The sequence below is a fragment of the Falco cherrug genome, chromosome 1 (genome assembly GCF_023634085.1).
Source record: "Falco cherrug isolate bFalChe1 chromosome 1, bFalChe1.pri, whole genome shotgun sequence".
Taxonomy (NCBI): domain Eukaryota; kingdom Metazoa; phylum Chordata; class Aves; order Falconiformes; family Falconidae; genus Falco; species Falco cherrug.
The window spans coordinates 54,055,582-54,113,328 of record NC_073697.1 but is presented as its reverse complement, the minus strand read 5'-3'; the positions used below and the strand labels follow the sequence as shown (position 1 = coordinate 54,113,328).

Here is a 57,747-nt window from a genome sequence, read left to right as displayed (position 1 = left end):
CCTTGGTCCAGAGATGTTAACCTTGTCTCTTTTATGTCCCATAAGTGCCCTTCCCAGGTAGCTATTGGTGATTCTTAGCCCTGAGAAAAAGATCTATCTTCTTATTTTTCTTTTTATATGCCCTGCTTTCACCCTAGTACAAAACAAGAAAGGAATTTGGGGTCAGAAAACAGTTCCTTCTCCAGCTGCATTACCAAATCCTGATCTCAGCCCTCATGGAGGCCTCCCTGGGGCTTCAGCCAGGGTCAGCTTTTCCATGGTTTCCCCAACAGTAACATGAGATAACTGCTCATACAACTACTGAAGGTTAACTGAAGCATGCCTTGGAAATGAAGAGTACTTGCAGAGGTGTAACTCTTAGGGCCAGGACTTGTAGAGGCACAACAAGGCTTGACTAGGTTCAAGCCTTGAGACACTGCAGCAGTCCATGTGCACTACCATAACCACTCCGGCTGGAAGGGACCTCCAGAGGGCTCCAGTCCAACCTCCTTATCAAAGCTGGGTCGGCTGTGAGATCAGACCAGGTCACTCAGGCATTTATCTAGTTAGGTCTTGGAAACCTATGAGGATGGAGACTGCAGAACCTCTCCAGCCAAACTGTGCATAGTAAAACATCTGTTGTTCAAGTGCTGCCTCAGAACAGCAGTTTTTCCAGTCCTAAATACCCCCCCTGGTTTTAAGTCAGCAATCATTCCTACTTATCTGTCTTGACTGAAGTCATCCAAGCACCTGGAACCGTTACGTAAGGGACAATATCAAAATGGAAAGGCAATTCCCAGCACAGCTATGAGGAGTCAGGGACAACACAATGCCCAGTGCGTCTGCAAGCTGGCAGCAGCTAACGCCATGCTCTTATTTCACCCTAAACCTGGGCGACTCCACTCCAGCATGAAACCTCCAGCTGCCCGCCTGCGGTGAAAGCAGGCAGCACTTCCCAAGCTGTCAGTGGATGCTCGGGTATCATCACAAGTAGCACAGAATTACACCCGGCTGTAGGTGGAACAATGAGGCAGGTAATAAACAAAGTATATGTTAAAAATAGCAACTCTCTTTGAGAAGTTAGACTCGAAAATGTAATGACCTGCACTTTTTTTTTTTTAAATGTTACTGTAACTACACAAACTCCACAAAACCATCACTGAGCTTCTTTAACTAAACACGTGTTTCATACCCTGCTTTCCACCAACAGACATAATGAATTTGTGCAGGTTCATTTGTTCTGGTGGACTGCATGCCCTTAGTATAACTGTTCAACTTAGCTGTAACTTAACTTAATTTCCTAACAACCTTCATCAAATTTCTCAAGATGTCAGAATACAAACCATATTTAAATGACAGATCCTAAGTATTAATAGTCCAGAACAAATGGCAGTTAAATAATGAAAAACTTACTTTTTTCTTGCCAGTGCCAATAGATAAGTAATCAATAAGGTATTTTAGCTTGCTTGTGTGCCTTGGACAGCAAGGCTAAACCTGTTCTGAAAAGACTTACATATGTCTCTCCCGATTTCAAAGAGAAATTCAAATCTCCCACAAAGCTTGGGCAAAAAAAACAGTATTCATTCATTTTCATATGAAACCATGCACTGCTGTACATTTTGGTATGCAAAAGAGGTCTCAGAATGGGGCAGGGAGAGGGGATGTCAATACTGCAATAGCCTTAGACAGAGCTACTTTGCAACCCTGGCACTTTACACAGCAGAGAGCTCAAGGACTTGCTGACCTTGGGTATGTTATTGGCCAATTGTTCCACAAGGAAAGGACATTAAATTGCTTGGACCTAAGAAACAATGCAAGCACTTAACAACAGGCATGGAAATACCTGTATTTTTTTCTCATTCCATCGTCTGTTTACAAGATTAATTTGAAATATTATTGTGACATGAAGTCCAAATGCTAGAACATACAAGTATATAAGGTCTGAGTACTGGCACATTAGTTAATGTCTATGGTTCACAGTAAAAGATATGATACACACAACTCAATTTATATGCCTCAGTTTTGAGTTGTGGAGATTCTGTCTGTAATTGAGAGCTGCGGATGGGAAAGGAACAACTATGACTTGTAAAGCAATAGCCTTTCTAAGTTCTGCTTTTAAAAATACTCTGATGATGACTAAGTAAGCGTTTAAATGTTAAGAGAGATTTGGAATGAGATCTCGCCTAGCTCCCAGTCAGAATACCCGGTGCAAAGTAGAAACAGCTAATTGAATAGTTTTCGTTGTGCAGGCAGAACTTTTCCGAAGTTCAGACAAAAGTAGAGATTGCCACCTGCTGACCACGCGGAGGGTAGCAACGGGGACGGGGAACCAGCGCTTGCAGCGACATCCAGGTCCTGCCGAAATTAAGGGAATTTTGCCGCTGATTTCAGCACAGCCCGCATTCCACCCTTGCTCTTAATCTGCCCCACCAGCCAAACCAAAACGTGTACTCATAAACCCCCAAAACTGTCCACTTTATCTGACAGGAAAACAGCTGACGGGACAAGAAGCATATTCAGCCTGCAGGTCTCTGGTTCTGTCAGCTTCAGCTGGTGAGCTCATGTTGTCAAAGAGTCATAGCATTATGGTGTCATAAAACCATAGAATGGTTTGGGTTGGAAGAGACCTTAAAGATCACCTAGTTCCACCACCCCTGCCATGGGCAGAGACACCTTCCACTAGACCAGGTTGCTCAAAGCCCCATCCAACCTGGCCTTGAACACTGCCAGGGATGGGGCATCCACAGCTTCTCTGGCCAACCTGCTCCAGTGTCTCACCACCCTCACAGTAAAGAATTTCTTCTTTATGTCCAATGTAAACCTACCCTCTTTCAGTTTAAAACCATCACCCCTTGTCCTGTCACTACAAACTTTGGCAAAAAGTCTTTCTCTCTCTTTCTTATAAGCCCCCTTTATATATTGAAATGCTGCAATAAGGTCTCTCCAGAGCCTCTCTTCTCCAGGCTGAACCCCAGCTCTCTAAGCCTGTCTTCATAGCAGAGGTGCTCCAGCCCTCTGACCATTTCCATTGCACTTCTCTGGACCTCTCTTGTACTGGGGACCCCAGAGCTGGATGCTGTCAAGAGACCAGGTGGGGTCTCTTGAAAGTGAAGTAGAGGGGGAGAACCAACCCTCTTGACCAGCTGGCCACGCTTCTTTTCATGCAGCCCAGGATACAGTTGACTTTCTGGGCTGCAAGCACACATTTCTGGCATGTGTCCCATTTTTCATCTACCAGTTGATCAGGTGAAGGAGGATGTCTGATCAGTGGGATTCTGCAGCAGTGTGAGGGCCCCACATGAGATGGCTGCTGGAGGCAAGAGGCAGCACTGGACCGCAGTCAGGGACACGTTGCTGCTCTGTCTTGGACAAGTGTGGAGGCTCCTCACCACACCAGAAAGAGGGCTGCCCACACACTTGGCATGGCTGTAGCTACCAGGAAATGCAAGGCCTGGACTGCACTGCATTTCCCAGTGAATAGAGGGAAAGAGGGAAGAGAGGGGAACCCGCTTTGTGCTCTAAGAGGGGCTGCAGCTTGTCACCCCTCACGAGCTACGAGAGAATGAATGCACATAGAATAGGGACCTTGTAAATGCCTCAGCCACAGAAGAACCTTCAAATCAGTGCTCACACCTTATTAAACACCAAAGCTAATCACTTCTGGAAATCAGACTATATCTGAGCAGTGCCTCTTTACCAGGGAGACCAGGCATCATTGTGTTATGCTGATAATTCCTTTTCATACTGACAAGAAAGAATAAATAATCAAGGAAATATCTGCTGTGTTTTCATTCTGAAACACAAGTCTACTTCAACAAGAGATGCATTGCATGCACTACTAGAGACATGTAAAAATATAAACCCTAAAATATAAATTTCAGCATGCTCTTTTTTTTTTTCTTTCAGATTGTGGAGATTTATTATTTATTCAGGGTTAAACTGAAGGCAAAACATCACAATCTTCCACAAAACAGAAAATCCAGCCTGATGTGCTCAGAGGTAATTGCAGGAGGCCACTTGGACACAGGACCAGGGCCATGTGAGTTTGCCTGGCTCTTAGCACACAGCCAAAGCCACACAAAGAAAGTTAGAGCACATCTGGAGAGAGATTGCTTTTGTATGGTCCCAAAAGACCTTGTGTGGACTTGTACAATGTCATTAGCACCTAACCTCTGTATTAAAACATGCTGCAGGAATTATGCCAAACTCCTAACTGTCCTAAGGAGTCCCTCCCTTTCTCCCATATCTCAGCCATATGTTCCTACCTCTGTGCCTGCAGCACAACGCAGTTTTTCCTGGTGCAGATCCATACTGCAAACTGATTCAATGAACAGATCCAAACTTCTTTTCTGCAGAGGGGTAAGACTTTTTTAACCTGGCTGTCATGATTTAACCGCAGCTGGCAACTAAGTACCACCCAGCTGCTTGCTTGCTTACTTCCCCAACTCACTCCCAATGGGATGGGGAGGAGAATCAGGAAAAAAGGTAGAACTTGAGGGTTGAGATAAGACCAATTTAACAATTGAAATAAAATAAAGTTTAAAATAATAATAATAGTAATAATAATGATTATGATAACGATAATGACAAGGCGAGAGAAGGGGAGAGGAATAAAATCCAAAGGGAAGGGAAAAAAAGCATCTGATGCACAATCCAGTTGCTCATCACCCGCTGAACAATGCCTAGCCAGTCCCCAAGCAGCGATTGGCAGACCTTTTGGCTAGTTTGGGACAGCTGTCCCAGCTGTGTCCCCTCCCAATTTCTTGTGCCCATCCAGGCCTCTCACTGGCAGGGCCTGAGGAACTGAAAAGTCCTTGACTTAGTATAAATTATCCTCATACTAAGTCCAAAACACAGCACTGCACCAGCCACTGAGAAATAAAAATAACTCTGTCCCAGCCCAAACCAGGACAGTGGCTAAGTTCAGTGCTTTGGCCTACACCGAAGACCCACTAGCAGTTCTGTGGTGGCAGGTGCAACAGTGATGCAAATGTACGAACAAGCAATCTCAGTTGGCAGGAACTCTGAATTCCTCAAGTCAGCTTCAGTGCCAAAGCCAGAACACCATGGAACTACAGAATCAAAAAGTTGTGGCTGGTATCCAATAATCTGGAGCAACAGCATCAGATTTGACCTACACTTCAATTAGGAATCCACCGATGTAGAGACTACTAACAAATTCTTTCAGCAAAATGCTTTTTGACTGCATAAAAAGTCAATTGGATCGAGTTCATATCAGTTAAATTAAAATACAAATCTCAAATCTAAAGGGAAGCAAACCGGGCATTGCAATGTTGTGAGCTTCACACACATGGCAGGACCCCTCTTGATCCCCTGCCAAAGGCCCTGGGAGTCTGGGAGGTCCCTGCTGGCTGGAAGCTAGCCAGTGTTACTCCAGTTTACAAGCAGGGTGTGAGGGAAGACCCAGGGAGCTACGCACCTGTTAGTCTAACCTCAGCTCCTGGGAAAATGATGGAGAAGATGGTGCTGGGTCCTGTTGAAAGGCATGTAAAGAACAACACAATTTTCAGGCCCGGTCAACACGGGTTTCACAAGGGGAAAAGTCCTGTTTAACTCATTTGGTATTCTGTAGGATAAGGTCACCCGACTCGTGGGTGAAGGGAAGTCTGTTGTTTTTTTGGGTTTTTTCTGTTGTTGTTTTTCTGGATTCCAGTAAGGCTTTAGATACTGTCCCTCACAGCATCCTTCTGGACAGGTTGTCCAGCTGTGGGATGAGCAGGTTTACAATGTGCTGGGTGAGGAACCAGTTGAAGGGCAGAGCTCAAAGGGTTGTAGTGAATGGGGGTACATCTGGCTGGTGATTGGTCACCAGCGGTGTTCCTCAGGGTTTGAATTGAGGGCCGGTCCTGTTCCGTACATCTATCAGTGGTCTGGGTGCAGGAGTTGAATGCACCCTTAGCAAGTTTGCTGGTGATACCAAACTGCAACATGCTGTTGACTCTCTTGAGGGACAGGAGGCCTTGCAGAGGGATCTAGGTAGATTGGAGCATTGGGCAACTAATAATGGGATGAAATGGAACAAGTCCACATGCCAGATTCTGCACCTGGGCTGGAGCAATGCTGGGCTCAAGTATGAACGTGGAGAGGAGTGGCTGGGGAGCAGCCCCACAGAAAGGGGTCTGGGGGGCCGGTGGGCAGCAGGCTCGGTACGAGTCAGTGGTGTGCCTGGGCAGCCAAGGGGGCAACCCGCATCCCGGCGTGCAGCAAACACGGTGTAACCAGCCGGTCACGGATGTGATGTCCTGCTGTATTCAGCGCTGGGGCGGCCTCCCCTCCAGTACTGTGTGCAGTGCTGGGCCCCCCAGCTTAAGAAGGATGTTCAGGTGCTCGAGTGTGTCCAGAGGAGGGCAACAAAGCTGGTGACAGGGCTGGAAGGAGTGTCCCGTGAGGAGCAGCTGGCTTTGTCTGGTTTGGAGAAAAGGAGGCTGAGGGGCGACCTCATTGCTCTCTGCAGCTTCCTGAGGAGGGGAGGTGGAGGGGTAGGTGCTGAGCTCTTCTCCCTGGTATCCAGTGGTAGCACATGGGAATGGTTCAGAGCTGGGCCACAGTAGGTTTAGACTGGACATTAGGAAGCGTTTGTTTGCCGAGAGGGTGGTCAAATACTGGAACAGGCTCCCCAGAGAGGTGGCTGATGCCCCAAGCCTGTCAGTGTTTAAGAGACATTTGGACAATGCCCTTAACGTGCTTTAGCTTTTGGTCAGCCCTGGATTTGTCAGGCAGATGATCATTGTAGGTCCCTTCCACCTGAAATACTTCTGTTCTATTAAAAACTGTATGTTAAGGAAAAGCAGGAGTTCCCAAATTGTTAGTAAACAATTTATCCTCGTGGAACAAACATTGCTGCAGTAATGCTCCAAGTGAAAAGAACTTTTCTGTGCTGCAGGCACAAGCATATATACTGAACCTGCAGGTCTCCCACCACCAACTCCTCCTGTTCCTGACTTTTAAGCAAGTAATTCTTTTTGTATAGGTCTATATTAGTCTTTCTTCATCTACTCTTTTGCTTTCTCCTACCCCCAACCCCAACAGACTATCACCCACTAAACAAGCTATTGATGCTTGTCTCAGAATTGTCATTTTGTGGCAAGTGGCATACAAATCCCAAACTGGCTATTATGTGTAGGTTTGACGAGGGCCCAAAAATTCTGCCCACTTCAGAGAGTGTCCAGCCAAAATGCGTAAGTCACACACCACTGCACAAACAGAGCACTTTGCTGCAGAGGTGAATGTGGGGCTGAGGAAGGCTGGATGAGCTCTGTGGATTACTGCCTGCCTCTTGTTACAGGGAATGTGGGAACGCTTTCTTCAACAACCAATTTAAGCTTTCTGGCTTCAGGAGGGATTGTGCCCCTTTATACAAATTCTAGAGAGCTTCTTCCTCTGAAGACCTAAGGAATTAGGTTTAAATATACTTAGCTGTTGAGTTACACAAGTGTCCCCAAGGGAAAACTTGACACAGCATCTTGGAGAAGACATAAGGAGAAAACCAAAAGGGAACTGTCATCCTGGGAAATAAAGTGATGACCATTGTTCCAGACCAGAAGAAATGGAACTATATGGTTGTTGTTTGGAAAATTAAAATATTAGTTTAAAAAAAAATACATCAGATATAAGTCTATATGTTGGCAGAAGAAATAAATAGACTTATAATAAATAGACATGTAAATACTGCAGTACAGACAGCAGTATATCTGAACTGTTTAGAGATTGTAACTTTATGTCAAACTCAGGGAACTCTGAAAGGAGGGTTAAATGAGAAAACACAAGGAAATAAACAATTGCAAATTTTTAATGAGTTTTGCAGTCCTTTAAAAAACATGAAAGATCACTGGAGATTTAACAACAAACAAAGGCAAGATAGAAAAGGAAATCAGGTGCATGTTAGTGGAGATAAGAGCAGCATGCAGTCAAATAGCACATACTTAACGAAAATTTTCACTTCATTATATTGAAACCTTGAAGAGAAACTAGGCTCTTTTAGACTATCACAATATGAAGCCTAAAAGTAAAATTGTGCTTTGAGACTTTAAATAGATCATGTCTCCCTGGCAATTTTAATTAGCATGCTTCTGTTTATACAAATGTGTCTGCGGGGAGCTGGTTTGAAGAACGGAAGAATAAGCCTGGATGAGTATATGGAGTAATTTTAGTATCCATAACTTAAGTTTCCTTTGTCTGCCCATGAGCAAAAGGATCAAAAAAAAAGTATTAAATTAATATTTTAAAATTATCCAAATTCCCTGTTCATTTAATGCACTATTTACATTTTCCTAGCTTGCTCATATGCTAGTGCAAATAGCCATCCCAAATAGTGTTGCAATTACACAGAGCAGTATTTCAATAAAATGTAATTGTGAGAAGCAAATTCTAACTGCAATTAAATTGGAGTTTTAAAAGATACAGAGGGGAGAGAAAGAGAAAAGAGAGAGAAAGGGGGAGGGAGGGAGGGGTCTTCAAAATTCTCAGTCAGAAAGCTCTCTCTCTGCCATTTAGTGACAGGGAGAGAATTTGAGAATAGTTCTATAGAGGAATCAGACATGGACATAGACATACACCATTTACTCTGAGTGGTTTAGTATCAGAAAAGTAATCTATAATAAACATCCTAGGAGAATCTAGAAATACTTTCACCTGCCCCAGAGATTTGGAGTACTTGTCTAATAAATTATTTTAATCCGTCCTTCAGGCAAAGTGACAAATTTGGTATATGGCAACTCTGTCCTTCCCTCCTCTGCTATACATAAGGTAAAATCCCACTGATTTACGTGCAGTACTCTACCACTACAATTAATGGAACTGGCAGGAAAAGTCAAGGCATAATGTAGTGCTTTAGATGTTTTTTGGGAATGGTAGATTTCACAGACTTTCACTATTACCAGCCTTTATTGAGTTGTGAAAGTTCATGTATTTTTCTCCTGACTCCCTTCCTTTCTTGAGATATTTTATTACAGGCTTGTAAAGAAAGTTCTGTTATGCTGTATAGAATTTTAGTTTGTGGGGAATGTGTGTACATCATATTTTTTATAAGCTTGTCTCTTCAGACTCTTTTCAACACACAGTAAATCACAAATTCGGCTGAAACAAGTAAGTACAGAAGGATACTTTAAATGAACAAAAATTTTCCAAATCTTGCCGTGGAGATCTTTGTCTTATTTTTTAAATCAAGCTGATTTTAACAATCACCCAGTAATCAAAGCTGAAAAAAATACCTCCCAAGCTCATGCCAGGAAAGACACACAGACCAGGCAGGATACTAAGAATTGTTCTGCTTGTACAAATAGACAGAGGGTGGCACAATCTAACAGACCAGCTTGGAGGCAGGACTTTGTAGCACCAGTCCAGAGAAACTCCTTTTCCCTTTAGCACTCTCAACAGCTAAACAGCTTCATGGCCTCCCTCCTTTTTACTTTAGAAAGCAAGAAAAAGGATGCTAAAGTATCCTTGTCCAATGTGGGCAATTATTCATTCTGTCTCAGTGGAGGGAGAGTGGGAAGCTGGTGCTTTTTTCATTAATGGACAGAAGTAGATACAATCAAAACTCTGAAAAAGTTCAGACTCTCTTTTCTCACAAGCGGAATCAAATAGTCCTGGGAAAGAACTTCAGACTGGAGAGTCAAAGAAACAAATTTCCATCTATACTCAACGTTCAGACTGAGAAAACCTTAACCACTTTAGAGCATTTCCTTTGATGCCAGCAGCCTTGGCAGGACTGGAATATTTTGTTATCAGTGATAAACACTGTAAAACATCCCACTGCATGTGTCACTTGAGGGCAGCAGAGCAGCCTGAGGTCCAAGGAGAGTTGTCCTCGTTTCTGAGGTGCAGTGCCCCAGCTACCAGCCTCTGAACCTGACACATGTCTTCAGCAGGCCGAAAGACACCTTGTCCCTCTGCAGCATACAGAAGCATTTCCTTCTCTCTACAAAACCATCTACTGGCACTAGCTGGAAACACTGGTGGCAAAAGACAAAGAGATGGAGAGTGGGTTCTTACCAAAGAGTCCTTAGGACAGAGGAGCAAGTAGAGTTCAGGCTGCAGAGGAGAAAGCAGAGGATTACTAGCATACAGTTTGTATTTCAATTCATTGTCTAAGTCTTTCATTGTTTTTTTAAACCTGCCTTTCTTGAAGTTTGAAGTGCTAAGACATTTTGGAGAACCTTTGAGCAAGCAGGTACTTCAGATGATCAGGTTTCCTTTCAGTGATCCACTGTCACATAACAACATACAGGAGAGAGGCATTGCCCAAAATTTTCCAGCACCTTACTGATAAAAGAGAAAAATATGCTTTTTCAGTCAGTGTACAGTGAAAAAGAATTAGAACTGCCTTTATGTAAAGCATACCATACAGCTGGTTAAAAGAGCCTGCGGCAAATGGAGATAACTTTAAGACATTTCTAACTACAAAATAAATCTGCCGAAGTGCAACACCACTCTCTTAAGAATTAATTTTATAAAACAAACTGTGTGACATTAACAAAGCCAGTCAGGTGATGATCATTAACACACAGCAATAAAGACCACAGGGTAAAATAAAAAAGAACACGTTCATGATACCTGAGACTATGTCTGCAGAAGAGGCTGCAGGCAAAGCAGTCTTGCCCTCTGTGCTCAGAAGGGGCTGCAGACCAGCCAGCTGGATCCAGCAGCTCTTACAGCAGAACTGTGCTTCAGCCACCCATCCTCCTTCCAGCCAGCATATTCTTAAAACAGGAGAAAAAGGCTCTTGCAAAGTTGTTTCCCTCCTTTACAGCCTCAATGGCTCCTTTTTACTGAACACAGAAAATGTTCATTTTTTTTTTGACTAATCCTACTGCTGGAGAAAACATGATACTTCTCCTTTTCAGGAAGATTTCAAACCTTGCTGGAGCAAATATAAAAGCTAAAAAACACCAATACATTCAGATGTCTTACTCTTCCACAGATTCATAAGAATAAATTTTTTAAAATGCTCTCTTCCTAATGCAGAATGGAGCTTGGAATGCTTGAACGTTTGGGGTTAGCATGGATAATACTGATACTTTTCCCTGACTTCCTATTTCCCCCCTGGTTAAAAAATTGAAAAAGAAAACCTTGCGTTCTCACTCTCTCCAGTGTGAGTGAGCAGGCGTACTAGCCCAGGATTGTTTCCCCTTGTCTGACTCCCACATCAGTTCCTATTCAGAGAGCAGCTAGTCTCTGAATATATTCAGAGCTGGTTATCTCCATATACAATATATCCTAGCGGATCCAGAGTTCTGTTCTTTTTTTTCCCCAGGAAACAATTATTTCGCTATTTATCAGTCTTTCTCCAACCCCTGCCCCATAACTTTTGAAACAGTTGGCCAATTTTATTGAAATCTGGCAGGAAAGCACAAATCTTGAAGGCATTACATTCCTATCATCTCTGTGCAAATCAATAGGTGGGGAGGAAAGATTTTGAGCAAGCATTATTATTTCTGCTGTTTCACGGAACATTTTTTTTCTGCCATGTTTCACCTTCTTCAGAATGAGTCCCGAGGGCTGCCCTTGGCCTTGAAGTGCAATAGTTTGGGGTACTCCTCTGGATAGGCAGAAAATCTCCAGGCTCCTGTTCAGCCATACCACATGAATTCACAGTGGAACCAGACTCAGGTGGGCAACACTCTCCTCCTCTCTCCCTGCTCAATGGCCAGCCAGGCAAGGATGCCAGCCATGCTGCTGGGGTATCCCATGGGATCTGCAGCAGACTAGGAATGGGGCAACAACCTTGACTGCACTTGACCCACAGCTTTGATTTGCAGCCAGACCCAGCAGGGTGGTGTTTTACCTGCCCTCCCCTCACAGCAGCCCTTTCTCTGCACATTCCCACCTTACCGATGACTTCCAATAGTCCTCTTAATTGCCCAGCTGTACAGGGAAACAGGCACTGAAAGTAGGTCAACAGCAACAACATGACCCACCTCGTTCACTCCCTCCACCCCACCTCTCCTAAAGGAATGCTGTTGAAGGTGACTCATCATTCCTTTTCCTCTGAACATGTGGCACCCCCAACACAAAAGAACAAGTCAAAAGTCCAAATTATTTTTTTTCTTTTTTAATTTTTATCTTCCTAAACAACATTTTCAAAATTTTCCATGGAAATTACTATTTTTGTATTAGATACAATAACCTTTTTACTTGAGGTTTACAACCAAAGCTACAAAAATGATGGCATGAGCAATTTTGAGCACCCTATTATTTAGCGGCAAAGCCCTGCTTTGATCCATCTCCCTGCTGACTTCAATGGAACTACACTAGGTATAAATTAAAGCAAAACTCAGTCCATCAGCTCTACTTTAGGCTTCATGCATCCTATTTAAGCAATGCCTCCACCTTGATTTCACCTTGCTGTAGTCAGCAAAGAATGCTGATATAAAAGGTGTCGTGCTTTCGGGTATCCACTCACTCTTTCACGTTTAAGCTGTACCATTTTACCTTACCATTAAAATTACACTTAGGAAAAAAGTGGAAGAGTGTAGAAAGAGTGTATAATCTCTTGTGCTCTCTCTGGAGAACAAGCCTCCATTAAGTTTTTCTGTCTCCCTTTACACAAATAGCAAAACCATGTATTTTCCAGTCAAAAACAAACAGCAAAGTAAAAACTCTATTAAAGAGAATACAGTCACTCATTCTAACAATTTTCATCTGAATGGAGAAATAAAGTGGTATTTCTCCAGCAGACAGGAATGCACATTTCAAAAAATAAAAAAAATAAAATTTAAAAAAAGATATGCCGAAATGATCAAGCACATTAACGGGAATTAGATGTCCAATCCCTTAGATGCCAATAACAATCCCAACCATGTTGCATCAATTAGCCATTGATTGCTTGCAAAGAGGTAAAAAAGCTTTAGTCTTTCTCTCCCTTCTCTCATTGCCACGGAAGAGTGCAGCACAAAGAGCTGTACCACCAGTCACACCCATGGCCACACAGATGAGCCTTCTTTCCACCAGCAGGTCAAGGCTCTGTCTGCCCTTAAAAATTTCTTTCTGGTTACAGAAAGAAAAAAAAAATCAAGTAAGCCTGTGTATTAAAGCTATTTCTGACAGCAATCTTTTTTTGCCCTCAAATGCCATTCACTAAGCATGCTCTACTCATCTTCTCACAAAACTCAGGGAACCAGGAAGTCGTTCCTTGGCCTTGGCAGAGACATAAAATGAGAAAAAAGGGAGAAGAGGTGTAGCTGTACCTTCAAAATAACATACTTTAAAAGCATCATCTGCAAACCAGGTGTCACACTGAAGTTCTGAAACTGGAAAAAATAATCCTAACCTTTCAGATAAAGTTACACTCAGAAGTTTAAATTTAAATGGCTTTTACACGGGAAAGCTAGATAAATAAAGATAAGTTCATTTACCTGCACATTAATGAAAAAGTATTAGAAGATGTGGTTTGTCAAAATGTGACTTAGAAGACTTTACAAATTTTTTTCAAACTTTAACCAATCCTCCCAGCAAATACAACCAGTAGTATTTCCCACTGAACACAAAAACCTTAGCATTTTAAAGAGCACGTCAGTCCATCTATTTGACTAGCCACTTTAAGGAGCCACCATGTGCTTTCTCCATCAAACTAAATTGTCACTAACAACAATCACCCTGCTCAGCTCCAGTGGGAGAACCAGGACCCCTCAGCAGTTTTAGTTTTGCTCAAAGCATCCCTTTAGAAGTGACTGAAAAGTTCTAGAGGTGTCACACAAAGTCATGACAGGCTAGTTTAAATAAAAGCTCTCCTTTTATCACTTTAAAACGTGTTATCTAGTCACTGGTTTCACTTCTGCCAAGTCTTTTGCTTGTCAAAGGCCTGCCTGTGGAAAACACAGGGCAGGCTGCCTGCCACTGAATGAAAAACACATTTGCGGTTCCATGGATAATACACATAAACCACCAAATTTCACCTTTTATATAGGGCCTACTTGCCAGTGCAAATAGGAAAAAGATACATATGTATATACCTCCTTGAACAAACAAAACCACTACTAACACCTGAAAAGAAACATGGTTGCAAAGCCAGGAAGAGCTCTTCAAGCATGCTTTATTTTTATCCAAATGTTCTTTATTTACCAAAACAAAGATGACAAAATCATATTCTCCAGTCTTGGAAGTCCAAGAGCATTTCACCCGTTGCAACTATTGCCATGTAAGGATACGGACATCACTCAGATCACATCACAGCTGAAGGTATAGTCCATGTCTAGGCTACATTTTAATCTTGCAACTAGAGCATTTCATGCTGCAGCCTAGCTGAAGCCACATTTGCTGTTATTGACAAAGCATAAAATCTCAGCGATGCTGGCAACATTTTTCGGCTGTTTCAAACCAGGGGGGACTAGATTGTCATTACTGGTGCTGCTCCTAGGCATAGTAATTTTGGCTTTTTTTGAAAAAATCCAGTATCAGCAAGCATCAGAAAATCTGAGACTTTCTTTAGAAATAATCATTAAATATACCCTTTATGTACAGAGAGAAGCAAATGTGAACTATGCATCAGGAGATGTACATTTATACAACAAACCAATTCATCACCGATTATTCTGGATTTTATCGTGCCACAATAAACAACACATAAGCTACACACCAGAAGAAAACAAGCCTCAGAGAATGGAACAGTGGTTAACACAGATGGTGCAACGCACAGACGTGGTACCACCACATATGTGGAGGAAGAAGTGAGCAATTCATCTGGGGCAGATCTCCAGCTAGGTGCTGGGCAGTGTTAGAGCTTTTAATTATCCAAGAATCTGCTTGGGCATTTCAGTCATTCCCGGTGAAGTGTCTTCATTTTTCCTAGAAAACTTGAATTGCTTCTAAACAGCTCCCCTTTCTGTGTACCCTCATTTGTAAAAGACTACAGATTTAAGAGGAACATCACCCTTGTAAGCTCAACACTGCCAGCAGCACTTCATCTTTAGAGGCTGCAGAACCTTGCAATAGAGTTCATCATAGAGGAAGGGCATCTCTTATCCAAATCAAACTTGTTCAGATCGGAACTTCACTCCTGCACAAAGTGAAGGATTTTTTCCTTCTTTTTACCTCCTTAATCCAGTTGTCACCTGGATTTCAGATACTTCATAAATTTAGATTCATCACCAGCATATACTGCATAAACAAATTTTTTGAGATGGAGGAAAAAATTGCACAAATAAAGCATTTCACTGGGGGGAAACAAAAAAACACCCAAAAAAACCCCCACCAAACCCGGAAAACATCAGCTAACCTGCCAAGTTCTGTTACCACTTTTACCAGCTACGGTATAAACTGACTTGAAGAAAATTTAATTTTATTAACACTCATTAAATCAGTTGGTGATGTTGGCCAGTCTGAATTTGATGCTTGTGGCAGGCATTCACAGAATAAAATTGCTGCGACACTGTCTAAAAATGAGCTATTGCAGGTGCTTTATTCTGACTTAGACTACTACCTATAACTATTCCCAAATTCAATATATTATTTTATTGCTATTTAGAGGTAGATTTCCTGCTTTAGAGGTGGCATAATTATTCTATTTATGTCCCCAATTACTCAACCATAACCTGAGACAAAAAGACATTAATCTGAAATCACAAGCTGCGTGGCTTGCTGCCATGACATCAACGGCTGAAACTGCTCTGTCCAGCCTCACAGTCCTGCATCTGATTCAGGAGACCAAAAGCAAGCCTAGAGCGAGAAAGAGAACGATATATTCTCCCAGCCCACAGCAGCACACAGTGCAGGTACACTCTGAGCCAGAAGCACTTTCCCTGAATTTCGTGACTTGTCCTACTTTCATGTACTTGTCCAGTCTCCTCTTGCAGCCATATAAACTTCTTGTTCCCACAATATCATATGCACCTCCTTTTTCTTTGTCTCATATCTTAGTATTTCTCCAGCACTTTAAATGTTGCCTGCACTTCAAGAACTGTAGCTGGAATTAAGAAATATCTGTTATCTACTTTATTAAGTAAGAAGATATTACAAACTTTGCTGAGACTTTTCACATTAAATAGATGTCAAAAATATTTTAAAATGAGACTGTTTCCCTGAAAAAGAATGTAAACGTAAGTGTAGTCATTACCAGTGTGTAAATACCCACAGCAGGGGCTGTAGGTTTCAGGATATAAAAAAATGAATAAACAACAGCAACATGATTTATTTTTTTTAAACAGAAACATTTTGCTGAAAATTCCACGTAAAGTAAAACGCACTACAGTCAGAACCCAGAGTATGAAATGAAGATTCTCATACTGTGATTAGGGATCACAGATGTTAACACTAGAAATATTCCAGATTATGTTAGAAAAAGTATAATTCAGTGTACAGAAAATCTGCAAATGCAAGACACTCTATGTAATTCAACTGTTTACATAAGTGAAAATTGAGGAATGAGGTGAATATGGAAAAAGCAGAAAGTTTAGCAGAGGTACTCAGGACTGTCCGGAAAAATAATTGTTCCAAGCATAAGGGAAGCTATGAAGTATGTGTAAATTCAAGTGATAACAGCAATACAGGTTAGGACATTTAACTGGGACTATGACAGCAAACAAGGAGAGGAGTCCTCGACTCAGCACGACAAACTACTAAAAAAAAGAAATCCTTTGTATTCACTCCAAACTGTTTCTGTTAATTATCTGACAAGCCTTTTTCAAGCTGTTATCTCACAAATAACATTTTACTAGCATTGGGTATCAGGCATCACTAAGTGAGTACATCAAATGACTGTAACAACTACAGTAAACTGCAAAGATAAATACTGAGTACAAAATAAACAACGGTAAGTACTGAATAGCTCTGGAACAACTGAAACAATTACACTTGAAAATGTAAGTTCATCTGTGAGCTCACTGAAAACAGCAAGATGGCTTAACATTTAGTCGCACATTCATAATTCTTTGTATAGTTATACTATAGAACAACCAATAAATAATGTAACTTTACTAGCACACAAGGCTTCATGTAACCATATCTCAGCTCGTATAAGACTGCAAAGCATCCTTAAAACAAACTGAGAACACAAAGGGCTGGTTTTGGTTTAATTAAATTCATTGTTTTATTTTCAGGATGCTTCCAGTTTCCTTTACAGCATCTTCCCATAGGAAAATGTACAGTTGGCCCCAGACAACAAAAAAGCCATTTTCAGCCAGCACTTAGGATAAATATATTTTATTTGATAAATAAGATATCCAACAAGCATGCAACACTCAGTAAATTGGATGAAACATGGGATAGTATGCAATTCAGAGCACAGAACAACCTTGTACATTCAGCTGCTAAATCAATTGGGGTACAGACTGCTTGTTGCAATAGTTTCAGACCCCTGGGCATAACTGATCCCCGATAGCCCTTAAATTCCCAAATCCCATTAACGGATTCCTGCCCCCTAGTATGCATCTTTCACAGTCCATTCATTAACATAGTCTGAGACAAAGGCCACAGATATTCCAGGTTGTCCATGACATCTTGTATGTTTAATGGTATACTGTCCTGTGAGGCAGGTATCTTGCTCGCACTGTTAAAATAGAGTAATTTTTTTTCTCATTTTTCTGTACCACCCCTGATTGGGAGGAGGGAGGAGGAACAAAAATGGACATCTATCCACCCCCCGCCACTTCCTGCCCTCCCCGCCCCCCCCAAAAAAAAAGGAAGTTGCAGTGCCTTTTCCTAACAAAAAATTTTGAAAATGGTAATTTCCCAGTAAAGTCTGCAATTTTTGTTCACTGTCACAGTAAGTCACACACTATTTCTAAAATTAGCAGGTGCATTTACTAAAATGATACCCTTCGCTTCTGCCCTTTCTTGCTTACTGCTACATGATCTTTAGTCAGCAGCAAAGGAACTTTTCTTCAATGAGAAGAGATGCAAAAGTCAGTATATCACACGTTTGGATATACCAGTAGGGGCTGTACCAAGCTCCAAGCTGCAGACTCCCCATCCCTCTTGAATTTCGTGCTTTAATCCTTCCAGGCATCTGTGTAGAAAATATGAAACTACAGAGAAGCTAGTTTTTTTTAATTACTCCAGTATCCAGAGATAAAAATCTCACAATACTTTTAAATACTCGTCAGATTTGTTTCCTTCTGTAGAATTTTAAATAGTCTAGGAGTACTTAGTTTACAATAGGAAAACTAGTCAGGCTTTACACTTCTAACCTACTTCTAAGTCTGCAATAACAATCCTGACACTCTTGCCGTTACAGTCAAACTGATTTTTAACACTTTTTGCAGAGGGAAATTCCTAATATTTGTAGTTGGACAAGATCTCCACTCATCATGCCACAACATGTGTGTAACCAAAACACTGTTACTCCCAAGTCCCTTTTCTTTTCTGTAAGCCAGTCATTCTTTCTCTTGAGTGTATTTTTACACGTCCTTTCATCCTTACCCATGCTGGGTAGGACAAGAGCTCAGCCACCTATGCAAGACACTGGAAAGCCAAACCACACCCAATAAGACAGTACTATCCCTCAGTCACTGTCCCAAGTATAATGAAATTAACTTCCCTATTTCCAGTTTTTTACTGCTTCCGGGTTCCTGTTTTAGTCATAACAGGTCAGCCTGCAAATTGCCAGCCCACAGCCTGCGCTGAATTCGGCTTCAGACTGTGGAAACAGAAGACACTCAAGGAGCGAGGAGTGGTTAGTGCCACTGACAAGACTTCAGGACGGCACATTAAACGGTTGTGACTGAGAAAAACTAAAGAAGGCATGACAAAGCAAGTGGCAAACGAGTCAGCCTGAAAACATTTGCATTAGAAAAGGACGTAGGAACGCGCTGAAAGCCAAAGGAAACACGCTTCAACCCAAGTATGTTAAATGTCACCTCCCCAGGTGCCTCACCCAGGCCACTCGCGGCCCCGGGCAGGCTGAGGCAAGGCCCGGGTCCCCACACACAGGCCCGAGCCGCCCGCGGTCCTCGGGGGGGCGGCAGCGGCGCCCCCTGACGCAGAGGAGGGAGGGCCCGGGGCGGGCGAAGAGGAAGCGTCCGTGAGCCGCCACTCACAACTCCCGGGCGCCCTGAGGGGAGGCCGCCCGTCCCTCGCCGTCCGGCTCCCGTACAGCCCGCCGGCATCACCGCCCCGGGAGCCGCCCGGCCGGCCGCCCCGGCGACTAGCAGCCCGCAGCCCCGGCCCGACATCCCGCCCGCCGCCACGGACGGCCGCAGGCCCCGGCCCCGCCCCGCGCCTCAGGGAGGAAGCGCGCGGTGCTGCCCCCACCATGATGGCGGCCAGCGCAGGAAGGGGCGGGCCGCGGGGCGGGGCTGTGGGGGCACGGCCGGGGAGCGCGGCAGCGGCGCGGCGCCGGGCGGCGGGCGGCGGGGGTGGCGGGCGACCCCGCGCTGCCCGCAGCGCCCAGCCGCGCCCGCGCCGCGCGGGGGGCTACCGGCGAGGCGGGTGGGGGCCGAGGGCCCACCACGGCCGCCCCCCTGCCCCCCGCCCGCCGCCGTCGCCGCCGCCGCCGCGGGATCGGGGCCCCACTGGAGCGGGCCGCGAGCGGCTCCGCCCCCCTTCGTCCCCTTAAAGGGCCCGCGGCTGCTGCGCGCGGCTCCGCCAGTGCTCGCCCCGCGCCGATGGCGCCGCTCTCGGCGGCGGCGTCCCTGCTTCCCTTCTCGTCTCCCGGCGCTTCCTCCCTCCGTTCCCTTTCGCTTCCGGGGTCAGTGCTGCCGCGGCCGCTGCTCGGTAACAAGCCCCGTCCTGGGGTTCGGCCGGGAGAGCCGGTAGCCGTGCCCTGCGCAGGCCGCGCCGTCCCGCCGCCCCCATGGCCAGCAACCCCCAGCCGCCGCCGCCGCCCCCGCCGCCGCCCCCTCAGCAGCCGCCGCCGCTGCCGGGGGGCGGCGCGGCCGAGCCCGAGCTGGTCTCCATGATCGTCAACCACCTCAAGAGCCAGGGGCTCTTCGACCAGTTCCGCCGCGACTGCCTGGCCGACGTGGACACCAAGGTGGGGGCGGGCGGGCGCCGGTGGCTCTCCCCAGTCCCGGCACGTCAGTGGCAGGCCGGGAGCGGCGGGGCCGGGCCCGGGGGTGGCGGCGGGTTGCGGGGCGCTGCGCCCCGCTCTCGGGGGTGGCGAGCAGCCGCCTGGGCCCGCGCGGGGCTGCGGCTCGGCCCGCGGCACCGGGGCTCTTTGCAGCGACCCCGGGGCAGGGCTGGAGCCTCAGGGTTCGGCGGGGAGCGTGGGCCGGCCGGCGGCGCGGGCGCGCCGGGCTTTGCGGAGCGGTTTAGCCGTACGGGCGCCTGTAACAGGCCGAGGTCGCCGGGAAGGAGCGGGAGCGGCGGCGCCTTCAGTGCGTTGGGGGGGTCCGACGGGGCTCCCAGCTCCTCCACCCCGGCCATCGGGAGGCTAACTGAGTATCAAAACCCTCCTGTCCAACCTCTCTGTTGTTGCTTTTTAGCCTGCCTACCAGAATTTGAGACAGCGTGTTGACAACTTTGTTTCCAATCATTTGGCAACTCATACTTGGAGTCCTCATCTCAACAAGAACCAGCTGAGAAATAACATTAGGCAGCAGGTTCTCAAGTAAGTGGCAGCTTTGGGGTTTCTCTGTGTGAACGTGCTTGTGTACCCCGGTAGGCGACAGAGGCTCAAGGTAAAGTGTCTACTTTCTTCTCAGAAACTTCTGAAGGAGCTTTTTTTCAGCATTTAAATTGTGGTATTGTATCAGATAGCAACTTGCCATCAGCATGAGTCAGAATTAGGCTACAAGTATTATTTTGTGTGATCCAAGTTGATGCAGTGGTGGAAAGCTTGCTTCTAACTAGGAATGTAACACCCTAGCTAAAATCTATCTTTACTATTTCTTTTAAAGGAGCTATTAATAAAATTGCCTGTATCAAGTTTTGAGCTAAGGAAAATCGACAGGATTTAACAAACACAGCTCTGCGGAGTACAAAGCTGAGGTCACCAAACAAGACACTGGACGTAAATTTGGCTAGACAGAGGTTTTTCAGAACTGCTGTTATGTCAAATTGATGTCCAACACTTAATCAGACGTTATGTTTTTTCATTAGGGTTTCTCTAGTTCTTCTTCTCAAAACTTTGAGTCATAAATATAAGGAAACTTTGTTAAAGTAGCATGAGTTTGGTCGCTAAATTCAGTCAGACAAGGAATTTGGGAATGAACTCAGTTATGCAGTAGTGGTGCTGTTGATCATTGTACTGAAGAACTGTCTTGTTTGGGAGGAAGGGAGCATTGGTTGTTGGGGGCTTTTTTTTAGTTCTTTTTAAAGAAGCAATGAGGACAAGAGGCAATATATGTCCCACAAAAGGTTACACAGCTCTAGAGCGAACCCATACATATAAAGCTCTCTATTTATTCAATTTTACTGAAGATTAAGGGTGTTCTATAAAGCCACAGCACTCTGAGATGTCACACTGTATTGGGCAGAAAGTAACTTAGGGTGGTGATGACTGGTCTAGTAGTTGTTTGTCCCTCATGCCTTCCATAAATCATCTGTATGCCATGGGAGTTGATAACACCAAGTTTCTTCTTAATTTTTCCCACAAATGTCGCTTTTACAGGTAAGTAAGGTTTGTAGGCATAACCAGTAATGACATAACCACAGGCTGTTGTGTTAATTCCGTGCGTTTGGATTGCTGTGTTTCTCTGGCATTTAGGTTTTTTTCTTAGTTCATAAGGCATAGAAAGCGCTGTTGAAATACAGGCAGCTGGCTAAATACATGGCTGTAGTGGTGCTCAGGAAACGTTAATCCTTCGTTGGAGGCCCTAAGAGTGTTTACATCAGATCTAGATAAGCCTGTTTCATTAAGATGTTCTTGAAAAGTCATTTTCCTTATTTAAGTATTCATGTAACTTTGTTCCAGGTCTGGAATGTTGGAATCTGGAATTGACAGAATTATTTCTCAGGTTGTGGACCCAAAGATCAACCACACATTCAGACCTCAGGTGGAAAAAGCTGTCCATGAATTTTTAGCTACATTGAATCACAAAGAGGAGGCAGGCCCCAGTACAGCTCCAAGTGAAGAGAAAACAGATACTTCTGTTACAGTACAAGGTATTCTACCATTTCTCTGAGCAGTCTGTTAACAAATATTTGTTGAGAGAGCAGAAAGGTTGACTAGGTTTGCTGCTAGCACAGAATTGTTAGCCATCAGTGTTAGCCAGTTGAGCTCTAGGCAGTGTACCATACTACTTGCCTCTGTATAAAGGTAGAAGGAAAGAGAGATGTCACCATGTTATTCTGTCACTTCTGCTTGAGATTATAAAGGATCAGTTTACTGTAGGGAAAAAAGTTGGTCTCAGGGTTTGGCCCTCTGACTGGTACAGGATCGGATAAGACATAGCTGTAAGAGAAGGATGATTGAATTTTTTATGCATTGGTAGATTGGAAAAAAAAATACCTATTAAACAGTGACCTGTCAATGCAATTGGTGTGTGCAGTAAAACCTGAATGGCTAAGGTCCTTTCAGGAGCTTAAATTCTGCTGTAAATCAGCCAATCTTTAGTTTGTTTATAAACACAGCACTTTACCTGTTTGTTTGTTGCCTGGTATTGACTTCTAAAGGCTCCTGCAGGTAATTGTCCATTCTTTCCCTTCCTAAGAGACTCCCAAGCAGTTCATCTATTTGTAACCAGACCCTTTATTTAAATCCTAACCCTTTTCCTGTGAGGCCCACTTCCTTTAAAGTAAGTGGGTTAACAAGCCAGCTGCAGCTCTTAGTGCTAGTCCAGTTAACTCTTTCCCATCCATCTTCATAGTTACTTCTAAGAGGATGGGAAAGTGGTAAGGTATTTCTGATAGTCCTGTTGTTATACAGGCACTATGCTGAGTCCATTTTCCCTGTCATTTATGGAGATACCAGAGGCATGAAATACAGACTTTCTGCTGTAGCGTTCTATACTGTGATTCTCCAGAGTCGTCATTGCATTTAGGGTGATGGTAAACTTGAACAAGGATTGCGTTCAGAACATCCTTCCCATTGACAGCCCCTGCATGCTTTAGCTGACTGTGTCACGGAGCAAAATGAGTCTCCAGTAGTCAGATCATAATTGCTGCAGAAATGTAACTTCTTGGGGGGGTTTTAAAATATTTTTTTAAACCAAATCTCTAAATGCAAAATTAGTAAAGCCTTTCAGATTATTTTAAATAGAGTAATTACTCTTTTTTTTTCTTTCACTTGCTTAAAATTCTGTATGAACAGAATTACAGAAACTTAAATGAGCTAAAATAATTTTTTTTTCTTACTATTCAAGGTGTGTCTGCTACAGCTCCTAGTGGAAATGTAGCTAGTGATGCAATGTCCATTTTGGAAACAATAACTTCTCTTAACCAAGAAGCAAGTGCTGCCAGGGCTTCAACAGAGAACTCAAATCCCAAGAACAATGACAAAGTTGTAAAAAGGCTCTCATCTCAGCAGAGTGTGGATGGTAGCACTGATAGAGAGAGAAATGGGGAGGACTTGCCAGACAGAGAGAAAGCAATTTGTGACCCTTCTGGAGAAGGGACTGAAACATTTGCAAAGTGTGAAGATTTAAATGAGCTTCCCTGCCAAACTGAAGAAATAAAAAATTCAGCAAAGGATACTAATAGTTTGACTTCTACAAGTAAAGAAATTCAACAGGAAAGTGAAGATCAAAAGAGTAAATTACTAGATAAATGTGACAAGAAACCAGACAGCAGTGAAAAAGGTGAGAGAAGAAAAGAAAAGAAGGAAAAACTCGATAAGAAGTCTGACCATTCAAAGAAAAGTGATGATACTACGAAGTCTAAAGAAGAAAAGCAAGCAAGAGAGTCTGAACCAGTGAAAGTGTTAGTTCCAGAAAAAAATAGCAATAAACATAAAACAGCTGAAAGCACTAAAGAAGGTATGGTGTGGGCAATCCTCTTCCTTGAAATACGGATATGGGGAGGGGGCATTAAGTGTATTCAGGAGTTGAATTGGAAGTAAATTTGGAATGTAGGTTCTCCACTAGTTCTGGCCACAGCTAGGTCTTGGATAATCTCCCTTAGCTCAGGTACCCACACTAGGAATCAGACGAGCTTTGATTCCTCAGATGTGTGATTGGTCATCTGCAAGTTCTCTTTAACAATTCCAGCCTGCATTTAAAGTCTTTAGTTGTACCTCTGGGTGATTGTTGGTGGTGGTGGTTTGAGTAAACCAGAGTTAGCCTAATAACATTTTATTAAGGTGTTACACTTTTTTTTTTCCTTTCTTATTTCTTGTTCTTAAGGTAATTTTGTTTTCATTGGCAAAATCACTGTTTTGGTAAGAAAAGTTTCTGAAATACAGAGTGCTGCATTACAGCCCTTTGTTTCTATTTTTTCCTTTACAAGAAAATACATCAGTAGATTCAGATATGGATGTACTCAGTGACATCACTGTCAGCTCTGTCCATACCAGTGACCTTTCTTCCTTTGAAGAGGAGAGTGAAGAGGAGACTGTCGTGTCTGACAGCACTGAGGAGGGGGAGATCACATCAGGTGGTAAAATAATTAGATTGTTAAGTAGCAAGAAAGAAAATGCAATGCTTTTGTTAAGTGCATCATATAATAAATTGGATACTTTGCAGTATGTTTTATTGTACTTATAAATAAGAAGGAATTTGAATGTGGAATGGACAGTATTCGTGCAATTACGAAAGACAAGTAGTGGACATACTTTTTGAATATTTTTTCAATAGCTTGATATATTCTAAGCATTGTAACTCCTATTTGTACTACAGTGTTTCTTAGGCAAGAAAAACCACTTAAGTGACAGATGTGTCACTTCCCTATGGATTTTTTTCCCCTCCCTTGTGCTATGAATTTAGTATAACATTGGAATGCTGGGTTACCGTTCTTGTGCTCTTGTCTAGAGCAGAGCTTAGACTCCAAATTCTGTGGATATGTGGCTTTTGCTGTTATAAGACTTTCCACTTCATAATACAGAGTGCCTTCGTACCTGAATGAGTTGTCTCTAATATGCTGTGAGCTTATCTTTTCTGCTTTAAAAATATTATTTAGAAGCATTGTATTACTTGCACATTCTCTGGCTTTGGTGTTACCTTGAAACACGATATGTTGCATTCAGCTATGACTAAAAGATTTGTGAAATTAAAACGTACTTTAAGTATATTTCAGGGTTATAAATAAATAGTACAGTGTGGAGCACAAGTGTTTTCACTTTATTTCTAATAATCCTGATAAAACCAAAATAGATGTATTTGGTTTTACTTGAATAATACTTAAATGAATATAAACAATAATGTGTTTTATGTATATATTTCAGTAAACCTACCTAGTTTTTATGTACTCAAATATTGTACAGGGGTTTTGTGGTGTAGGGAAGAAGCTTAATTTAATACATAGTAGAAACTATGTTCTAACTTCTTATGTGGTGTTAACTACTAAATACTATATGTACAAAGGCAACATGATTACGAGCAAGAGGGTAAGCCTAATTGTTGTATCCCAGTTTATTGCGGGGTTTGTATTTTGTTATTTTTTGGCTGAATGGTGTGCATGAACACATTAATATACCTTTCAGCTTTTCATAATCTAGTGATATTTTGATGTTAAATGGTTTAATTTTTTAACTGTTTATGTTTTTAGAATATATAATTGTTAATGTGCTTTGAGTAGCTTTGTTTTCTAAAAAGTTATGTTGAAAGCACTGTCCCAATTTATCAATATCTCTATACTTTGCTAACCTTTCTTCAGATGAAGAAGAGAAAAACAGTCAAAGTAAGACAAAGCCTCATGCTAATGAGCTGAGAGATGGGAAAGCCAAGCCTGTTCGTCATGCTTATGTTCGCAAGCCTTTCTTGTACTCCAAATACTTCAGTGATTCTGATGATGAACGAACTGTAGAGCAACGCCGTCAGTCCATTGTAAGTGTAGACTGTGTTACTGCTTGCATTCTGGCTCCTTAAACATTTTAGCACAGAAATCCTATTTCTCATTTGTTGGTGTTTTGTGAGTGGGAGTCTTCTGTGTCTTCTCACTGCTTTTTGGGTTTTTGTTTTGTTTTAAACCTTGTGTTACAGCTGCCCCTCCTTCAGACTTCCGCCGAATGTTGCATGATCTGCTCTCCAGTGAAGGCACTCCACAATTTGGGTGGAAAAAGTAGCCTATTATCTACCTGCAGCTTGTCTTCAGCAGGGTTTTGTATAGTTCAGGCTTGTGTTGACTGCTGCAGGCTACTTCATCACATCATCTCTTTACAAATGTAGTTCTTGCTGTCTATGAAATCAGTAGTTTCTAGCATGTCTGCAGTCGTCAAGAATGAAAAGAGAGGATTAAGCATGTTCACTATGTTCTGTGGAAGAAGGACCAGCACACAGAATAGGGAGCAGCAGTTCTTTTAGGTGTTTTTCCTTTGGCTAAGTCTGTATTCTTTTATAGTTATATACACAGTATGTATGTATTAAATTATATATATTATATCTAAGTAAAATAAAACCCAAGATACATTCTTTGAGTAGGTATCATAGCCTGAGTCTGGTGTTAAGCAGCAATGAAACTCTGGAACTCAGCTAATTCCAATTCACAGAAGTATTAGAGGATTCCATTAACTTTTATATAATGATTTTTGAGGGCTATTTATTTTTTAGTTTGCCTCAAGCTACACTGTTCTGTTTTCTTTGGCTTTTAGACATACACATGTAGTCAAAGAATTCTCTTTGACCCAATGATAAATTAATTGTTTTCCTTGGTTTTGTATCTTGAGGCCAAAGAAAAAGAAGAGAGACTTCTAAGAAGACAAATTAACAGAGAGAGACTTGAAGAAAAACGGAAACAGAAGGCTGCAGAAAAAACAAAATCTCTAAAAACTGGAAATCAAAATGCTAAAGGTATGAGAAATACAACATTAGCCCCTGCCACCCTGCTCTCACTCACTATCTCTGGGGGAAAAACATTCAGCTTAAAATATTGGTAATATGTTTCTACTCATTTCCCTTAAAAACCCAACATTTCAACAGTGATGTAACAGAAAAATGTATAATGCAAATTACTCATACAGAGTTCCATAGCTTCACTTTTGCGTGTATCTTTTTATATATCATTGCATTGCCTAAACACAATGAATACCTGTATACATTAGTTTTCTCTGCTACACGTTAGTGTTCTCTGTACTGCTTTGTCACGTTTATAGCTGAAAGAATAATACAATGACACGCTTATGTATTTCACCGTTTGTGTATTATTTTAGGAAAAAGTGGCTTGAACTTAGAAGAATCTTCATCAAGAGGTCTTGAGTCAAAAGCTACTGGTACCAGCATTAAGGAAGTGCTTAAAGAACAGAAATTTTTAGAAAAAAAAGTAGCCTTGAGCAGAAAAAGAAAGAGAGATTCAAGGTATTCATCTATTTGCTCAAAAGGAATTAAACCTTTGAATATTCATTTTTGCAGATTGAAATGGTTCTCCTCAACTTTGCAGTTAGCCTTACCCATTTTAACAATTTCCTTATGAAATATTCACATCATTTTGTTACTAGTAAGCATGAAGTTCAGGCAGAAAATCAAATTATAGCCACTTAAATAAGTTACAGCTCAGACTGCAGTAGCAGACTTTGTGGATTTTCACACACAGAATGGTAATAAAGGCATGAGCATGGAGAGCATTAGATGTTGTGCATCTAATATGTAAGTCAACTTGGCTTGGTCTTTAAATTGTTGTTTTGCACAGATGCATGCATGTGTATGTGTCTGTCTATGTACAGGTATATATGGGGCAAGGAGAGCTCTTATCCATTTTACGGGGACAATTGTAGTACTAACGTTGGCATACTAATATTCTCAGCTTTAAGACGCTGATGTCCAGAGGATATCTTTGAAGTTGGTACATGTAATTTTCCAAGAGAAAAAAGCTTGGACATATTAGCTGGTCAAAAGCTGAGTGATCATGTTCCATTTCAGTATTCTTAGTGGGCATTTCTGTCTGCCCTTCAGCTTTAAAAGCAGAAGGTTTATAAACTAATGTTGGGCTGATATCAATTTTTCTTTTTTTTTTTAATTGTCCAAATACCTGTTTCAGGCATGCTGAAGATGGCTGCAGAAAGAAATGTGATCCATCTGAAGAAGACTCTAAAGAGGTGCAAAAGACAAACGAGGTATGTGTCTCAAATACAAACCTTTTGATCTTCCTTTTTAATTGTAATAGTACTTGTTGATATATCCATACCAAACTGCATAGTATTGCATTCGTTCTCATGAATTACTTTTTTCCTGTGAGTACTTTCCGTTGCATTAGTGATCTGGTATTGCTGTAGTAATGTTTTCTGAGTTCCAGTAGCTGCTAGAATATACAGTCTGGTTTTGGTGGTGATGTCTGTTATAGCGGAACGCAAGATACAGTTTAAGCTCTATTCTGTGAAGCTTGTTGTGTTTGTAAAAAGAGCAAAGTGTGTCTTGCATGCAAAGGCTTGAGGAGCTTGAGCTATTTAAACTTCTCACTGGGAAGTTAAAAGAAAACGAATGTAGTCCAAACACTAAAGGAAAGAGAATTTTTATGTTAGAAGTTCTTATTGCTAGCAACATTATTAACAAATAAAAAGTGGTAGTTGGAAGTTCAAATGGAAGTCTCGACTTATCTTTTGTGAGTTTTTGGGTGGCGTTTGCTTTTGTATTCTTTTGGTTATTTTTCTAAACAGCATAATGGCTGTTTAACTTATGGAGTACTTGAAGTTGTGATTGTCCATTTTTGAAATCCATTTAAATAATTTTAGAAAGAAAAATCACTTTATAAAGAAAAGATATGCAAGTTTAAACAAACAGCTTAAGGTTAACATCTGTTTCTTTGGGTTTTCCCACAATGGCAGATAGTTGAAATGAAAATAGCAAGTTTCATTTTCTTACTATATTTCAGGTGCATTTTCATTGCAGTGTAAAGTGTATTCTCTGATGTATTGTTTTTATGGAGAGTTTGCCCTTTGTTTGGTGATGTAGTGAAGGAACTATGTAACATTTGCTTAAATATATATAAAAATTTTCTTTTGTAGACTTGTGAAAAAAATTCCTCCAAAGATTTGAAGCATAATCATGGGAAAAGTGATATCTCTAAACAGCTTCGAAGACTTTCAGAATTGGTGCATTCAACTGAGGAAAGCAAAAGTGATTCTAAAGCAGAAAAAGAACATAAAAGAAAAACCTCCACCTCTCTTCAGGCTGAAGGAGTCCAGCAGGACAGTGAAACAAGGGATCCAAAAAAGCAACTGGATAGAGCAGAAGTCAATACTGAAGAACTACAGAAGCAGAAATCCATATGTAAAAATGAAAAACACCCTAGAAAAGATAGTGACACAGAAGTTCAACATATGAGAAATGCTGCCAAAAAAGAAGCCAAATCTTACAGAGATAAAAATGAAAAGGAAAGAACTGCTTTGGAAGATAAACTTCCTTTAAGGCACAAATATAAAGGAGACAGTATTCACAAATCAAGTGAAGATGTTGAACTCCATTCATTTGAGAGAAGTTTGAAAGGAGAGGATAGTGGTCAGAAACATAATCAACAAATAAAGGTTTCCTCAGATGACAAATCTGAAAGAAAAAGTAAACACAGAAGTGAACGGAAAATATCAGTAACAGGAAAAGATGGAAAAACTGTTTCTGAATCAACCTTAAGAGCTGAAGAATCACTGCGTAAGGAAAATAAAAAAGACAGACATCTCTCAACAGAAAAATCAAAAGCAGAATACAAGTCCAAAAGGTCCCTGAGTGATTCTAGGCCACAAAAGGATTCCCTAAGTGCCTCAAAGCAGCTTGCTTCTGCATCACACAGAAGGAGCGAAAGCTACTCAGAAGATAAACATGAAATAGAATCAGCTAACTCTGATTGTAATTTGAAACAAGAAGATGGCATTCATAAAGATAGACGAAGATCTAAGAGCCTTGTAGAAGACAAGATTTTGTTAAAGTCTAAGTCAAAGAGTCATACTAATAGTAAGCAATTCAAAGCATCTGAAACAGAATTACAGGAAAATTTAACAAAACAAGAGACTGGTCAGAAACTAGACAAAGATAAGAGCATGGAAGAGAATGATTCAGATAAGCAACACAAATCTAAGAATGAAGACAAAGTTTTTGAGGAGGGTGGTGCTGAGTTTGAACTTGTAAGTGGCACACAATCAACTCAGGGATCACAAAAAGACTTTAGTCACAAAGTTAAGTTGCATTCTGGAGAAAGAGGTTCTATAAAAGAGAAATACAGAGGTGATAAAGACTTAAGCAATTCCAAACTAGAAAGAAGGCTCTCTGCTGAAGGTCACAAAAGCAGAAACCTAAAGCATAGCAACAAGGAAATAAAGAAGAAGGAAGAGAGTATCAAATTGGAAGATAAAGATATTAAAGAAATGGATAGTGGGCATGAGAAAGTATTGAGTGTCACAGTAGCAATGGATAAAAAACAAAGTAAGAAGATACCCTATGAAAACAGAAAAGGCAGTATACTGAACCAAGATTTACTTGGAGAGGAAAAGCAATCAGCTAGTACAACTGAAAGCAGTCATGCTCCAACCCCTCAGAAGTCAGGTATGCATAATGACAACTCGCATTCTGGTCATGAGGAAGAGCTGATGGAACTTGACTTGAAACAACCAAAAGCACAGGAATCATCTAACACTGAAGGAAAAAACATTCAAAACTCACTCCAAACCACAGGTGCTGAGTATGCAGCAAAAGACAAAGTGTCTCTCTCTATTTCAGATATTGAATTAAAGCACAGCTTGGCAGATCCTAAAGATTGTGAATCGCAGTTTCTGCCTGCAGCTGAAAAAACTGTTAAACAAGAAGATATCAGTAATAAACAAGTTGGTGCCTTAGACACTTTGTCCAGACAAGCTTCCATGGATCAAGGACCCAATAAACCAGGGACTTATAAAATGAGTGTTTTATATGAAACACGTGGTAGAATCTTACTAAATGTTCCCAGTGAGGATCAAGCTTCAGAAGACAGCAGAAAACCAAAGAATTTTAAAACTGTGATAAATTCTAATTCAGATGATGTTCCTGTAGCAATTAATTCTTCCAGAGAAGATGCTGCTGATGCAAAGTCCATGGATATGGACATCTCTGATTTTACGGATTCATTGGGTGGTATGTCTAGAGAATGCCATAATTCAGATGGGACTTCTTTATTTGAAGGTACTTTCATTTTGAAGAATGATGCAGCACAGATTGTATACATGGAGCAACAGGGTAGTGCAGTGCTGAGTTCTGTCATGAAAGATGATAGTGACAACACCACTGTGACAAACAGTATAGGAAAAGGTAACAACATGCTCCGGCCTGATGAACAGGTAATGGAAGACAGTACAGCTAGGTTACCTAGTCAGGAAGATTATGATGAAGCAGCAAAGTTAGAAAGCACTCGGGGAAGTGAGTTGAAAATAAAAGAGGAAAACTTGGTGACTGACATAACTGAAGATTGTAGAGATGTAACAACAAAAGAACAACTCCAAAAAAGAAAAGAGGGAGAGTGCTTGGATACATATCCTTCCACAAAGGGAGAAAGAAGCACAATGATGGATAATGTGGAAAAGAGTGAGGTGCATGATACTGATGATATGATACAGTCTTCCTCTGTGTTGGTGCCTGACAGAGTTCCTGAGGAAACAGTCAAAGGCTCAGTTGTAGCCAGTGGGCAAGAAGGGAATAGTGTGATTGGTATGGAAGATAAAAATGAAAGCAATGCAGTAGGTACCAGTGCAGGAAGTAGTGAACTTTGTTTGTTGTACAGCAGCCTACAAACAACTCCAGCCACTGTGATAGGAACTAGCACAGAAAAGATCATTGAGAGCACTGTAATGGCCACTAGTACAGGAGAAGAAAGAGCTGAAGGTGCGTCACGTTCTGAAAAGGACAGTGATGCTACAACAACTTGCTCAGAAGAGAGTGAAGTGACAGTAATCTGTACAAGCATAGAAGCTGATGAAGGTTTCACAACAGGCATATGGGTAAAAAGTAGTGAGGGCAGCAGTTTCATCACAGGAGCAGATATTGGTGAGTGTACTGTTGCAGCAGCTGAAGAAGGTGGTGGCAGTGTTGTCACTGAAGGATTGGCAGAAAGTGAAAGTTTCCTAACAAGTACAGAAGGAGAAGAAATTGGTGACTGTACCATGGTTGATGCAGAAGAAAGTAGTAAGAATTTAGTCAATGCAAGCGGAGTTGAAATTGAAGACAGTGTGAATAGTGCTGGGGCGGAAGAAAAAGATGATGCTGTGACTAGCGCAGGCTCTGAAGAAAAGCGAAAGGCCTCAATTTGTGTAGATACAGGCAAACTTGAAAGTTCTGTATCCTGCTTAGGTGAAGTTGAGAGTGATGGAGCTGTAACTAGTGCAGGGACGGAAACAGGTGAAGGATCAACAAGTGGAGACAGTTCAGGTCAATTTAGGGGCAGTGTGAGATCTGGCCAAGTAAAAGAACACGAAGGTACTGTGACTTGCACAGGTACAGAAGAAAGAAGTCATAACTTCATCATCTGCTCAGTGACTGGTACAGATGCCCAGGGAGAAAGCACTGTAACTGGTGCATGTATTGCGATGGTCACAAACAACAGTGCCACAACTGGAACTAGTGGTGACAAATCTGAGGATACTGTGAATGGTGAAAGTGCCGTGACCAGCACAGGCATAACTCCAGAAGATGATGCTGAAATTTCAGTAGTCTGCACAGGGCTGGAAGACAGTAATGAGGGGTTTGCAGTTTGTTTAGAAGCTGAAAAATGTGAAAGTCTAATGGACAGTACAAGGGCAAAGGAAGAAGCCGGTATCACCACAGTCAGTGTAGGGCCATGTGATGATGAAGGTTTTGTGACTAGCACAGGCTCAAAAGAAGAGGATGAAGAAGGTGAGGGCATTGTGACCAGTACAGGAAGAGGAAATGAAGAAAATGAGCATGCTTCTACTTGTACAGGAATGGAAAGTGAAAATGCACTGCTTTGTATAGGTGCAGAAGAAGGTGAAAGTTCAATTATCTGCATAGTTGCTGAACAAATGGAAGCAGAGTCAGGAATGGCTGGCACAAATACAAATAAGCTTACTGTTGACAGCATGACAAGTGCAGAAAAAGAAGCTAATTGTGGTACAAACTGCAAAAATGATAAAGGGATTGTTGAAAGCAGTGTAACCAGTGCAAGTGCTGCAGATGAGGGTGCCTTGGCTGTGCATATAGGAAAACAGGGAGGTACCTTGATTCCCTTAGATGCTGAGGAATGTGAGGCTCCCATGACTAGTGCTATGGCAGTGCAAGATAAGAGTCAGTCTGGTGCTGAAAACAAACATGAGAATGTCATGACTTCCTTTGACAGCAGAGAACTTGATGCCTCTATAAGTAGCGCAGTTCCAAAGGAAGATGAGAATTCTCGTATTCCTGGTGACAGAGAAGAAAAAGTAAAAGGTGATATCATATCTACCAGTACAGTGGAAGAAAGTGATGCTCCCTTACATTCAGCCATGGATGCTGAGGAAGGTCCACTTGCTGTTGCAAGAGCAAATGAAAGTGGGGAAAGCTCCATGATCTTAATAGATACTGAAGACACAGAGGTGCCTATGCCCAGTACAGCTGCAGAGTTTAAGGAGTGTGTACATACTTTTGGCAATAAGCAGGAGAAAGATGAGTGCACTATGATTTCCACCAGTATTGTGGAAGAGTTTGAGGCTCCTATGTCAAGTGCTGCTATTGAATATGATGGTCAGCTCCCTGCTGTGAAAACAGAAGAAATAAATGAGAATGCTATGGTTTCTATAGATATGGAAGTATATGAGGTTCCCATGCCAAGTGAATCCAGTGCAGGAGGAGATAATGATGATGAAAGTCACCCAACTGCTAGTGGTAAGGAAGAAAAAGATGAGTGTGCTATGATTTCCACAAGTGTTGTGGAGGAACAAGTAATCCTAATGTCAGGTGAAGTCACAGAAGAGGCAATTCAACATATGTCAGACGCAGAGTCAAAAAATGAAACAGTAATGATATCTACAAGTACAGCAGAATGTTTTGAAGCTCCTATGTCTAGTGTAGCTATGCAAGATGAAAACAAACTCACTGCTTCAGAAACAGAAGGAAGATACGAAGCTGCTATGATCACTACAAGCATGACGGAAGAATGTGAGATAGTCCTGATCAGTGCAGCACCACAAGCTGAAAGTCAGCTCATCGTTGCAGAAGGAGATGAAGATGCCATTATCTCTCCAAATGCATCAGAGGAATGTAAGATTGTGGAGACCACTGCAACTGTAGATGAACAGTTTGGACTATCTGCTTTCAATGCAGATGCAAAAAGCAAAGGTTCTGTGATTATTGTGGGAGAATGTGGAGCTCCTGTGCTGAGGGTTGCCACCAACAGTGAAGATCAACACACTGCTTCAAGTATAGGAGATAAAGAGGAAGGGGCAGTGATCACTCTGAGCACAATGGAAGAATGTGATAGTCTCTTCACTTTTACAGTCATAGAAGAAAGTCAACTTGCTGCTGAGAGTCCAGAAGTAAAAGACAAGAGTGAGGAAATTTTTAATACTGCTAACCAGATTGAATGCATCCTGTCAACTACAGGTCCAGATAAAAGCAGTAATGCTTTGCTTGTCATTGGTAGAGAGAACGAAACCCAGGAGAGTGGTGTGAGGGGAGAATCGGCAGCATCTCAGACAGTAGGGAGTGAAATCACAGAAACAGATGAAAATTCTGTGAACCTCATGAGTGTAGATGAAGCCCTTTGTCTGGAGATTAGTACAGAGACTACTGTGAGTCCAAGTCCTTCCTCGGAGGCAAGTGAGGATGATGAGCAAAATGAAGAAGTTTTGCATGAGGATGTTGCTTCAGAACTCTCCTGTATGATTTCAGAAGCAGCAGTAGAGAGTGAAACTCTAAGGAATGTAAACTATAAATTTAATTCAAACTTGCTTTTAGAAAGTGATTTTTCTGAAATAAGGACTCCCCTGCCTAGGGCACAGGCTCTTTCCTTGGTTTCTGCAAATGAAGTGACTGTAAATACCAACCATGGTGAAGTGACAATAGAAGCAGAATTAGGGGAAAAAAGTGACTTTCCTTTGTTGCATGTAGAAGAACTATATGGCAGCGATGATAAAACAAACTTGGTCAAAATAAATGATATTGGAATTGAAGTTACTTTTCAAAGCAGTAATGCAACCTTGAATTCAGGTGAGGATTTCTTTTTTTTTCTTTTTTTTTTTTACTCCAGTTTATAAGCTGTCATAAATCAATGCATTTTACCATTATTATAGTTAGAAATAACTTGCACTGTTCAAATATACCTGATTTCTTTGTTGGTTGCAAAATAGCTATTAATGTATTTAAGAATTGGTGACAAGTATTTAAATAAGCATGTGATTCTGGGATTGTAGGAGTGACTGAACACAATTATCTGAGGTATGTTGGAAAAGAATTAAATGCTACTAGAGTACAGAAATTCTAAAATGTTGACTTAAAATTGTGAGCTAATATAAAGTGGTTTGCAAGGGGTAATTGTGAAGCGGTTGATGAGTTTTGTTATTAACATGTTTTGAAATTAAAAAATGCTTTTATAGGAAAAAGCAGACACTTCATTTAGACATAGGTTCAACCTTTTAAAAAGGTAACTTACTAATTTTGACAGTTAAGAGTGGCCATCCTTAATCATAACAGATTTTCTCTGGATGGTTATTTAATGGTCATATTTAGATTCACTCTTTTATGCTGAATTTTGCGTTGTTAATACATTTTAAATGGTCCTCCTTTGTGTTACAAAGGAATCAAACAGTCATCCTGAATAAATGAGTATTTTAAGTGAGCAATCATGATAGGTGTCTATTTTAAATAGAAAAGTTATGATTGTATGGCATTAAGGAATACCATATTTTACTTCCGTATCCATTTTTCTTGAAGCTAACATTTGAAATGAACTTGCATGGTTGCTGGTTCCTAAAATACCATGTAATGAATGTCCTGCTATTTTCAGACTTTCTCCTCTCTGACCCTCCAGAGCAGCTGAAGCACCAAGTTAATGAAAATTAACAAATTCTGTAGATGCCATAATGAAGTCAAGATTAGGACTTCATTATAAATTTTGGAGGAATTAAACTGTAGAGAAATCTGCTTAGCTTTCTTTATACCAAAAAGTATAATGGTGCCAATCAAGTACTACTTCTAAAACATTTACATTCTCATGTTTCTCTTTGCTGTTATTTCAATAATCATTTTATAGTGTGAATTTAGATCTAGTTTCTCAAAGGTTGGCTTTATTCTCTGGTTTTATTGATATTTGGTATGAGAAAACTCACTCTGCAGATTTTGGGATCTTAGGAATTTTTCAAGGAAAGATGTCAATCTAGTTAACTTGAAAAATGTTATTCAGTATTTATACAAGAGACAAACATGAGCCATGAAAATGTAAACTGCTATACTAAGGTATTTCTGTCTTGGTGCTTTGCTTGGTCTTTGTTGTCCATTGATGTAGCTTCCGTAAGGTAATGGTAGTGTTATTCTGTGGACTGCAATCACAATTTAATCACTTTACATGCATCATTGATGAATTACCATGTTATAACCATTTCTTTTTGATTAGGAAAAGTTGTATGAACGGGCGTCTGAGATAGGCGGCCACAAAGGCTGTAGAAGTCATATGAAGACGCAGTCTGCGTGGCCTGTTTTTCAGAGGTTATAAGCATACAGCTGTTCCCGTGGGGAATTAAATGGGTGGTGTTTCTTAAGGTTTTCTGAAATTACATTGACATTAACTGGAGCCACTGAGCTTTCAGACTCTATGGAAACTGGATAATTTCAGTGGATATGGTTCTAGAGCTTATGGATTCAGATCTAATTGTCACTTAAAGAAAAATATTATCCTTCGTATTAACTCTTAGCTCTGCATTTATTAATACAGAGGTAATTTGCTGTTTGAAATTTGGTCTGAAGATCTGTTGGTGGGGTTTTTTAAAGGAAAAGCAAGGAAAAAAAAAAAGCCAAAGTCAATTCATAAATAGGCTGTGGTAAATCCCGATAGCCCATATTTTCCAATCCTTTTGTATTTAAGCAAAACACAAATACTTGTGTTCTTACAGATGCTAAATTGGGTTTTCTGAGCTGGTTTGCTGCAGACAGACTTGCTATTGTTTCCGTTGCCTACAGGAAGGGATTAAATTCTATGTATTGTGTTCATGAAGTGATACTGAGAAATAGCATCCTACTGTAGCATGAGATAAATACAGCATAATGTAATCTAATAATTTTAACATATTTGTATTTCATTAGGCAATAACGCAGCTTTACCAAAGTTGGCAGAAGAACTAGAATTTGAAAGTAACTTGAGAACTGATGAGGTATTTACGTTATTTTGAAAATTTTGACTGTACTGTTTCTTGTATAATTACCTGTCTTGCCAGGGTTTCTTACTATTTCATTTTTGTGCAGCAAAAATGGCATTTGAACTTCAAAACTTTTGAAGGGTCATTTTTCAGATTATTCAGCTGTACTTTTCTAAGCAGCTGGCATTTTAATTGTGGGCTGTCCATGTTATTCTGTGTAGAACCAACTCCCTTCCTTAGTCATGTGCCTTCTATGACCATGACATCCAAGTTTGCTTTTTTTAGAACTGGTCATGCTGTATGCATGTTGCTTGTGATAGTACTTGTAAAATAGTCATACACACCTTAGCTGTTAGAGTTGGCAATTGTTAGTTTAGTGCTTTAAAACAGTAAATTTACACTGCCGTGCATTTTGTTGTATCACTTCCTTGCCAGTCTCCAGACTGGCCCATTGTCTGTGTTTGAGGAGCACTTGCTGCTGTTCTGTACTGTAGTAACTACAGACTGTTATCTGCTCTAACAGGAGAGTAGGGCATCCTGGATAACCCAGGGTTTTGGGACTCGTGGTCACCCATAGCTTGTGTAAAACCAAAGCTGAGCCTGTCTGTTTGTGTGTCTGTGCTGTGGTCCATACTAGCCAGGATTCCAGATGGAATCCAGCTGGGTTAGTTCTTCATTCAGATACAGGAATGATCAGTGTGTTCATATTTTGCCAAAATCTGATAATAAGCGTTCTAAAGGAGAAGATGGTTCAGAGATTCTCAAGCATCTCTGAAAGGGTGGATCTGCACAGGGATACTGGATGCAGCTCAAGGGCAGATCGGCTGAGTATTGCTGAACCATGGTTTTCACGCCTGGTGTGCACTTCAGGAAAATCTAAGCCAACATCACTCTGGTGCGATTTCTTGATTTGAATGGAGTTCAGCCTTTAAACAGCTGTACTGTTTGCCAGCATTAGATGGTCCTAGAGTCAGTATAGCCGTGTTCACGTGGCACTGTCTGAGTTTACAATGTCCAGATCTCACTTCAATACACTTGGCTCCATATAGTACTGTCTATATGTCAGTAACATATAGCTGATCTGCAACTTGAATGTAAAAAAAAAAAAAAAAAACCACAAAAAAACAAAACACAAACACCTAAACAAACAAAAAATCCCACAAAACACATGAGTTGAAAAGACTTCGCTGTACCTTGTTATAAATTGCAGACACATTTTTCTGTATACATGAATGTTCTAAAATATTGCTGGTATTTGGAACACATGTTAAGTAGGTGTTGCACCTTGATGTCGAGAGTTCTCTTGAGATCTCCTTTTTTAAACTAATCCCTGATACCAGCATTAACTCTAAGGTCAAGGTTAGGCACTTCACCAGTAATTTGACTTAGCGCTGCTGATGTTCCTTAATATTTGCACTGCTGTCTTAATAAGAAAGCTTTAGAATAAGACTTTTATATATCATGATGAGACAATGTTCATCATGACAGGAGGGAGGGGAACGAGGCATACTTGTTCTGGATGTCTGCAATATTTTTGTTTGTTTTGATTTTTGTGTTCAGCCACAACAGCCTGAAAGTCCAAGAAGTGAAGAAGGTTATGTGGATCTTCATACTAAAGAGTTTCAAAAAGGTGATTTTTATACTGATAGAAACTTACTTTTCATATTGATTTGACTGTTACTTGTGATGGGAGGATTGTAGATGTGATACATGCTATGTGTAGAGGGATTGAAACAAAGCCTGCAGAAATCTTACTGAAACATTTCTAGGAGCTCATGTGGCTTTGCATTTGGTTTGTGGGAAAGGGGGAGGGTCAACCTTTTCTTCCAGTGTATGTCAAAAGGTGGAAAGCATTTAGGATTTTGAAAAAGTAGACTGCTAGCATTCTATTTAAAAATCAATAAATACAGAAAAACATTTGCCTAAGAAAGATACAGAAACTTCTCCAAAGAGTGGCTTTTATTCTTACAAACTTAGAACATCCTTGTTTCGGGTGTTGTGACAGGCCCTGTGAGGATATGAGAAAAGTAAGTACTGTGTGATTTCAGTCACAGAGACCTTACGGAGAGATTTTTTTTTTTTCTTTCTTTTTTGCTCTCCAGAAGGTTAAAATCTTTCTGGTCATCCACTGAAATTTGAAGAGCACTTGCATATAAGTAGATAACCACCTAGCAAGAAATCTCAATCAGCCAACTTGGATCTGTGCTCAGTAATTCCTTTTCCATGTAATTAAATTTAATCTTCAACAGGACCAAAAAAAAAAAAAAAAAAAAAAAAAAAAAAAAAACCAAAAAACCCAAACCAGTTTCCTAAAATCACATGATTGTAAAATGTGTTGCAATTGTCTGGCTTTCCTGTTAAAGCAGAAACAAACCCTACTTTATTCCCATCTTGATGGATTTTGTGCTCCAGATGCATTACAGAGATACTTACAACACTACCAGATGAGAGTTAATCCTCGGTTAATGAAGTAACAAGCAAAACTAAAGGGAATTCCAAGAGGTACCAGTGATACTGCTGCATATAGAGTCCAAAAAGGTTAAAGGTGTCTCCTCTCTTATGGAAAGTTGCAGCTGAAAACCTAAATGCTATAAAAGGACACACTTTTAAGCTTATGTGTAAATTTTTAGACATGCGTACCAAAATAACCATCTACCAAATAGAAATAGGAGTTTCCTATTTATTTATTATTTAGATTCATATTACATGGATTCCTCTTCATTCTTGGGTTAGGTCAAATTCACATACCTGGTTTAATCGTGGTGTATATTTATCTAAGTGATAAGAGACATGCTCTGCTCACAAGAAAGAAAATGTAAACCCTGAGAATGGGTTAGAAGAATGTGGTCTTCAGGACAGCAGATCCAAAACTTGAACCAGTTTTTCTGTACTGTGAGGTTTCTTTGAAGTCCCTGAAAAACTGTGCCACTTCACATCACTCAGTCACCCAGACAGTATGTAAAATGTGCAGATTGAACTAGTTGTGATAGTCTTGTTCCATGTAAAATGTTTAACAAAAATCCATTTGTTGTATAAATCATGTTGGATATGACATGCACTAAAGAATAATGCTTTGTAGCTCTTGGTAGAGAGGTTTTTCTTTTTCTCCTCCACCACACAGTAATCTCTCTTCATATATATATATACATACATGTATACATATAGCTCAACGTACGTAAAAGGAAGTTGTTTAGAAGACAAATGTGTGTCCTGTCATGAGTATGAACAGCAGACACAGTAGTTTAGTAGTCCAAGATTCCCTGGAATGTAAACAAGTCATTGCTGTTTGAGTGGGCAGAGTCTAGCTCTTCATTTGACATTGCTTTAAAAATTGAAAGATGTTGTGCAACTAAACAGTATAGCTGTGGAAGAATTGTTGCTAAAACATGTAGATTTAAGAAATTACCTGCAAGTTCCATAAAATTGTGTGTAGAATGATTGGTTTGATTGCATCATATGTTTATGTTCTTACTGTATCTGAAATTCCTTTTAGCTTGTAATGTTTTAATTAAAGAAGAAGTTGCTAAAATATGAATTCAGTGCTTTTATGAATCAGACTTTTAAGTGTTTTGTAGAATGCTCAATGAGGCAGCTTCTTTATGATTCTCTTTATGCATCTATATGAAATAGCTTTGAAAGTTACGGAATTTTTTTCAGAAGTTCAGAGCACTAATCTGCTCCCATAATGCGTAATTATTTTCCACGTTTTTGTGATATGGAAGGCTAAGGCTGTGCTTTTTCAGGGTTAGAGTACAGCAGAGTCTAGCAATTGGACAGTTTCCTTGTGTGTACAGTATCAGCTACAGGTCTCACTAGTAAAATTATGCAAACTTTTCTGGAAACATAATACTACAGCATAGTTTTCATTGTGTTTTACTTCATCCCATGATTCAGCAACTAGGGTTGTGTCTAATAAAGTTCTGATTCATTCAAATGCTAGAACTATATTCGACATGTCAGAAGTTAACATATATGTCAAAGACGACACCCCCCTGATTGCCTATATTTTAGCTATAAAATTATTCTCAGTTCAAATCCATAGTGTTTAGTTTTGTTTCTTTGTTCAAATATTGTTAAAGAAGACTGGATGCCTCTTTCTAATATTGAAAGTGTTACGTAGTTTCAGGTACTCTGGAATCCTTTCAGAGAGGTGTAGCAGAGGTTACTATGATACTGTACTCTTGCTTAGCTTTTGTGATCACTCTTGTAATTACTTTTTTTAACAGATTTGCTGCAGAGGAATATTGCTTCAGAAAGAGAAACTTTTCATGTAAGTTCATGGTTTTAAATTCACTCTCTAAGTCTGTGCTGCTTTTTTTTTTTACTTGCATTTACTTCTATTTACATTAAATATTCTCTAAAGGAAAATACTATTTTTGTGTATTCAGAGCATATGTATATTGAGACTGTGCAGCTGCACAAATTGATGTCTCAATTATTCTTTCAGATTTGTCAGTAAATAAATGTTCTTATTCTTTCACAATTATTTCAGTACTGTTGTGAACTGGCAGAAAAGAGAAACTTGATTGTTCTCCTTGACAACAGAGGACAAAATAGGGATTCTTCTTGGGGCTTTTGATCAAGAAACTAGAAACCTATTATTTTAATGCAGTCTACTGTGATTTCACAAGAATCTAGAGCTTTTAAAATATAAAGGGGGTGAAGTGTTTCTTACAGAGCAGAAACAAGACATTTAACGCTGATAACAAGCTGAAAAACATGTTTGTGGTTTCTTAAACTTCAGCAGTAAATTTATTTATTACTATAATGTAATGTTGGTTGGCCACATTTCTGGTGCCAGTGAGATACTTTTTCTGTTTCTGCATGTAGGAGAGTAACTTTTTAAATCAAAAAAAAGGGGGGTGTGAATTGCCATGATAAATTGCTTTTAAAGCACATAGTAGGGTGCTTAATTAAAACTGAGACTTTTTTTTTGTTAAAAATGCCAATTGGAAATTGTGAAAATACTATGAGTCAGAAGTTCTCTCATGGTGCTGTCCTATAGCAGTAACATAACTTGAACTCTAGGAATAAACTGCTTTTGTAAAACTGCTACTTTGCATTTTAATGCACGTTGTACTTGAAAGTAGCAAGTAGGAAAAGCTTTCTCCCTTCTGTGTTTATAGACTTTATAGAGAAAAGAAGATAAAGAGTTATCTTTCGTTGCGTTTTATGTTTAGGTGGAAAACTTGGATACCCAGATAACTGAAGAACATAGATCTAGGGGAGTACAATGTAAATCTTCAGGAACAATGGATAAAGGAAAATGTAAGTGATACAGAACTATATGAATTTGTGTAAAGCTTTTCTGCAGCAAAAAAAAAAAAATGTTCTACTGCGATTAGGCTATAAAATGGTATTTTGGTGGAAAGAATCAAATACCGGGAATTCCAAGCTCCAAAGAAATTTTTCTTCCTAAAACATCTTTTAATATTACTCTTAATATATTTGGTAAAAAATATGGTAACAATTTAGTACTGCACAGAAGAGTATTATAATAACTTTTTCAATTATAGGTGAACAAACTTTTTCATTTAGTCTTTAAAATAATTCCTAATTTTATCCTTTTTAAATAAAACACAGGGAAGGAATATGAAGCTGAGGAAAGATGACCATCAGAGCAAAATCTAGCCATTCAGTAGACTGTGTGAAGCTGGATGCTTCCTTCTGTTAGATTGGAAAGAAGAGTTAAGTTTTAGTGTAACAGCTGTGTAGAAGCAAAAAGTGAGAAGGAAGTCAATCCACTGAATGGCATAAACATTTCTAAGTTAAAGTTAGATAAAGTTAACATAGAAGTAAATTAAACATCTTGTTGATGCAATTCTGAGACTGACTATGTAGTATCTGTTCAAACTCTGCCCTCAGCTGCTTTTGTCTTTTTTTCAATGTCAGGACTATTAAAATAAAATAAATAAAGCAAACAAAAAAACAGTAGAATAATTAGTAATGTCATGTTTTTATAACAGGTTTTGTTCTGCTTCTAAGAATTTTGATTTAATTAAATGAGTAATTAGAAGCCATGCCATATTTGTTATAGAGTCCTATATAGCATTAACTGTTTTCTCTGTCTCTGGGTGAGTTGAAGTTAAGGTTGATGTTTTCTTTTTTTATCTGGTACTGTCAAATTTCTATTTTGAGCTTATTTTTAAAAACAAACCCCACCTCTAAGATACAAGAAACATGGAATTATTTTTACAGTTGTTAAGTCTTTCCCTTTCGAAGAGGGTTTAGTATAACTTTCTGTTCATATTTTTGTAAATAAGGTGCTGTGTATTCGGAATCTTTTAAATAGCAGTAATGATGAGCTGATGTAAAAGTGGCATCAAAATCTGACAAATGCAGAAAGCACTTATTTATACATTTGAGCTATTGTTTGTCTTTGCAGGCAACCAGCTGATTAGTCAGGATCTGAGAAAAGATGATGAACAAAGTCAGTGTTCCAAAGCAAAACCTGGTAACATCGAGGTATTTTCAAGAACATTTTTATTTAATGTTCTGCAATTGTAATGTAAATACAATGGAAGTCTTTTAAGTTTTTATTTCTATAGCAATTTATTTCGGGAGGTATTGTCATTATTAGCTGTAAACTACTTTTGCATTGTCTTGAATACAAAATAACTGACTATAGAATGACACTCACTTTTCAAGAGGGAGACAATTAAAAAAAAATAAATAGGGCAGAGGTCTGTGGCGTTATGCACAGCACCTCCTTCAAGATGCAGTAGACGGATTTGCACAATAGTTGGGAGCTTGAGATCACATGGAGTATTGCTGGATCCCAGCTCTCCAAACAGTTCAGCATCTTCATGGTCATACTGATCTGAGATCTGCAAGAAGGTATCAGACTTTACCTGAGTTCTGGGTTTGCACTGATTCCTTCTCAAGTCAAAGTGGGAATTCAAGTCAAAATAGATGTTCCTTTTAAGAGTACATCCAGAATATTTGGGACTACCTCACCCATTGATTTTGATGAAGCTTCTCAGCATCAAAGTTTTTAAGAGACATTAACAAAATCTTCGTGAATAAAATAACTACTTATGTATTGGGACGTTGGTTGGGGTTTTTTAGCATAAGTAACTGACAATGATCTTTAATTTTGTAGTAAGACACTCTTTTCTTTGTTGTTTCAAAATAACATAGGAGGTTATTTCAGGTGATACAACAGAAGTGTCCGAAGAAATTGATGTAATGTATACACCTCCTAAAAGTACTATGGAAGAAAAAGGTAATGAAACTGCCCATTCTGGGCAATTTTCTGAACCCATACTGAATGATAATTTTTTCTCATTTTGAATGATTCTGAGAGAAATTGGGGACTTGATCACAGTTTGATCCCAGCAAATGTTTGTGTATATTCTCTAGTTGCTGTCAAGTAATGGATTAATCCCAGTTCCTTCAACAGTGAGAGCAGGTTTGGTGTTTCTGCTGTGCCATCACCCATCCGTTCCATTACTGCTTCAGTATGTACCTTGAGTAGGAAAGCTAATAGCAAATAAACAGGTGGATAGGGAAATAGCATGATCAGGGTAGGTGACAAGAAAAACTTCTCCTACCTCTAACCACAGATAAGAAGTGTCCTTCAATGGAAAAAAAAAAAAAAACCCACCCAAACATGTTCACCATCAAAATCAGTCCTGTTTGTTTCCAACCAGGAAAGAGCATGCAGGTTCCACTGTCGTAATTGACTTAATTGCGCTAAAATAAATAATAAAAGATTATATGTCCATAGTGTTAATTTTGGCTTTGATGTAACTTCACTCTGTCTTTGTGTGAACAGCATGAGTATCTCCTCTAATGTTAGTTTGACCTATTAATAGTTTTGTCTCTCCAGTGAGCATGTTGACAAGTCTGAAACTGTTCTGCAATGAGTTTGTCTCCTCAGCTCCCTGTTTCATGACATGTGGGAGAAAATTAAGTAGCTTGTATTTATCTTACCATTTTACAGCAAGTCACACTCCTGAGCTTTTGGTTTTACCTTAAATTAGTAGACCTGTCTGATTCATCTAATGTTAGAGAAGCATTTTGGTAGACCAGTTTGTTGCTGCAAGGCAAACTGTTAATTTCTGATGGATGTTTTTAGGGAATTTGGGGCTGCAAACTGAAATAATGCTTTTAGTGCAGAGGTTGTGCCTTTTACCTTTTTCTTTGTCTAATAAAACAAAGGTGTACAGTTTCTCTTCTTGGGTTTTTTTGTATGTGTGAAGATGAATTTACCATTGAACAAGAAATGTCTGAAAAGGAAAAGCATGGTCTAGAATCAAATGCAAATTCTCCAGAGGTGAGTGGTATTATTCATATTAACTAGCTGAGATAATGCAGGTTCACACTGAAAATAAGTGCTTTGTCTTTGTATATTATTTATAGGAATACTAAAACTTTGACTTCACCAACACAGAAATAACTGTGGAAATTTATGTTTGGTACTTTACAGTACCAAAGACTTACGTAATTCTGTGTCACAAGGTATAAACTCACAGACCATAAAGCACCAGTGGCTGATTATTGAAGTAGAAGTAACTCCCTTCCTACATTTAATAGTACTTATAAATTGTGTAGAAAGCAATTCTGTAGGGTTGTACTGTTTAAAAATCATGTTTTCTGAAAACCTTGTAACTGAGATGTGGAACATTTAGTCATTAGTAAATACGACTTGGTTTTACAAAAATACTATCACTCAACAATTTTAAAACCTTTTGTTATCTCATAGGCACATATACTTGTGATATTCTATGGTGGTGGTTGTAAACAAATGCCTGAACCCTAGAGATTAAAACTGTTGGCCCCTAGAAATGACATAGGTCTCATAAAGACGTTGAGTTTTTGTCATTTGTGGGTTTTGCTTCTAACCTGGAAGCAGAAGAAAACTTAAGGAATAAATGGTTACATTTGTTCACTTAGAGTTTGAGTTAGATGCCTTGCAGGGGGAGGCATCACTTCAGTAATGCTGAATGAGGCACTTTAACCTTCTTTCCTTGTAAATAGGAGAAAATCTGTTACTGGGGATTTTGTGATCTGAGATTGGGGATCTTTGTGATCTGAACATCTGACCACATTCATTACTTAGAGTTGTCTTTCAAAGCTTAAACTTCAAAGTAAGGGGCCTTTTCTACTAAAGGTCATGTTTATATAGAGAACATCACTAATCTGTACATTGGGATAACTAGTATATTGACTTTTTTAATAGCACTTGCTCAACTGCTATAAAATGTAGCCTGTGCTGTATGGCATTGGGGAAAGGGGCTCACGAGATGCAAAATTTGGAGTTCTTTTAGGACTGAAAAGATGTGGTGGGATATATAGCGTAAGGCAGCGGCATTTGTTAAGACCAAGTGATAGAGTTGTTGTGGGGAAGGGGGCAGAAGGCACTGTGTTCTCAGGCATGCTTTGTGCCCAAGGCCAGCCACAGAGAATTCTGTATAATTGGGAGTTCTCTGGTTTCTTTTCAGCTACATCAATGGATTTTGTAACAGGCAGTGTCTCTTCCTATGAAACCTGCCTCTATATTTTCAAACTGACAAGCAGTACTGCCACTATCGCATCATGAAGTTAGCAGCAATCTTTTGTATTGTATTGCTCAAATGCTATGTGTCAATTACAGCAACTGAGCTATTTTTGTCCTTTAATAGGAAAACCAGCCTGTAATACTGAAACGGAAGAGGGGAAGGCCTCGTAAACACCCTCTTGAAGCTGTACAGCCTGGTGGTAAGTAGTTCATAATACCTGTGCAGAAAAACAACACAAGTAGTGACATTCAAGTTCTGAATTCATATTTCTTCCCTTAGGTGGGGAGTCAAAAGCTGATGTGAGCACTGGGAATGTAAGTGCCTTTATTTTGTTTGAGTGTATTTAAACACAGTAATTCAAGAGCTATTTATCTGTTTAACAGTTAACAGTATTTCAGACACATGGAAAACTTGGTAATGGAGTTCAGTCTAAGCAAACAAAAACTAATAATAGTATCTCCTAATACAGCAGAATTTGTAAGCAAAATAAACTATTAAGTCAGAATATGGCAAATAACCTAGCAGGATCAGACTTAGTACAACATACATAATAATAGCCAGTGAAACACTTAGATTTGTAATACACTTGTACGCAGGGTGAAACTCTGATTGCGTGCGCACATGTCTTTTAATTTTTGCTGAGAATAATTTTGGCCTGAAGAGCAAGGGTGACTTTGTTTCGAAAACTTGAAATTTTTTTCCCCTTGACTGAACCTATCATAATAATAGGTCATAGTAACTCTTAATATCTGTAAAATAAAGTATTGTGTAAATCAGTTGTATTATCTGTATTTTACAGTATGTACAGTTCATTCAAAAGATAGAAACATGCTGGTTAGTAACTTAAAAACTCATGGAACATACCACTGCCTTTTAAAGCTCAGCAATATCTTGATTTCTTAACCCCTGTGAAGTACATTCACTGCTAAGAAAGTATTCTGGTTGGGAGTGTTTCTGCAAGCCAGTTAGATTGCAGCACAGGGTAGTAATAGATCAGGCATATTTGTGGAGTATGACTAGTTGGATTTATTCTGGTGAAAGGTTCCACTCTTGTGAATTCCCTTATGTCAGAATCAATGTTATTGCATAGAAAGGAGGTGATTTTAAAATCAAAGTTGTATTGAAACTCATGTTTTCTTCCTGCTTGCCTGGTGAGCACCAGCTGGCGTGGGTGTCAGAAGTCTTGGTAATTCACCTAGGTTATAGGTAGCAGGAGTTCTTATCCCTGCTTGTTCTGTCCCCACAGCATTTAGGTGGCCCTTTGAGTCCTGTCCTTTCTACGTCTGGTGGAGTTTTGTTTCAGAATTCCTAATTTTTCCTAATTGATTCCCGCCCGCCCCCCTCAAGTTCAGATTGCAGTTTGAAATGCAGTTTGAACTGGTGTGGTTTTTGGTGTTTGGGTGGGTGGGATTTTTTATTTTGAGTTTGGTATTTTGGCAGGGAGGCATTGTTTGTGGTTTGTTCTGTTTTTCAAATAAATTTAAAACTGATTTTAAATTACCCCTCAGAAATAGATACATGTTGGCACCCTCAGTACTGGAACAAAATTATCTTGTTCTAGTTCAGCTGCTTATTTAAAGGCCTTGTACCTCTTAGTGATGACTGATTGCTGTGTTAGTCAGCTATGGGCTGGCTCCAGGAGGAGCGCTATCTGCCCTTCATCTGAAAAAATGTTTCTGTAAGGTGAGATACTATCTTTGCATGACAGTTTCCCCTAGGCTGCTTTGAGAACATGTTGCTATTTCAAAGGAAGCATAGACGTCCTAGTGTAGTTCAGTGATGAAAGCAGCTGGATTTTTTTGACAGTCAACATAGGAGATTATGTAATTACACATAGCTCTTTCTGCATTCTGAGTAAATAAAGAATTCTGGTGATCTTGTAATTCTGCAAGCCTGTTGGTGATTATATAAAGGGACTGCACTTTTTTTGTACTGTTGATAATTAAGTTTTTAGAAATATGTTTGAAACTGCTTTTAACATTGTGTCTTTTATTGCAGTGACTTTAGCGTCAGGTTGCAGAAACTGCTATGATTTGTTTATGGGCTGATTTGACTCATTTCAAATTTTCATCATGAATGGAAAACTGCATGCTACTGTTAAACTCAGTAAAAACTTTCTGTATGCTCATTAGAATGTTCATGTTTTCTAGATTTGCAGGTATGTTCTACTATGAATGGAAGCAAGTTTCTGTGTTTTTGTAATATAATTCTGGAGTTTTCTGATTTTCTTTGAATTAAAAACCCCACCGTTTTTGGGTTTTTTGTTCATTTCAGCTGCAGTTTCCTATCTTTGCAAGTAGAGGGAAAACACCTCAAACGGGTAAGCAAATGGTATCTGCTTTAACAAATAAAAGACAGAAGAAATAGAAGAGAGTTTTCCAGAAAATCACATGGGTCCGTCCAAAACATCATTTCTGGCAGTCCGTATTATCGACATATGAAAACATCTGAGTAAACAGAACAGTGAAGACTTGTCCCTATTTCCTACTGAGTTTTTAATTTTAAAAAAGAGCAGCTTGATAAGAACTTGTTTCAAAGACACAGCAGCACTGTTAAGTGCTGAATAATACACTGCAGAACATACCAAATAGTTTGTGTGGATAGGCCCATGGTAGAGCTTCAGAGGAAGGTAGGTACCACATCAAACTGGTTCTTAGTGACTGCTTTCCATTTCTGCTTATTTTCTTGCGTGCAACAACTATCAGTCATACTTACTACATTAAATGCTTTAAAAATTTCAAATTTTGTTCAGTAAATTGGATTATCTGTGGATATGTGTATAAAGAGCTTAGTGGTAGCTTGGGACATTTCTTTCCTTTTTCACAACTGCTGTAAGATCTTTAGAAGATGGCTGCTTAGCTTTACTCAGAAATGTACTTTTAGCTCTTCAAACAAGTCAAAGTGAGTGACTTCTATTTCTCTCATATTCAAACGCGATTTGCAAGAGGTCAGACTTTGAATTTTAAATGGCATAGTTAATTTTTCATGTGTATGGAGTCTGAACTGTACTGGTTTAAATGTGTTTTTTTAATTATGGCCGTTCATAAAATAGACTTTAAAATACATTCAGAAAGCAGATGAACCTGAAAGGCAGGTTAAAAAACAGTTTGTAAACAAATGCAAACATTCATGCAACAAATCTGAGAAAACAAGTCTTCAAAACAAATCTTCTGGAGCTTCCAAAAATTTAGGTTTCTACAGAGGTATTAATCTGGCTGCATTGCACATATGGACTATTCCCTATTTTCTCTGCATTTTTTAAAATGTCAGCTTTAATCCGCATGCTTCAGAATTGTCTCTGGAGGATTAGGTGGTTGTGTTGTACTTGGTTTCTGCCAACTGCAAAGAGAACAGACAAGAATGCGAAAAAGGTGTAAAAGTGCACTCTGGTTTGCTTTTTATTGAAAAGGACAGACACCTGATTTTGTACCTAAAGCTTAAATTTAGTGTGTTAAGTAGCATTTCGTTTTCCAGGGAAAAGACTGTTGATATCAAAGCAACAATAAGAAGAGTGTGTAAAGTGGATGAAATATCCTGTTAAACTTTTCATCATATGTTAACATTCATGTGAGGAAAGGGGTCGAAAACCCCTGGCAGTGAAAAGAAAACAAAGTGGAATCCCCCTGTGCAGTTCACTTATTCTGGTAATTTCTGGGTGTTCCACACAAGCATTTGCAATAGGGAGAGACTCCATGTAGAGCGGGAAGCAGAGTTTCTTTTCAGTGAGTACAACTCATGCAGTTACGAGACATCTGGTTTCTGAAGGCAGCAGCCTCCCATAACACTGACACTGAACTTGAAACTGAAACTATTTTGTGCTAATCAGTAGTTGTTCTTGAAAATTTAGTGAGAATTTTAAATACTATAGCTTACTGTATTTATACTTATATTGAGGCAAAAGTACTACACTCGTATATTTTAAAGAGAGGGTTAAATGTCTGTTAAAAGGCATATCTTGTAGTTACATGGAGTATTCTTCAATCAAAAATCATTTTGCTGCAGATTTGCCAAAACATGCCAGAATCGTGAAGTATCTGTCTTTTGAACACAACAGTGCTAATAAATATTGTTTGTGTTGTTAGACTTATTTTTTGTTAAGGACTTAATACAGTGGACAGTCCTATGCTTTATTGCATTTCTTTGTTGATTAGATAAACATCTTTGTGTTTTATTTCATTTGCTTTTGTGTAGGGGTTTTTCCCCATAACCTTAACAAAGGAGGTCCAGGAAACTTGCATGTGGATTTTAGAATATTTCTGCTCTGAGATCTATTTTTGATCCATTGCATTGACATTCTTCTGTTTGTTCTATCAGTCTAATTGGTAATGGGTTTACAGTTCGTGTCATCTCTTGTGTAGCTTTCAGAAATCAAAAATAGGCAGTAATTTTATGGCCGGGGAAAAAAGGTATAAAAATTTGGTTTTCTGTAGGTTGCTTCTCTCCTTTTATTGCTAAAGATTTTCATTCTTGCAGTGTTGCAGATAATTCCATTTGACAAAGCTCAAAAGCTTTGTAAAATAATCTTATTGTAGAGTTAGTCAGGGTAGAAGTGGTAAGCATCTACCACAGAAGAGAGGCCGGGTTGACGCATAGGTTGTAGAGTTATAAATGTGTTTTAATATCCGTAGGCCACTCTGAGAAGTACTGAATTGGAAGTAAGAAGTACTTCAGCAGAGGAAGTAGTGTAATTTGCATACCAGGTTTTAGATGGGGTTTAAGTATTGTCTTTTTGAGCTACAGCCATCTTGGTGCTTCACCGTGGACATAGTTAAGCACTAGAACAGATTGCCTGGAAGACCATGTTCTCAGAGACTTTCAAAATTGGATTGGACAGGATCCTCAGTAGTATGAGCAGATCAATTAATTTAGCCATGCTTTGAACAGGAGGTTGGACTAGATGACCTCCAGAGGCCCCTTCCAAGCTAAATTTTTCTGTGATTCTGTAATTGGTTGACAGTAGTTAAAAGGGGTAAGTAACTTTTGCTTTTCCATTAAAACAAAACAGCATATACAACAAAGCAGTAAATAATGTCAGTCATATAAAGCCTTACTGCTTGAAAAAAAACCCTGATCATTGTCCAAGTCTCTGTATATAACAACAAAATACAACAAAGCCATATTCTAAATTACATAGAGACTTTAAATGTTTTCTGAGCTTCCATGATGTTTATGCAAAGTTGACAGAGTTTGAAAGAACTCCTTTTTAAACTGATTGGCGAAAGATTTGAAGTTCAGGATTACGTTTTGTTCTTTCTTTTTAGGTACAGACTTATCTAATAAGAAAGAAACAACAAATGTAAGTGCAACCATTTTAATTTGTAAGTTTATAAGCAGTATGTAATGAAAAATGTCTGTCTTCTATTTAAATTAAATTGGTCTTGCTTTACTCGCTTCCATTTTATTTTTCAGGAAGATGAAGCTGAGAAAGCAGAAATGACTGTGCGTAAAAGAGGAAGAAAGCCTAGGCGTTCTCTGGCTCAATCAGAGGAAACTGGTAAAAACATAAAACTGCTGTTCCTAATAGACGATAGTACTGTGCCTTTTTGTTTACTAATAGCAACAAGATAAGCTTTATGCAATTTTCCTTTCTTGAGGAAAAATCATTGACTTACAGCTAGTGTAAATATTATGTAAATATGTGTAAATTGCTGTAATCTCATGTCAGAATTGCTACATCCCAGATGCTTCTATAAAGCCTCATGAATTTTCTATGAATTCTGGCTATGAGCTGCATAAGTAAACTATGGTGAATGTGTTACCAAGATTAAGTCAAACAAGTGTGAATTAAAAATGTTGAAGCATAAAGGAAATGGAAAATCACTTACTTAAAATGGGATTTATGAATAGGATACCTTTTCTAAACTAAGTGTCCATATCCTTTTGGAGGGCTTTTGGAAAATTATAGCACATGTGTAACATTTTACATGGACAGAAACACTGGAGCCAGAAAGAAAACGTCAGAAATTAACATCTTCTGAGGACGAACTAAAAGAGCTGGAAGAAGGTGAGGAAGAAGATGGTGAGGAAGATGATGAAGCACATTCTGGGGCCACAACTAGATCAGCCACAAGATTAGAGGCTCAAAGGTAACTGTGTGTAGACACACTGATAGCACGTTTTTTTCTACATTGTTCTCAGTTGTCATGGGGTTTGTTTGGGGGTGAAGTTTTTTTGTTGCTTGCTTTTTTGCCCCCCCCCCCCACTTTTTTTTTTTTTTAAACTGATGACAGCTTCTCAAATAATTTTGATTCTAATTCTAGTACCACTCTTCTAGGGATGAAGATACAAAGGGGAGGTGGGGAAACTGTTAGGGTCTCAAAAAACATACTTGAACATGTCAGAAAGGAAGAATTGATGCTGTTGGCAGTCTATCCTAGTGATGTCTCAAAAGTTGAAACTAAGCGCATTATTTATTGATAGGTAAAAAGGGACTTCTGACTTGACTGTGCAATTCACTATCTGATATTTGGAGTTGGAACAAGGTGAAAATATAATTACCCTTGTCTTTCTCTTTTTCCAAACATTATCCAAGTTAAATCGGTGAATCTGCAGTAGTGGAGGATTTGATTCCTAGTATGGTGGTCTGCAGGCTCAGAGGGCAACCTTACTTACTGCAAGACTCGTGTGGTAGCAAGATTTCTGTTTTCAAGAAGCTGTTCTTCATCTCCCTTAGCACAGGCCTGCCTTTTTGCAGGCAAACTGTATTATAGCAGAGCTCATCCTCTTGACTTGGTTGTGGAAACAAAGATAGATATCAGCTTTGGGAAGTTTCGATTTCCTGTTGCTGCTTTCCTGAACAAAATTGGAGTCCAGGCTGTGTTCTTCTTGTTTGTCGTGCAATTTCTGTAAATTCAATGGATTTGCTTCATTTTTAAGGATATTGTATTGTATGTTAGCCTTTGGAGCTTATTTGAAGCACTGTTCACAGTATGCTCTTGAGTTCAGAATTTCAGAGCTGAATCAGAAAGCAGTTACGTAGTCTTCATTTAAATAAAAACTGTGAAGGATTAACTTTACCACTTAGTAAACAACGGTTTGGTTTTGGTAAAGGCAAAGGGACTTCCTTTAGTCCCACTTAATTTTTAACTTTAAAATTGTAATAAAAGTTTATAGATATTACTAGTTTTCTGATAGCTTGTGGAAACATCTGCTCTTTTATTTATGATTTGTTTGGTTGGTGTCTCAGATTTCCAATGCTATCTTTGTAGCTCTGACTGTAACAAAGCACCTCTATCCTAAGGTGCTGCAAACAGTCTGCATTTTGTAAGTAGTGTTTGGGAATAATTCTGTGGAAGGGGAGGCTGCTTCATCTTCAGCATTGCTAGATTATAGTTTCTCTGACTTAAGTAACCTGTTTTCCAAACTATGAATTAGGTTGCTAGTGACCAGTTTTTCATGTTTCTGAACGGGTGGATACTGAAGCTGATAAGAGCTCTTTCTTTACACTGAATAAACAAATTCTCTTCTTCTGCAGCCTGTTTGCCTTTGCTTTTGTTTTTCTGCTAGTACTACAAGCTATTTTATTTAAACATGGTCAGTTATGTACCAGAATTATTGCAGACTTGGAACGAAGATTTTTATTTAGTTAAATAATAAATATTGTCAGTAAAGTAGCCTTTTGATTCTGCGTTTGATATGAAAATACACAGCTCAGCATTGCAGTTTGTGTCTCAAAGCATGCAAATGTATTTTTCAGTTTCTTTTGGTAACTCTGATTTACTTGTTGCAAATACTATGCAGTCTTAATTTTCTGGGCTTGCAATACAAGAAGAAAGTGACTTGGTAGAAGTATTTTGTTATACATACATTCATCATTCTTTTGTATTACAGAAAGCAGCCCAGCAAGCCAACCACACGTGCAACTTCTAAAGGCAGCAGTCCAAGTTCAGTTTCTCCTAGAAAACGACAAAACCTAGCAGCAAAAAAAAGATCTCCAAGTGATATAAAAATTAATAAATCTCCTCCATTGACACAGTAAGTATTTAAGTTGAATCCACTTCTGTTATTTGTTTTGGAAGCTGCTGCACTGGTAGTTTCCTTATATGTAATAGTACTGCTTCAAAATCTGAACAGCGGTCTAGCTGTTCTTGCATTCTGCTCCATTGTAATATACAAAAGCTTTTGAAGGATTTTCTTCTGGTTTATGTTTTTTATTTTTCTTCATTTCTTTAATATTTGGAAGGCTAGAATTTTTTTCTTTGTCCTCAGAAACCTCTTAGGAGAATCTGAAAAGGCTGTTATGCAGTATTTTAACTTGAGCTGTGATTGTTTCCTGAATACTGTGGGAAGAGCAGCTGTAGTTCAGGTTAAAGCAACATACAATGACATGATTCTGATGCTTCGAAGGTCTTGCTAAGATCAGCTGATAAAGAGAGAAGAAACTGAGAGTCCTTATGTCAAGTTTTGAAAATATTTCCTTTTCCCTCCTTCCCTGGTACACTTTCTAATTTTTAAATTTGAGGTCACAGTGTAGAATCCCAAGGGAGTAATAAATGGGATGCACAGTTGCTAGTTTACCCGTAAAATTAGTTATATGCCAAATTTAGTTTTCATCCACTCTGAAATGTTGCAATATCTTCCAACTGAACCTCAAGAACATGTGTATCATGCACTGATCGGCTGTCACAGTTCGCCTCATGTTAATTACTGCATGGTAATGAATAGCCAAGAGTTTAAGCCACACTTATAATTAGTTGCAGCAGAACTGTGGCAGGCTTATATATGGATGCTTAACTAGAGGTAAAGGTACATGATGTCTGCCCTTTACTCCCCCTTGTGTATGCAGGACTGAAGTCACCATTGCTATTCTCCCGTGAGAGAGGGTATGAGATAATGTAGTTCCTTATATTCTGTTATAATCCACAAGTCTTTCCAAAAGAAAGAGGAGGGAGGAGGAGAGGTCTAGCCCCATATTCTACATCAGAAGCACTCTCCAACATACAGAATGAGTATGCAGTATCCTGCTAAGATGTGATGGCAGCGTGCAAGGGTTCCCTATGGTCTGTGCTTGTGTGAAATGTTTTAGTAGTAAGCTTTTAAAAAATATATCCTTATAATTCATCAGAGATAGACAGCTAAGTTCCATCTTCTAAACAGGATTGTGCCTGATGACCCTTTCTGTTAAAATAATTATTAATCCTGCTTTTCAGGTTAAAGGTGCAGTCTACCAAGCGTAAGAGGGAAGACAGCCCAACAGTAGTACGGAGAAAAGGCCAGCAGAAAACAGAGGAAACGCCACTAAAGAAAGCAAAACGATAATCTTTACCAGCTAGTACTGTTCATGGAAGAGTCAAAAGAATAAAAACATTTGTGCTTCTATTTTTTTTTAAAGCAAAGGGATTTGCACGTGCTTGTTTCAGAGCTCTAAGTTAATCAATGCAGTACTTTTAAGTTACATTTTAAACAGCTTTATAAACTATTGTTTATACAGAATATTATGTACATTTATTTCAGATGAAAAATAAGTTTACTTTGTATCTGAATGAAAAACAAAGTAGTTATATATTTTATCACTGACTTGGAAAGTTGGAGTTTCCCAATGTGACATGCTAATGCAGATGCTTCCAACCCATGAGGCACCCCTGGGCCTACTAAGACACTTTGTATATAAACTTGTAAAAATAGGTTGTATTTTACTCTGTGTATGAATCTAATCGATGATGGACATTTTATTTATTATATGGAAAGCATTGGTCTGTAAACTTTAGTATATACCTTAGGTTTTTTTAATTATATATTTTACATTCTATGCAGATGTCCGTAGGAAACTTCCCCTCCACTCCCCCAGGGCTGTCTAAAACCTGAAGTTCTCTAAAATATGCTCAGACAGTCAGTAAAGTATTTTTCTCGCATGCATTAAAGTAGTTTAGCATAGTGAAAGGGACTTGGCTCCTTTCTGTCCACATTTGTGACAAAGTATAACATTTAAAATGTAATCTTACTAGATTATATTTTCACTTGTGAGTTTTACTACCAATCTCAAGAAACAAATAGTATTAGGTTAGATTTATTCACAGTCAGCCAACACCACCCTGAAATGAAACAGTTTTATTTTGCAACTAAACATCTGTTCTTTCAGTATTTGTCTTTTTCAACAAAGAGGGACCCATTGAAATCAAATTTCACTACTCCTAACTATAGAGCTTCAGCATTTTATGTTACATTTTATACACAGGTATTAAAAATAGAACCTGGTATTATTGCCAGAATCTTTTTTTTAATGTATATTAACTCTGGTAAGAGCAAATGTTCAAGTGACGTTGTATATAAAGTTAAACTTTTCTTATGATCAAATGTGTCTCTTGTTATGGTGTGATGAGTTGCCAAACAATCTGAGATTATTTTAAGTGTTTTGTTGATATTCTGGTTTATAATTATAAAGCATTCTGGGGGGGTGGAATTTTACTTTCTTTTTTTTTTTTCTCTCTTTTTCTTTTGTGAGGTTTTTTCAACTTGTTGTAAGGCAGATGTTTCCGTCAGATATTCTGCTTGGTTTCTTACTGAGATTTTTATATAAAAATTATAAAATGTTTGCCAAAAATCTGAGTTGCCATATTTTATTATCCTTTCATTGTATTGCTGTGGAGCTTGTTACAAATGTATTGGGCTGGAGCCATATCTATAAGCTTTACCTGATCAGTGTCTTTAAATGTTTACAGGTGCTTATATTTTAGTGATACAAACAGCAGGGAAAGGACCTAAATATTTACTTACCTGGCTTAGTACAGCTGGGTAAAAGCAGGTGCACACATGATTAGTTTCCTAACTAAACTTGAGTCTAAAAAAAGAAAACCTCTTTGCTCTGAAAATTATCTCCTTTTGATCTCTACCTTAACTCTGCTGCCATACTAATATGTACCTTGCTAACATGCTGCTGATATTTACCTATATATTACTAACTCTGATGTTTATGCACTGCTTCATACACAGGTGCAGGATAAGTTGAGTTGTTTTGGGGTTTTTTTACCTTTTTTCCCCCTTTGCCCCCTGCAGTATGCATAGACCAAAATCATAGATTTCTTCTCAGCCTTTGTTCTGTAAAGGTAAACA

General features: G+C 39.5%; 1 protein-coding gene across 7 annotated transcripts; it reads left to right on the top strand.

Annotated features, from left to right (window-relative positions):
• Positions 1-17,600: 17,600 nt before the first annotated feature.
• On the top strand, positions 17,601-57,238 carry BOD1L1 (biorientation of chromosomes in cell division 1 like 1). 7 transcript variants are annotated; one of them, XM_055714127.1, is made up of 25 exons: positions 17,601-18,775; positions 20,358-20,482; positions 21,788-21,978; positions 23,178-23,789; positions 24,259-24,405; positions 25,624-25,793; positions 26,633-26,756; positions 27,116-27,260; positions 27,940-28,015; positions 28,904-35,054; positions 37,143-37,210; positions 38,756-38,825; positions 41,422-41,465; positions 42,376-42,463; positions 43,581-43,660; positions 44,336-44,420; positions 45,400-45,473; positions 46,822-46,897; positions 46,978-47,012; positions 48,973-49,018; positions 51,960-51,994; positions 52,108-52,192; positions 52,631-52,784; positions 54,529-54,672; positions 55,848-57,238. In XM_055714127.1, exons 3-25 carry the CDS (start codon positions 21,795-21,797, stop codon positions 55,954-55,956), a joined length of 8,802 nt encoding a protein of 2,933 aa, XP_055570102.1. In that variant the 5' UTR covers positions 17,601-18,775; positions 20,358-20,482; positions 21,788-21,794; the 3' UTR covers positions 55,957-57,238. The 7 variants fall into 7 exon arrangements, 3 of the variants coding, with proteins under 3 accessions (XP_055570102.1, XP_055569958.1, XP_055570025.1); XM_055713983.1 differs by lacking the exon at positions 17,601-18,775 and adding an exon at positions 19,726-19,906; XR_008732817.1 differs by lacking the exons at positions 17,601-18,775; positions 55,848-57,238 and adding an exon at positions 19,727-19,906 and having other exon boundaries at positions 52,585-52,784; positions 54,529-54,667.
• The last annotated feature ends 509 nt before the right edge of the window (positions 57,239-57,747 follow it).

What these genes read in the sequence shown, in the direction of transcription:
- BOD1L1 (XM_055713983.1), top strand. Translation starts at nt 19,727, where the DNA reads ATGGCCAGCAACCCCCAGCCGCCGCCGCCGCCCCCGCCGCCGCCCCCT. An exon ending in TGGCCGACGTGGACACCAAG is followed by an intron (nt 19,907 to 20,357) that starts GTGGGGGCGGGC and finishes GTTGCTTTTTAG; the next exon opens with CCTGCCTACCAGAATTTGAG. An exon ending in GTAACTTGAGAACTGATGAG is followed by an intron (nt 37,211 to 38,755) that starts GTATTTACGTTA and finishes TTTTGTGTTCAG; the next exon opens with CCACAACAGCCTGAAAGTCC.